Source organism: Chenopodium album, chromosome 22, assembly GCF_948465745.1.
Source record: "Chenopodium album chromosome 22, dcCheAlbu1.1, whole genome shotgun sequence".
Taxonomy (NCBI): Eukaryota; Viridiplantae; Streptophyta; class Magnoliopsida; order Caryophyllales; family Amaranthaceae; genus Chenopodium; species Chenopodium album.
In genome coordinates this window covers 8,717,981-8,789,056 of record NC_137855.1, presented here as the reverse complement: position 1 = coordinate 8,789,056, position 71,076 = coordinate 8,717,981, and the positions used below count along the sequence as shown (strand labels likewise).

Here is a 71,076-nt window from a genome sequence, read left to right as displayed (position 1 = left end):
CAATATGAGTAGGTCAAATATTTCTTCCTATAATTTGCCATCTTGATCCTTTGTGAAGGGGTGATGCCACTTGGTATTAAGCCATCAATCAATGAAATATCATCACATTTTCGAGACCTCTCGATTGGATCAACAGCACAACCATGGAGAACGAGGTCAGAGAATTGGGCAACATAAGGGGCATACCTATAGTCCACTTTATACTTCCCACCATTGGTGGCCCAAGTCGAGGCATCCCATATCGTAGCATACAATGACATTGGTTTTGAAGGAAAATCACGCTCCATTGCTGCTGTCCTGTTTATCTCCCTAATGGGAACATCATCCACATAAAATCTGCAATGGATTGGAAGAACAATGATATAACATCAAAATAGTTAACATCACAAACAATAAAATCATTTTGATGCTTTTCGAGCTGTACATTTTCGATATATTGGAGTTTAGTGGAATATATAAATGACTTGGATTTGAAAAGCATATAAAGTCATGAATTAGATGAGGGTCCAATATTCTCTAGGTCCATGTTGAGGCAGAAGGAAACACAATTGCCAGAGAGGTATCTTAAAAGAGATCAGCATAGACCACAGAAAACCATATGAGAAGCGCCCCCTCGGAAAAAAGAGGTAGGGGATACTACATCAAACACCAGATAAATTTCAAGTTGTCAACAAAGATATAACATCAATAATATCTAAAGCTATGCTAAAGTCCAGGAAGAAACCACCAAACGTGACTCGGAATTTCCACCTATACGATCATGACATACGAATACACGTTAAAAATATCAGTATATCCTGGGCCTGTGAGAGACTAAGACCAGAATTATTCACATTATTTACACCACATCATGAAGATAATCGGACCGAATAAAATGCTACATTATGCTTCTCAGGAATTAGTTCTCCATTGATGAGAAAGAAAACTTTTTTAGCCTATTAATTAATCAAAACTTTAGTGCCGAAAAAAATAAGCAGAAGTGCTTAACAGTTGTCTGCTAGTAATTGACATTCCAAATTAAGTCATTATCAATAGTGAAGATGTAATCTAACTACATACTCCATACTAAAAACTAATAATCCTGCTTTTGTTGTTTTCAAATTTCAGCAATTGTATTAACTACTACTGTAACACAAAAAGAACTATCAAGAAATAAAGTAAAGTTGACAATGTGCAGGACATCAACAACATGATAGATTACAAAACGAACACGACACAACACAACACAACACACCCAATAAACAAGAATAGAATCAAAGAGAAAAAGGAATTACATTATTTGATCCTCTGTCCATAGAATGCTGTAACGATGAAATTCGTCCGAAGGGTCAAACCCCAATGTGTATCTCTCTTCTCTACCTACACTCGTGCTACCATTCCCATACACATTGGTCTGAACCCTCCATTCCTTGCCACGGATGTTCCCTAAGAACTCGAAATCGATCTCATCATGATTTTTCTCATACATATCACCATTAGACATCTGAAAATCGAAATAAACCCACAAATAAACACCACTACTACGCATGTTTAGCCTACCAAATTGTTGCTGAGATCATTAACATAATCCCATATATATATGAAAAAATTGAAAATTATTGTAAAACAAGTGTTCTGTTTCTGAAGAATTTGCACTCAGCTCATAGCAGACCAAGATGATTATAACTTCTGATACAATATGTAATTATGATTAACTAAATTAATTACAACATACATGAAATTTAATTAACCAAGACTCGACATTTATGAAAATTTACTAATTACTACAGTAATTATCATAATCAGAGCTCAAAATCATCAATTAATGAAAACCCATTTAGCAATATACTACTAGAAACTTCTACCCAACAAATTGCAGATTAATTTAAGCAAGAATACTACTCAATAATCAACAAAATTAAACAGGGGAACATTTCCAATGAAAAAAATAATATTAAAAAAATTAACTTACATAGAAGGCAACGACAATCCCAGCAGTATAATCAGAAGGTAATTTAATCGAAGCACTGAAAAACCCATGTAAGTAGAGGTCATGTGACATAAATCCAGAACCTGGGAATATAATTTTTTAACAGAAAATGTTAGAAAAATTACCCAATATTACCAAAAAAAAAAATTAAAAAAAAATTAATTAAAACCCAGAAAATCAAAGAGTTAAAGTAGCATGCCTGTTCTTTCATCAAGAGAAAGAAGAACAGATTTTCCATCTCTAACAACCATAAGATTATCATCTCCAAAGAGATGGGAATAGCCTTCATCAAATGAGATTATGGGTAGATTATTATTACTAATTACCTCAGAATTAGCAATAATCTCCTTAAAAATACAAAAAATTAGCAAAAATGTTGAGATTAACCTATTTCTAAAACACCCCATTATTTTTAGTTTATTTGTGTACAGAAAAAGAAGGTTTATTGTTTAGGTGATGATACTAAAACCTCCTAAACCAGGCAAATTTCTGAGCAAAAGAAAAAGAATGTTGGAGAAGAATGAATGAGAGAGAAAGAGAGGAGCAAAAAAGGGTAAGTGAGAAAGAGACACTGTGAGTGTGAGGAGGAATGGTTTTATTGGTGGAGGGTGGTGGTAGTGAGTTTTTCTACCCTTTACTCTTTTTATTTTTATTTTTGGAAGTTTTATTATTTTATGGAAGAAATTTGAGATTTTTAATTTAATTTTATTTTTGGGGTTTGTTTTTTGTTTTTAATAATGGTTGAAATGTGAAATTTCCTAACTATGCTTCTAGTGGGTTGTTTTTGGTAACCGGGTTAAGTATAAGTGAAGGCAAGAGCAATTCCAAGTTTCCAAGGGTAGCATGTAGCAACAATGAAGTAGTTTGGCTTGGCACATCACATATCTAAGGTCGAGTTACAACATTTTCTAATGGTTAGCTTTGATTAAAGTGGGCACTTGTTGTATCGTGTCAGCATACTCGTGCTCAAACAGGTCGTGCTTTACATGGGTCAAAAATAATTGTGTAGTGTCAAATTCGTGTTGATCTTTCATAAAAAGGAGATCATACACGACCAATCTCACACGTAACTATTTTTATATGTTTGGTCAATTGGTCAAAAAGAAGTAGGTGAGACCATAAATTAAGCTCATGTCAAATATTGAATATGAAGTCCATGCACGGCTCATGGCCCATCTGTGTGCATCTCGTATAGTGTTAAACTTGTGAGGAGCTCAAGTTCGTTGGGCCATTTTCGTGTTGTGTTTGACTGGCCCTAGCGCAGTCGTGTTGGCCTGGTCCATGCCCATTATATTCTAATAATAATATCTTATACCTTGCATAATCTACATTAAATATGCTAATAAATAATTTACAAGCATTGTAGCTTAAATAAGCATGGTGTTGTTTTAACTATAAGTTAATATTACAAGTAGATATGTTAGATATATAGTTTGCAAGTATGTCTTTAGTTATGTACCATACTACCATTGCAGATGCTCTAAACGAGTTGTTCATGTTAAGATAATGCTTGTTCGTGATATTCATGTAGGGAGTGTTTGATTTGCAGAGTGGTATGAGTTTGGAATTAGAAATGAAATCATAGTGATTTGGGGTTTGAAGTTGATGTTTTATACTACTATTATGTGTTAAGAAGTTTTTCAATTTGGCATAAAAGTATTGTTTGGGACTTTGGGTCATATAACATTCTTAAAGATTGTTAGGTAGCTTATAACTTACAAAGTTCAATTTCAATAATATTTTTCAAGTAAATTTTAATTTAGGTTAGGTAATATTGATAGATGTTTATTCCGATTATTTATTGAATCTATACACTTTATTACTTGAAACAATGTACGAGTATATTTTACTTTGTACTCAATATGATTTATTCTTCTTAATATTGTGGAGACTGGAGAGACCTATCGATCCTTTATTCCTATTAGGCTTAATTAATAACCTTTTATCCAAAAAAAAGGATTAACCAAACTTTTATGTTGGTTTCTATTTCAAGTTGAAGACTTTCTAAAGTCCTACATATTTTAAGTTCTTTAACTTAGTTTTAGAAAAAATCCAAAACCCAACCTTTTTTTTCTTAATAAAAAATAAAAAGGATTCCTAAAAGTTACTCCATACATGAATAAACTAATACCAGTATATAGTACGTCAGATCTATAATAAATTGTTAAGCCCAAAATCTTGAGGTTGCAGATGATATAAAGATCTACGCTAGAAAAGGGATTGTCAGTTAAAACCGACGAAGAGCAAATAAGAAAGAAGCAAATAAATTAAATGAAGTTTTGTAAGAATTTGATATTGCATAAACTTTGTAATAAAATAATTAGTTGTATGAATTTATAAATGATTTAATAAATGTTGGAAATTGGACCCAACACTTACATAACAAAATGTGGGTTACCCAAGACAAACATTTATGCCTGAAATTCTCTAACTTCATATGTTGACGAGTCAGGATTCAGTACTCACTCGGCTCTATCTAACGATACTACTAATGAAGTAGAGTAACCATTTTTTTTGGTTTGTTTTTGGAGTAACGTACTCATCTTTTAATATTTTGACCCGTGCATGCCGCATTACATCACTCAAATTGCTGCCTACAGGGCAGCTTAACGGTGAGAGTTTGGGTTGTGGATCGGAGGAATGGAGATGCATGCATGGGTTTTTGTATTTGTATCGGGCGAAATTTACTTGTATTTGATTTTCTGACCAATTTATTTGATTCATACTCTAAGTTGTTCATAAAATAAATGTCTACATAAGATTTCACATGACTGTATTATAAAGTACTACGTAGAACTTATCGTTAAAGTATTAGATACAAGTATAATTTATAATAGAATTACTTGAGATTGTAAATGAGACAAAATATGAAGAATTGAGGAAAGACATTATTCTTACAATCAAATTTGATCAATAAAAATATTCTTATAATTTATTACTAGTAATCTATATTAAGGCTAAATGGGCAATTATTTCACTTATGAAGTTGATCAATTAGTTTCGTACTCAAAACTGATCCAACTAAATGACTCATCACCAAATTTTTATCGATTTACTATTATACATACGTACTTAGTATTTGTTGCTAGAAAATACCAATCAAAAGTAACCATTGTTTAGATTCTTATATAGCCTTTTATGTTGTCCTAAAATTTCCAAAAATTGAAAAATTTATAAAAAGACAAAGAAATTAAAGTGGCAAACTTGCATGAAAAGGAAAGAACTAAGGGAGGTCTCGAACAAAGAAAAAAGCAATCAATAATTGTTTTGATGAAAAAAGGATCTCATAACTAGAATATCGTAGTTTGCCACATGCCCATATTTTCGCTTCAATCACCATTCAACAACATAATAGTCGATAGATGCGGCTTTAATACGTTTCCTTTATCGGTAGTTGGATACCATTTCTTAGCGGAGAGGTGATTTATTTTGAGGGACAACTTTCTTACTTGACTTCATTTGCATTTGTTTTTGTCTTATGGGGCTCGTAAAGTTGCGCAAAAGTCGTGCATCACTTGAAAATCTTTTATTCCGAATCTAAATAAAGCCTTATGTACTATACTAAATTACTAAGAATCTCGATACTACGTGGATGGTAGTATGGTACTACAATTAGCGTACATATAATTAAGTATTGAATCTTTTTTAATGACCTAAACAAAGTTCTCGAGTTCGAGTATATGGCATAGCATAGCCATGTATATACCTCGTACGTAATTTCAATACACTTGTGTTTTAACAATATTCGTTTTTACAAAATCTCAATTATTTCATGAAAATAAGTTTCAACAAACCACTTTGGTTTTTACTTTTAAGTTTCAATAAAAAATAAAAAAAAATAAAAAAAATAAAAATTATTTAGATGAACATATGTACATAGTCTTGTACCATACATGTAGGCTCACATGTCGTGTCAACAGTTTTATGATCAAGGGTTCATACTTCATACTTAAATAAACCAAGAATTAATTATGACAGACTTTGTAGTCGCACTAATCTTCTATACACAAAACCCGTGCAAGTGTAGGATGGGATGGGTTAGGCCAGGCCAATAGAATCCTCTATTAATTTTTATATATTTAATAGATTGGCCTTTATAAGCAAGTAAGATTCTGTTCAATAGAGCTATTTCGCTCTGCTTTACTGTGATGAATTATGCTCTGCTTTGCTATGTTCCGTTGACTAAAATTTACTCTACTATGCACTGGCGGATCTAGAGGGGTACATAGAGTTACAGTTGTACCCCCATTCTGCCAAAAAAAAAAAGTCTGGTAAGAAAAGAGACCGCCTTTATCAAAGAGGTGGTCTCTTAGGTTCTGTTATGTAGGTAGTTATTCACTTATTCAGCCCGCCTTTGACATCAAAGAGACTGCCTACTTAAAAAACAGGTCTCTTAGCCTCTTTGGTGATAATTTTAATTTCTCCAACGGGAGATTAGTATTTTTTTCAATAAAAGAGACCTGTTGTTGCAGATAACAGGCCTCTTAGATAATATCTTTTTTTTTTCCTTTCCCAAGCATATTTAGTTACTCAATAATAAGACTTATCGTCCGAGGAAGGGATGTATTGTACACGCCATTAGTAATACAAAGTAAAATGATTTATGATTTATTAATTCAAAATTTAGTTAGGAAAAAATTATTGCAATTTACATTATTTTGTAAAATTTTTTTATCGAAATTAATTTCGTACCCCCATTTCACAAATCCTGGATCCGCCACTGCAACTATGCTATGCTAACACCTATATATTCAGCTGAAATCTGTTATGTTTTGTCAAAAAGAATAGGGCCTCATTCCGTTGTGCTCGTGCCAGACTCCTGTGAGAACGATGTCCATGCAAGCATACAATACGTTACCACTCCAAAATATCCAAGATTCACTAAAAACATTGAGTAATTAAAACAAATCGATACAAATCATGCGATCAGAAGTATCTTCCCTAGAAATAAAACGAAGTAAAAATACTAAAAATAGGGAAAAAAAAAAAAAATGTAAAAGAAAGAGAATGGTGTAAATCAGCGGCACGTGAAAAGGAAAGTGGGTCAGGTGAAAATCGGGGTGACGCGTAGAAGAAAGAATGATGAGTAATTAGTGAATAATTAGTGATGAATCTGCCACTGCACTCACTCTGCCTCCCCTCTCTCCATTTGCTCCGCGTCAACTCATCATATAGCCGTTGCCTTTTGCGGACCCCACTAATAATGTTATCCGATCGACTAAAATTATCCGTTGAAACTTGTCTAAAATTTATTATGGTCAGCTCCTTTTATGGTCTTTGCTTGTTATTGTAGAATTGTGTAATTCTCCTTAAAGAAGGCTTTCTCATTAAAACAATGTATATAGGGTTTACAACCTAATCATGAGAATAACCTAAAATGCACAAGATATATTTTACAGAATATTTACGAGATAATATTAACATATTATCTAACAGTTATTGTAACTTCAATATATACACAAGAACTTGCATACGTATATATAGCCCCATTTACGTACTAATATTATTTGATGTTTTCTTTAATCATATTTTTTCTACGAAGTGATATACTTCATCCGTTTTTTTTTTTTATAGTTACAACACTTTCCTAATATGGAAATATCATAATACTACATCTGTTACATATTAATTGCAACTTTAGAATATTTAATCTCTCACAAATAATACCCAAAGTTGCAACTAATGACTAACGGAGGTAGTAGTAATAATACTAGTCGACCATTAGTGGCTGACTTTGTGGCCATTTGTGGCGTTTTATGGTTGGGCGAAAAGGAGGCGGCAAAAGGGAGGGGGCGAATGCCAGCAGTCTGGAGGTGAAGCAGGTTCATGCGGGGGCGAATTTCGGTGGTTTAGAGGTGGAGCAAGTTCAAGCAGTGTTCTGGATGTAACACCCCGGCCCCAAACAAATTAGGGAGGAGCCTATTGTCACGAAATGCGTATCAAGGGCCAACAACTGTCCTCACAGACCAACACAAGTCCTTCACGGAATCAATTATGTGGTGTTAATATATCCAAACTCTTAAGTTTTTCTGGTGTTGAAATAAGCCCTTTTTTATTTTATTTTAATTTATTTTATTTTTTAGTGTTAAAATCCATTTTCGAGTTATAATTTTGTGGTGTTAAAATTCAAAATTTTCTAAAATTAATGTCGGTTATTATATAAATTCAAGATTGCAATGAGTATTGAAATAATAATATTAGATTAAGTAAGGGTATATATGGTTAGTTAACATTTTTAGTAGAAATTAAATAAACTTAAAAAAAAGCACAAAGTGCCTAAAGGTTGGTCCAGTAATCACCCCAAGTCCTTAATGTTTGGTCTACTCAGCAAGAAAATCCAAAAAAAAAATAGTCAAGGTCCCTAATATTTGGTACAATCAGCATCAAAGGTCCCTAGTGTTTAGTACGATCATCAGCTAAGGTCCTTAATGTTTAGTCCAGTCATCAAAGTAACAACCCAAAGTAGTGGTAGAAGGACTAAAACCAAACTTCTCAAACGTTAGGGACTAAAACCAAACTATGGCCGGATGAAGTGTGTTTATAAAGTGTGTATTGCAACTATAGAAAAACGGAGGAAGTACTTCACGTCAAAATCAAATGAAGGATCAATTACTTGATGAAACTATATAATCACATGTTTTTGGGTAAGTTTCATTTAGGCCCCATGAAGTTAATGAAGTCCAATGTCAATCTAAGCCTTTTGGGCCGCAGTAAACAAATGAGGCCCAATACGAAGTGATTGTGATTTAGACCATACTTCTTGAAGAGTTGAAGTAGAGGTGATAATTGGGCGGGCTGGGCATAAGGTAAAAAATTATGCCCACTTATCGGGTCGGAATTTTTGTGCCCAAACCCACCCAAAATGGTTGGGCCGTGTGGGCTGTCGGGCCAAGCCTAAAAAATCAACTAGATATGTGTAAAAATGTATTCCCAAATTTGTCCCAAAAAAGTAATTTTTCGGGCTGGACTGGGAAATTCTATCCAAAACCCGCCCAAAATCGGGCCGGGTTGGCCAGGTCAACGGGTGAGGCTAACCTTAATCACCTGTAAATTGAAGGTATTTATGTATGAGTAAGATGTAACCTTGCTTTTGTTCAAAAAAAAAAATATTTCCCTAATCCCTACCAAATTTAATCTATCTATATACGATGATGAGTAGTTTAAGGTTCAAAAATTGATTTGAATTTTCCCTAATCCCTACCAAATTTAATCCATCTATATACGATGATGAGTAGTTTAAGGTTAAAAAATTGATTTGAATTGTGAGCTTCTTTACATTTAGAAGATTTGGAAGAGAAACGAGGAAATCAAAGATAAAAATAGTAAAAATAAGGGGCATTCCGAGAATTGAACTCGGGACCTCTCGCACCCTAAGCGAGAATCATACCACTAGACCAAATGCCCTGTTGATGTTCTAACAAATCGATTACTTTATATATTTATATACATTTAATTTACAATTTTTTTTGGAAACACAAGTACAAAAAATGAAAAATCCTATTTTCATTTTCTACGCTTCCCTAATTTAAAGTTCCTCAACATTTCTGGGCTTTCGTTTGAACTTTGAAGGTAATAATTCTTCAAATATAAAGCATGTATTACTTGATTAATCATTCACTTTCTTCTTAATTATCTAAACTATTTGCTAAATACACATTTACTGATTTACTTGTTGTATAATTTTATCGATATTTTTAACAATTGATTCTACAGTCAAATATTTGCTAAAAGCTACCTTGAAACTGTCTATTTTAATTTTAATGTTTTATTATTATTGCATCGTGTTACATACCCATTAAACATGAGCTATTGTCGACTAAGCTGTATTTTTTTGATTTTGTAAGTTGGTGGTTTGTGGGGGTTTTGAAGTCTAGTGCATGCCACATGTTCGACGAAATGCTCATGAGAGTTTTGAACTAAAAAAGTGCAGGAAAACTGTGTAGTGGCGTTACTTAGCAAATGGGTGTTCTTTAATTTTTGGGGTTTTAGTTTAAAGTTAAAGTTTTGATTGGTTTTGTTTCTTCTATCCCAGTTGATTTGATTTCGAGTTGTTGCAAGAGTTAGATTGTTGGTTGGCTCTACGATGTTGAAGAGTGTGTTTGGTGAATTGTTTAGTAAAGGAGTGCACAGCAATGGAGGAAATAAAGCTATGCATTGTTTGTATATGATGACGAATAACATTCACACAGGACAGGTATACCGTGCTTTTTTTTTTATGATTGTTACTTGTATGGCTTACATGATTTGCATATTAGCCTCGTATATGAAGTTCGTTTGCTGTTATAGATGTATTCATATGATGACATTTGGAAATTTATGGTGTTCTGGTTTTGTGCACTTTGTCATACGGAGTACCTATTATCATTCATTCCCTTTCTTGGAGGTAGTGAGAGATAGGCTGGTTGTGAACATGAGAATTGTAGACTAAGGTTTGAGTAAAGTAATGTATGTGATGTGAGAATTGACAAGGATGGGGTTCTTTGCACTTTTTGTGAATTGTTTCTCTCTAGAATTTGGCTGGGAGCATAAAAATGTCTGCATTCTGACTTATAGCTAGAGTTCGAGGTTAGTTTTAAGAAGGATGTAACACGTGTCATGAGTATGAAAACAATTTATTCTTTGTTAAATGTTGACCCTTTTGGGATGTAGGAATGGTGTTGGAGCAATGTATAAAAAGGCTCAAGGCGCACCAAGGCGTTTTGGAATACCTTGCGCCTAAGGCGCGCCTCAGTGCACCTCATTGAAGTGAGGCGCATATAATAAGAAATATAAAAAAAATTCTGAAAAAAGCTCTTTGTGCGCCTCAGGCTGCTCCTTGGTGTGCCTCAGGCTGCGCCTTAGCTGCGCCTCATTGAAGTCGCCCCGCCTAGACTATAAAAACGCATGACCTCTAACGCCTTGCGCCTCAGCGCCTAGGCACGCCTTAGACGCGCTTTTTCAAAGACTGTGTTGGAGATGGACTGCAATACACTTAGCATATTGGTCAAATGTAGGTTAACTCTAGGATAAGGTTCGGATCTTTTTGCAAAAAATGTGTTATAGATCCTGAAATTTTCCTTATTGAAGGCTGATTCAAAATTATAACCATTGATTAAATGTTAATAGGCTCTAGGAAAAGTAGCTGTGTGCCTGTGTGTACTGGTGCTGGATTTCTGGGCAATCTTAGGCTGGTGTGAGGATACTAAGGAATATTTTGCAGTAGATATTGAATCTGAAAAGCACATTGACATCTGCAATCCTTAAATAATGCAAATGCTACTAGCCAGTATTGGTTCACATGAATCAAGAAATCAGGAGCCTTTTCCTTCAGAACTGATCAATTCCATCTTCTATAAAAAATTTGTAATGCAGTAGATGCATGCTAGGTTTAGTTGTTTGTCGCTACACATCCTGTATTCCTGTTTAGGAGAGGAGCTTATTTTAAACAGAATGGAGTCTCAATCTGAAGAGCTCTGTGGCATTTTGTTCTTTTTGAACCAAGTTGCGATAAACTATGCTCAATCTGTAAGATAGCTCTTTCAAGTTCCTTGCCCAAGTGAGCTGATGAGTTAAGCTCGAGAGGCATATTTGAACCCTTGGCAGACTCTGTTTTTCAGTGTGCAACTTGATATACTATTCTGTTAGTTGTTTGCATTAACTTAATGTGATGGCCTTTATTACTATCCTTATTTTTGGCTGTATCTGTATCTTAAGCCTGTGAGTAAAAAGTATATTTTGCTGTTCAATGTCGATTGACTGCATGCTTGCTCCTTTGGTTGTGAGTGGCTCAGAGTCCAATTGCTTAACTAATCATCCAAAATAAGAACATCTATGTGCTCTTTTAATTTTGGTTATTTCATCTATGCTGATAAATATGGGCACTAGGTCAAGATCTCAGTAGACTTGATCCCTGATAATTAATTCCTGTCTGACATGGCCTCCATTGTAGTCCCACTGTTCTCCAAGGAGCTTCTTTGGGGTGGAAGATTACCTGGATGATAATAATAGCCGGCCATATACGTACCAGAAGGAGAAGAAATCAAAGAATCCACAAAAGCACATATCATTTAAGCAGCGGACTATTGCTTTCATGGAACCTTTTACCCTGGATGTGTTAATCTCAAAGCGATTTGTCCAGGCCTCTCTCACTCATAGAGTGACATGTAAGCAGGTTGCAGTTTCTGGTACCAATTCCAAGGATATTAAAGCTGCTCTCAAGTCCCGATGTGATATACCAGCTTGTTTGGCTGTTGGTAGGATTCTGGCCGACAGAGCAAGAGAAGCAGATGTTTACACAGCTTCTTACACCCCAAGGGCTAGAGACAAATTCGAAGGGAAGATTAGAGCAGTAGTGCAGTCTCTCATTGATAATGGAATCGATGTAAAAGTCTATCTTGACTGATTATAAAATGTGATATCAAATCTTCATGGCTGTTTTTGTGACCTAGCCTTGGATTAGCTTAGCTCATGCTCTTAGTCTAAGAAACTACTGCTGCATGCTGCATTATAGATAGGTTAATTGGACCACTTGTATATTATATATGACTTCATTAGCATGCTGTGATCATAATTCATAACAGTTGGTTTATTTAGTGTGTTTTCTGCCAAGTATGGAACTCCTCAGATCGAGAATTTTTTTCAACTGTAGACCTGTAGTCGCTGGTTTTTGGTTTGAACACAAACTACATTGTTTCATCAACCCTATTCCCAACCCGGACTGTTATGATTTTTTCATATATGACAGGTATGTACCAATTGCATGTGTATTTACAATTAGACTGAAAATGCTCAGACTGTCTGATGAATTATGAACCGTGGGCTAATTAGTCGAACTTTATAGCCACACAGGTGATTGCTTTGGATTGATCCAGCCCAAGTTGATCGATTGTGGCGTGATTCATGGCTAGAATTGTATAGCACACGACTATATCCGTAATCTGTTAGTTGCTAGGTTTATGTCTCCTTGACGAATTGCAAGCATCATATTGACTATGCTGGAGGCTGGCAAAATCGCGTGTTTACCTGTGTATTATTTCGTTTTTGTATTATAATATTTACCTCGTGCAGTCATGTATTTTATTTTGAAAAAATACTAATAAATATTTACCTCGTGCATTGAAAACCAAGTTTTAAAATCTTTAATCATAAGTCATAATCTATAGTGGACAAGTAACACTAGGTTACAAAATAATTTGCAAAAGTCTTAACTGGCAAATTAGATTCAAAATTGTGGTTCTCTAATACTGTTTGCTTTCAAGTGCCAACCACAAGTTTTTCACTAGTGTTTGTCGAAGCTCTCATCCTCACAATTTGTTAACTTCATATGGACACCCCGTGGCTCACGTGCTGTCTTGCCAAACATATCATTCATTCATTCAACTCCATTTATATAAACAATATAATGTATTTAATTTAACTGTTCTTCAACTTAAATTATGAAATAAACCTTCTTGAAAATCTTTGGTAATTTGCAATGCAATGGTCTTAATCAACTAGAATCTACTTCCTCAAAATGCCTTTGTTAGGTTTGAATCCACGAACGTTATGTTTGACATCCCGAGTTAAAGACATCTTTAATGTAAGATGCTGTCATGACCAGTGGCGGATCCAGAAATATTCTCATAAAATTGCTCGCTCCTTGACTATAGATCCTAGCTCCAACGTGGGAAGTTTGTGTTACAAGGCGTCGTGTGCTCTCTCATTTCGGCCTCTTCGATTAAATTCAACAAAGCATGGATCGAGAAACTTGTTGGTTGTTCGAGCAGTTTCGATCCCTGAGAGCGCGGATGGAGGTGCCGAAACGAAATCTAGTAGTCTGGCTCTTCCTTTGCAGCTTGGTGGCATGTTTCTCCTTTGGTATCTTTTGAACATTTACTTCAATATATACAACAAGCAGGTCCATAATCTTTACATAGTCTATTTTCTTTTTTGGCAAATTCCATGAATGTTTTGATTTAATTGCCATTCTTTTGTGTGTGTGTTTTTACTTTATAGGTTAGTAATTAAAATGGGGTCATTTGCATTCTATTCTATTTTTTAGTTGTATTATATTGACTTGATGTATCATTTGTCAATGAATAATTCTGATAATTAAGTACTTTAGTCACATAGGTCAATAACAATTATTGTTATTATATAGATAATAATATACACATTAAGAAATATTTAATAAAATCTCACATGATTTTTATAGTCTAATGCCTTTACATATAAATAACAAATAATTAATATGGTACAAGCCGTACAACTATAAATCATGTTTGCAGGTTCTTAAGGTCTATCCATTCCCTTCAACCATCACAGCATTCCAGTTTGGATGTGGGAGTTTGCTTGTTCTTGTTATGTGGGGTTTCAATCTTCATCCAAAACCAAAGATTACCCGTTCACAGGTATATTACAATCAAGTACTTCAATCTTGAAATTTTATTGAGAGAAAGTACAATTAGAGAACTCATAAATGGGCCCGAGTAATTCGTTATTGAGGAGAGTTCGATCCAGTTACATACGGTACTCAAATAAAGTTTCATACTAAAGCCAATGATAAATTTTTATTGGGCGAGTAATCCACTAGTCTTATTAGTGAGTTAGCCCCTTTGCAATCTAAATAGATCATTACAATTTTGTTGGGATACTTTATCAAGCATATCTTCAATTATACCCTCATTATTCAAGTTGTCATTGAGCCCTCCCTTTCTTGGGTATTGATTATGAGTCAGGGTCAATTCATTTTTAAATCATCAAAGATTTTATTTCACCAAACACGAGCCCACATTGTTTTGACCACGTAAAGACCTGTCAAGGTTTCATCCTATAACCAATTGATAATTAGAAAGTAGTAGTCCACTAATCTAATTTTATAAGTTGATCATCCTTTCTTTAGTTTCTTTAATGCGAGACAAATATTCTCAATTCACATACGGGTTATATATAATTGACTAATTAGTTTTTGGTGTATGCATTAATTAAAATAAAGTTTGCAGCAATTCTACCGTTAGCAATAGCACATGCAATGGGCAACCTGCTAACAAATGTGAGCCTTGGAAAAGTAGCAGTCTCTTTCACACACACTATCAAAGCTATGGAGCCCTTCTTCACTGTTCTTCTCTCTGTGCTCTTTCTTGGTGAGGTCAGCTTTATATTAAATGTCTTTTTAATTTCTTGTTGATTAATTTCTAAAGTTAGTTGTTTAATTACAATATTTAATCAACTTAATTAGTTGCTAAGCTAACTTAAGAATATAATTACAGAGGCCTAATATATGGGTGGTTTTAACCCTGGTGCCTATTGTTGGTGGAGTGGCATTGGCATCTTTCACGGAGGCTTCTTTCAATTGGTGAGCTTTAAGAAACTTTTTGTAGGATATTACTATATTAGATACATTGGACTTTGTAATGAGATATTGAGATAAATTATGATAATCTCACAATTATATATTGTACTTTCGGAGGGTGAGGGATAGCATAAGGGGTTAGAGCTTCAATTCCCTCCCCATTGTAGGAGATCATGGGATCGATTCTCACCCCTGGCCTTTGTGGCTTTCTAAACACCAAAAAAAATTATATTGTAATTTCGGGAGCACCACGGTCTTCGTGCATGCTATAGATCCTAGCAAAAATTATCATAAAAAAAAATAAAAAAAAAAAAAAAAAACTAACTATACATGTCAAAAAATTTCGTTCATCTTCATGTTATTTCAAACATATTGTTCATCATCATGTTATTCTCAAGTCAATGTCATGTTGCTTTTTGTGTAACATCATGTCCGGGAGCATAAAAGGTCTTTACGTGCACCTAATAATTTTGTGCTTCATAGCTTGAGTTGAGTAGTACACTATTAACAAATGAACTATTGTTCAAAACTAAAAGTGATGAATGATGATATGATATTGATGTTGCGAACAGGTTGGGTTTTGGCAGCGCAATGGCTTCTAACCTCACTAATCAATCGCGTAATGTGCTAAGCAAAAAGCTGATGGTCAAGGAAGAGGTACGATAAATCACTAAATTATACTTCCTCAATTGGGATGAAGTACGTGATATCTTGTAAATTAGAACATACACCTGATTACATGTAGTAAATTAGACTTTAAAACGCGTGTAAATCAACTTTGGATATAAGCAAATTTTGATCTCTTTGTTGAATATTTACAGGAGGGTTTGGACAACATCAATCTATTCTCTATAATTACTCTCATCTGCTTCGTCTTTTTACTACCAACAGCTGTTTTGATAGATGGTGTCAAATTTTCACCTTCATATTTTCAATTAGCTGTAAGTTAGCTACTCAAAATCAAATTCACTAGATTATCATGTAAATTAAATTAGCATGAAATGCTTATTTGTTTTATTTGTCCTTCTTACTCTGCTTTATTAGGCAAGTCAAGGGTTAAATGTTAGAGAATTGTGTGTGAGAGCCCTTGTTGCCGGGCTATGTTTCCACACTTATCAACAGGTAAAAACTCGTATTACCCTCTTTGTTATATATGTACGAAGTATGTTAATGTACTTATATTTTACTAACACAAATTTTTACGTGTTGGATGAAAGGTTTCTTACATGATACTAGGAATGGTATCAGCTGTAACACATTCGGTGGGAAATTGCCTTAAGCGAGTTGTAGTTATTGTGTCTTCAGTGATCTTCTTCCAAACACCCATTTCGCCCCTTAACTCCTTTGGTAAGACCATCTTTCGAGTTCATTAATCCAAATCATTTTTAAGAAAGTTTTTACAACGTTTATTCTACCTTAATTAATCTTAGATGACACTAAACGATGTACAAAATCATTAAGATTGGTTTATAATTTGCCAATGCAGGAACTGCCGTAGCACTTGCTGGTGTGTTCTTATATACAAGAATAAAGAAATTGAAACCAAAGATTAAAGCTACATGATTTGGGCCATTCTTGTATTCCAAAAGCAAAGGGTGTGGACGTTAAAATTAAAAACAAAAGTACTTATTTATTTATTTTTTTCTTTTTTTTTTTTTTTTTTTGGGTAATGTGGACTGGGCCAAAAGCCCAAAACCCTCTATATACTGTGGTTTAATGTCCATTGTAATATATTCACCCTTTGCTTTTGGACCGTAACAAATGAGTGATTGTGCTGGTCTGAGGCCCACATTTATTATTAATTTGTTTTTCCTTGTGAATTCCTTTTGATTTGGTTGAACATGTTTTCAAAAGGATGTAACTTGTAAACGAGAAAATGCAACACACACTATTTTTTTTTTTTTGAAACAACTACTTTTCTGTATCTTCTTCAGCTAATTTTAGATTTATATTTTCACCATTAAGTTGTAACATTAGTATTATGAATTATGATTCATATATCAACCGACAAGGCGACAATCTATTATGTAGCCAATAAAGTTTACATCATATAGGCTTTAAATAGATAACAAGCGTTTACTAACATGCAAGTATGCAACAAATTAAAGAACACTGAATAGGTTGACCTCTTTGAATAATGTTATGAGCCTATTTACCTAATTACCTTGATAGTTGATATGCTACCAAAAGGGGCAGTACTAACTACATTGAGTGGCTTCCAAGCTAAGCTTGCTAATGAGATGTAAGAGCTTATCAAGAGAAACATGCTCTTCTCCACCAATATCAAGTCAATGGCTAGTCATTATAAAATAGAAAGTTGGCATATGTTTTGGTTTTGCCCTGATGAACTGTAAAGGCTTTCTTTCTTTCTTTCCTTTTTTTTTTTTTTAAGAGTCTAGCATTCATATATTCAATTTTAAAAAAATATATTACGTATCACTTTATGTTACAATTTACGTACTCTGTGATAAGTAACCTCCATTATCTTTAAAAATAGGAAGGATTAATATGAAGTCGCTTACGTTTATCTTTTTATTTTAGTAGTCTTTCTACCTCTTATTCTTTGCCCCATTTTCCTTTTTAGTCTGTCCCTTTATGTTTGTCCCATATTATTTATTTTGGTAATAGGAGACCACAATTTTATAATTGACAACAATTCAACTATAACTCCACCATTTTTCTCTCTCACCAACAACGATCATTTCAACCAAAAACTAAAAAAGTAACTTTAGCCCTTCGAAGCATACTTCAAACAATGGGGATGGAGAATCGCCTGTTTATTTAGATGGAAGACCCCATATGATTAGGGAGAATCACAACTTAGCAAATTCACACATAACAATTAGTTTCCCATAAAATGACACTTTAGCTCACTAGCTAGGAAGATCTCTTTAAAGCTTGATTAGGTTCCTATAAACTTAATCTCCAAGTAAATAGGTCTACTTATTTTCACTTTATGTATATATTAAAAAAATTTATACATTTTTAACAAAACTCTTTAAACTTAAAACTTTTGTGTTGCCTTTTCAATAATTTCTTTTTCAAGACCCTTTCAAGTATACGACATTGTCTATTAACTTTTGTGTTGCCATTTCAATTTCTTTTTTAAAAAGGAAGGCACGATTGCAAAAGATTAGTCTTGGAAGCAAAATAGTCCAATTCCCAACTAAATTTGCCAAAGTATATTAGTGCTAAAAAGCCTAATTAATTAATCCAATCTTCCAAAAAGGCTAGATTCATTAAATATAATCCTATAAAATTAAAGTTGGAGCATTAGCAACAACAAAAAGGTTAGAAATGGGGGCGTGTTTCTCAGATGTAAAAGGCGGTCAACAAGCAATTGGAGGGATTGTTCATGCAAATGATAATGCAAACAATCAAGGAATCAATGAAGCTGTTGATTATTTGTACAAAGCTACTGGTTTTCAGCCCCTTTTTACCCACATTGAGGTCATTTTTCTATTCTACATTAATGTCTTTAATTTTTATCAATGGTTCATTACCCGTTATTTTGGTTAGTACTGTTACTCGCTTTATTATCTATGGTCCGTTTGGTAGGCAATAATCAATTATATATGGTAAATTGTAGGGTTAAAAGAGTATGTATATGGTTGTCTATACCCTTTATTTTGTTTAGTTGATAAGACTTTTCTTGCAAAATTAATTATTATTATTATTATTAAAGTTATAGCCACAATATCATTTTTCAAATGAATGGTAAGAGTTTAGGAAAAGAAACATTATAGATTTGTGATTCACTTGTAAATTCAGCGATTAATGTATGACTTAGTGTGTCATATGTATCAAATGCAATGCTGGACCATTGTATGAATATTTGCTTTGTAGCTTGTTCAAAATAAAATTTCAATTGTCATATGATATACATATAATTATATATTATTAAAAAGCCAGTCAGGTAGGTTTTCGACATAGTTTTTATCAAAATAGAACATACGAAATACAATTAGAGCATAAATAGTGGGTGCAGTGCACCCTTGCTTTTACGATGATGGCAAGCTAGGGCGCCAACCGAGTGTAAAAACGGGCCTGTGAGCATGTAGCAACACAAGAATACAATGAGTTTCAAAAATGTACACCCTTGCCATTAAGCTAATTAAAGTAAAGACAAAGTCGATTGTGGCTTGTGAGTTGTGATGACCGAGTCTGTCAAGGTGGACGCAACGTCAACGAAAACTAGTTATCTACTTCAATAGTTGATTTCTAGCGGTACACTAGTGCTTTAAAACAAGTGACAATGGCTCAATATTTATAAAGACATACTTGTACAACATACAAGATACAATTGTGAAACTTTGATTCTCATTTATTAATCATCAATTAGAAAAGAGAATTTTTGGAATTATTGTTTCCTATTGAACACTAGATTAGATTATTTTCAATAATTATTGTCAATAACATACCATACATCCTTTGTTTGAATTAGTTGCTTTGTTTCAAATTTACATTCGAGAAATACAAGTTTATCTGCCAGATAAACGAAATTTTGTTAATTTGGTGGCATTTCTGTAAATATATTGAAAAAACGTGGCCATTTGTTCAGTATTTTTGGTGAGGTGTCCAAAGCTATTTGCAACTTGCTTTTACTGTTTGGTGAGGAATTTACACATGTAGCCCTCAACTAGTACATGAAAAGACGCATGCACCTCTCCATTGGTACTTGAAAAGACAATTATACCCCCAGATAAACAAATTTTCTTTATCTTGGGAATTAATTGGGCACAACTCATTTACATTTGACATAATTTTCACCATTAATATTTTGAAATAGACATTGAGACTAATCCTATAACAATTAGCATAATAATACTTTATATATGTATATATTAATACAATCACTTTTGTATACACCCGGTTTTCAGTAATTTACTGTACATCGGGTTTACTTTTGTTAAATTTAGTGTCACTTTTGTCAAATTTATCAATGAAGCATAAATAACTCTTATATATGTCAGAGTAACTTTTGTGTGTTTTTGTGTAACTTTTGCGCATTTTATTGTCACTTTATAACGGATGTTCAGTAATTTACTGAACATCCATTTTATTTAAAAGTTTGTGATATTAATAAAGGCAAGTCAATGTTGACATTGGAATAGTTCACAAAATCAAATTGAAGTGGTAGAAATTACTCTTATACCTTACTTGTTTAAGAACCCTCATAGATGATGAATGATAGAGTATAAAACATATTGCTGGGCCTCAACTATCAGCTTAAGCTTTTGATTGAGATAGTCCTCTAACATGGTATCAGAGCCAGCGTGACACAAAGGTCAAGGGTTCGAATCTCATCCACCCCCCACTTTCAAGTGGAATATTAAGCGTTGGGTATGAGGAGGGCCCATGATGCATCCACACTTCTAGCCCGAACGGGCTCTTGTGTGAAGGGCGTGATAGAGTATAAAACATATTTCTGGGCCTCAACCATACCAAATACCAAATCATTAAGTTAGAAATTTAAGTCAATGCAAGTCAATTTCTTTACTTCTTTTTTTAAAAGTCTTTTTCATAAAGTTGTGTAGTTAGCTCATTGCTGATTATGCTGAGTAACGTAAGCATGTGTACGTTATAATATAAGCGTGTGTATACGTTAGCATCCATTGAACTTTACTTGCTTTGACCTTTTTTTTTTTTTTTTTTTTTTTTTTTTTCTCTCCTGCAATCCTTACCAAGTACAGTAATACTATTTGCTGACTTGAGATGTGATTTATGAATATCATGAACATGTAATTAGTTAATGGTTCGGGTGATGTCCTATTAGACTATTAGTTGTATTATTGAATATAATTTGATCTTAAATATTCATGGAAAATGATAAATATACCCATATGTATAAGAGCATCTCTAATAATGGTTTGTACTTTGTAGTTTACCTTGATACATCTAATTTTTTAGCCAGTATATATTACAACTTAAATAGTTAAATTGCTTCAATGGTGAGCAAATATTGCTTCAATGCTCTAAGAAAATAAGGAAATACATCTCATTAAGGATATTTAAACATTAATTACACCGATTTATTCGTGGTTTTGTAAAAAAATGTAAACTTTATTCCATTTTAGGTTGTTTATTTAAGATTAACTAAGTTGAGCATTAAACTTTTCCAATTTAAAATATCACTATATTTTTCCAATTACTTTAATTTGTTGCCTTTATGGTTCAAGTTTTGATAATAACCTTGATCTTTTTAAAATAAGTTCAATTAATGCTCATTTCATTTCGAAAATAAAAGTCTTATTTATTCAATCCACTCTTATTTGTAAGTAATAAATACAATTTTTAAAAAAACACTACTGTAGAAAAAAGTCGATCGAAGCGAATGGTGAAGTTTCTCATACTAAAGACGAATAAAAAGGGTTTTTTTTTTTATTTTTTTATTTTTTATTTTTATAGAGTTTTGGACTTTTGGTTGATTTTGTGGTGAAATAGTTTGGCAAATTTTTGTTTAGACACGTTCATTTACATAATCAATGAAAATTGTCATAATAAGTTAGCTATTTCGATCAGTAGCGTATTGGCTCATCTTCCATTCTAGGTAAGATTATATGACTCAAATAAAGTCAATAATACTCTTTCGTGTTCTTAGCATGTGCAAAGAAGTTTGGTATTTGTTGAATGTCAGATGTAACAAACTAACAACTCGTTGGTCGAAATCGAATGGCCGATAGATGATATAGATCGATATTAATACTACCTCTGATTTTTTTTTTTAAGTTGCAACTAACTTTGGAATATTTTATATCTCTCAAATGATACCTCAAAGTTGCAATTAAAAAGAATCGGAGGTAGTATATATATAATTTTAAAAAATTATGAACTTCCTCACTAGAATTTGAATTTAATTTACAGCAATTAGTTATGGATTTACTTGTAATTATAAAGGCGAATTCTCTCAATAATTGTAGGTATTTAGAGGTGAGGATTTTTTTTAATCACATTTACCCGCTCACTACTTTTGTTTTAAAATATGACTTTTTCTGCTGGTGCAACAACGGAGTAATTCATACGTAGTATATGTCCTTGTTCCACTGGTGCAATTAACCTAACATGGAGGTTATTAGTATCCTATGATTAAAGAGAACATGACTTTTGCACCAAAAAACATTAAGTAGGTACTAGTGACCATACCTCCTTAGGTATCAACTACTTAAGGGCGTGTTTGACAAAATATACTCTCTCCGTATTTTAACAAGTGTTACACTTATCAAATGCGGTCGTGTTTTAATAAGTGTTAGTGTGTTACACTTTTTTTTTTTGGCAAAAAGCTACATTTTTTTAAAAAAAAATTATATTTCTCTACTCCATGGTCCTCTTCCAAACCCACTACTACTCCCTCTATCCCATAATGTAGTTCTTGTTTGTGTTTATTCACGGTATTTAAGATATAGGAGGAGAAAGTGGATAAAGTACATTAATAAAAGTGAAAAGAACAATCATAGACAAAAGTTAAAGAGAAAAAGTAGAAAAAAGAACAAGTTATATGCAAAATTCAAGGGTAAATTAGGAAATACAATGAATAAAGTTAGGAAAAAAAAAAGTGGGAATATATATAATAGTCTTTACATACTATCCAAAAACGGAAACAGAGGTTCTCCAAATAGGAAAACAAAAACTATATGATGGGAGAGAGGGAGTTTTTTTATTTATCTCCTCTCACATTCATTAATTTTCAATAAATAATTAGTAACCCCACTATTTTTCTTTTACATTTTTTTAATACTTTTTTTGAGGCAACATTTTTTTTAATACTCTAACTACTCCACTTACCTCTTATTCTATTTAAGTAAATTAAGTTGCCTAAAATTAAGTGTCGATCAAAGTGTAATATTTATTAAAATACGGAGGGAGTAGTTGTGTGGAGGTAGCTGCTAGTTGTGATAGTAGTGGTTAGTTGTGCATATAGCAATTAACTGTGACGATATTTGATTAAGTGAATATGCGTGTTCGGTAAGTAATTGTTGACTAGTTATTAACATAAAAAAAATTAATATTATTTCCATAAAAGTATATACTTCCTCTATTTTTTTTTTCATTGACACGTTTTTATTATCACACTTGCTAACGCATGTTTTTAACGATTAATATCTCTAATTATCAATATTGTAAAATTATAAAAAGTGGATTTTAATAAAATATAAATTGAAGCGATTCAAACAAGATACATGAATATATTTTATCATATCTATTAATCTATAAACCACAAAAGCAAGTGAAATCGTGTTGTGTAAATAGTGTAAAAGTCAAACGGTGTCAACTAAAATAACAGAGGAAGTCAAACTGGGATCCGATGGCTTTTCCATCGGAAAAGTGGAAATTTCCGACGAAGGAATTTCCGACAACCATTTTCCGATGGAAAACCATCGAAAATCAGATTTCCGACGGTTTTTGAGGAATTTCCGATGGATTTAAGCCATCGGAAATAGGCTTATTTCTTGTAGTGTTTCAACAGCTACTTTTAATTTTCAAAAGAATGTTTTTGTTGAAAACTACCTCCACCACTATAAGCTATCAGAACCACTACATCATCTCTTGTAAAAAAATAAATAAACAAAAAAATTACTACACCGTCAACTATCATTATTTTTTATATTAAGTACTTATTTGACTTGGTTAAACCATTAAAAGCTAGTGTTGAACACATTCTAAACTTTTGAAGTATTTAAGACTTCGATTATAGCCTAAAATGTTTAATGACAAGTATTTTTTTTACACAATATATCTTTAAGGGGAATTCTCATTGGTAACCCCCAACTTGTGTAACACTGAAATGGTGACCTCCTTTTTTTTTTTCACAAAATGACGTTAATTAAAAAATAGTTAAGGTTTTTTGAAAATAAATAAAAATAAACCCTTTACAAAAATAATAACCACCAACCAGCCACCCATAGCACCACCTCCACCAGTCAGCCCATCCATTCCCCCTCCCCCTTCAATGCCGGCATTCGGCACAAATTCCCCGCCGGCGCCCACCCCCAACCACCAGCGACCCTACACCGACTCTTTCTCCCAGTCCCTACCCTTTCTTCCACCTCGAGCGCCGCCTGAAACTCACATCCCCAACCCCATTGCCTGAAACCCATAACCTATCTCCAACCCCCTCACCTGAAACCCGTAACCCATCCTTGTAACCCATCCCCAACCACCTCGCCGGAAATGGAGCGGTAATCGAGGTCGGGGGTTCCGGGCGCGCGGTGGTTAAGGTCGGAGGGTTCCGGGCGCACGATGGTCAAGGTCGAAGGGTTCGGGGTGCACAGTTGTCGGGGTTTGGATTAGGGTCAGGTCTGGTGGTGGCTGGGTGAAGGTAAAGGTGGAAGTTGTTGAGGTGTTGGCTAGGTTGGTTGGTGGTGGACCGGTGGTTTTTTATTTATTTATTTTTATTTTTAATATTAGTATTTCATCAAAAAAAAAAGAATAATAAATAACCATAGTTAATTTTAACTAACCTATTTATTAAAATAAGATTACTTGTGAGAATAAATTTTTAATTGAGGTCATTTTGTATAATAAAAAATAAAGAGGGTTACTATTTCAGTGTTATACATGTTGGGGGTTACTATTGAGAATTCCCTACCTTTAATTATTTAACTCTCTTACGTGTACACCTAAAAAATCAATAATAAAAAAGTTTTTATTTTTTCCCCGAAATACCAATCTTGTACTTGCAATATTTTTTTCCCTATTGTATAAATACTTTAATACTTGTACTTTGTATAATTGTATGTATATTTAATTATTATGCATGCAAACTAAGCAACATGATTATTGATAAACATAATTATAGCAAACCCCCAACAGAAGGCAACGCGTCCAATAATCCGTAGTTTTTAATCAATAAATTAGTAGTACAAAAAGTCTTTTACAAGTACGTAGTATTTTACAAAAAAAAATGTGGAATTTTTCTTTATAAAATTTCTAAATTTAACTACTGCAGTTTCCGTATAAATTCCTCGACTATATCTATAAAACCTCTGCTAATATTTTCATGAAAGTTATAAAACCTAGTGAATAACGCATCTTTTTGAGTTAATTGTTGAAATACTTGAATATAATTACCAGAAATTAAAAGGGTTTTTAAAAATCAGTCGTAAAAATTAAGAGGAGATTGAATGGGAGGTTGTTTTTCGGATGTGAGTGGTGGAAAGGCGGCAGTGGGTGGGCCCATGCCAATGGCGGCGGCCGGAGATGGACACAATGATGCAGTCGATTATTTCTACAAACTTAAGGGTTATCAACCTTTGTTTACTCAAATTGAGGTTTGATTTTATTTAATTATCTTGTAAATTTTGTTAATTTTTAATTAACTCAGTCAAATATATAATTATAAACCCATTAATTTTTTACTGTGATTTTTAGTGTAATTTTAGCTGATATGTATTTTATTTTCTGGGGTACTGTTCTTGTTGTGGCGGCTGAAGAATTTTGTAGTGGGATAATTGTCAAATTGAAGGGACCCAGTTAGCCGAGTTAGGATTATACTAGGTTTTCTTGGGTTTGAAAGTTAGAATCTTTATTATCTTAGTAGGGTTCTTCATACGAAATATTTTAATTATTTTATTCAAATGAGTAGTACTAGTATAAAGGTTTTCTTTTTGAAATGTTTGGAATTGACTTTGAGGTGATTGGAGGAATTGATGAATCTCTTTATAAAAGTTGGAAGTGGAAATTGGGTTCAATTAGGCTACCCAACCTTTGAATGGAAGAAGATAAGAATCGAACCCTTTAAACCCCGATGTTTTAAATGGGAGATGAGAATTGAACCGCCCAACCCGAGATAGAGACTCGATCATTGAGCTATGACATGATTCTTTTAGTATCTATGTATGGAGTATTTAAACAACATTGTCTTGTGGATCAAATGGACCAATCTTTTTATTGAATTTGAAAATTTGAACCCTTAGATAAATTTATTGTCCTGTGGATACACACACATGAAAAAGAATAATTAATTTGTCAAACCAAGCAAACAAAAGTAAACTCTTATGTTAGAATCATTGTCTTCTATGTAGGTTGAGGTGAGTTTCTTGATTGATCAAGATTTTTGAGAACAAACTATGCTGTTGATCATGTAAAATCCTACAAGTAGGTGTAATATGCACAGTAGATTTCTTTTTGGCAAGTATATGTAGATAGCCTTCAAAGTAGCCATTTTCGTGAAACTTGAGAGCATAGGGCATGAACTGTGACAAATTTTACTTGAAAATGCTATATTTTATTCATCAGAGACTAGTCAATGGCAATTGGCGAATGTTGTTTTCGTGCTATGATGGAAAGAAAGGACTAAATCGTGCTGGTCTATTTTCTACTTTGATTTATTTTTGTATTTCATAATCCATCTAAGTTGGAAAGCTGGCTATGCTATCAACCTGGAAGTTGTGGTGCATATTCCGTTATTTGTGGTTCTGACGTGGAACTTATTAAGCACTTTAGTGTCAATCACTCAATTGTGTATAAAGAACTCAAATACATAATTTCATATAATTTAAGAGCCTAGTTTATGGACGATGTAAATCTGCTTATTATATAATTTCATATTATGGAGTAAACAACTGAAATATTATTCCCTTGCTAACACTCTGTTTGATTTGGACCTCTTTCAAGTAGCCTCTTGCCTCTTCCCCGTCCCCACCCCTTTTCCCTCCTAGTCTACTATAGTATGTTTTGCATTGAACCTTAGTAGGATAGTCTAGATTTTTTTTTTTCATTATCATTTTTTTATATAATGGAAAGGATCATCTTAATTTACTAAAGGTAATAGGTTAGTGTTGCGCGACGATGTTGAGATTCTGATGAACATATGTGCATCTATGCATTGAATTGAATGCAAATAATAGCAAGTAATCGTAACTTGTCAAACTAACTTGTTTATTTCGTGGGGGTATCTCTTATAACTTTATTAGATGTTACTCTTATAAATAAAAATGCTATATTAAAGCTTTTACATAGTCCTTGTTTCGATGCTATATCTGCTTGTTGTTCATTGGATCTTGATGAAAAAGATATAGAGTTGTTAGGTATCACATCTCTCTGGATAGGTGTATGACAGAGAGCTTCCCAAGCTATAAAGTTGTAAGGGTTTTTGATAGCTATTGGAAATGAAATCCTTATAGAAGGGCAATGCAATTGAGTTATAATTTCCTTATAGTATTGATGTGTCTGTTAAAATATGGTGTGTTTATGCATTGGTGTTGGTCAGAAATAAGTCAAATAACTCTTTCAAGGTTTGGAAGGAGAAAAAAAAAAAAAAAAAGAAGAGGTTCAATATGTATCAAGTCTCACTCAGTTGACTTGTATGAAAGGAATTCCCAGGCTTGGTTGATAGAGGAAGGTTTCTTAACACCATATATAACTCTTGAGCTGGGACTGTACACATAATTTCCTTACAGCATGGCTTTAGGATCCCAATGTAGCTACTTACTGCTAGTTTAGATTTAGCAAGAGGTCTAATTTAGCCTTTTCGGCGTTTTGGTGAAAACTTGAGCAACCTAAAATTGCAAACTGTGGCATTTGAACTTGCCTTGTCTTTTGCTTAGAAATTCTGGGTTAGCTTAAGCAACAAAGGCATAAGCAACAAGGTCTAAGTTATTGGGAGGGAAATTTTTGTAAGTTAAATATGAAAACTAGTTGGAACACCATGGCATGAACTATTTCAAGAATACTTTCACATTCACAATAGGAATCAGAGAAGATTAATGAAGCAGATATATATTCAATTTTTTTGAGTACTTGTTTTAATACTCGTGTTTGTTATTAGTGTTCATGCTCCAATTTTTGTTGTAGAAGGATATGCTCTTCCACTTTTCTCTACTCTATTCTCTTCTAAATTTCTAATTGTAGGTATGCTCATCCCCTCCCCCTCTTTCTAGTCCAGAAATTGCCCATAACACCTATGTTTAGACTTTAGAGTGTTAGTTTTTAGAAGATAAACTAACTTGCTTCTTGTGCTTTATCTTCTGCGTGATTTCATGTATGTAAAAATGTTATACAGAGACCAATTTCCCTATGTACCATGTTGCTGTGACCCAGTATGTACACTGAGGTAGCAGGACAATTTGTGTTGTAGTCAGTAAAGTTTCACAAACATTACTAGAAAGATGTTATGTACAATTCAACTACATTTGCACATTATTTTGATCTGTGATGAGCCATGCTTCTGTGTCTTCATCTTGTGCAAAATGTTCAATCAAAGGCATGTCTTCCCTTGTGGTTTAATTATTTGATTTTCATGGCCTTAGCTAGAATTTGCCTTGTTTTCATGTAGAATCTTGATAGTTTACTGGTGTTCTAGGTCTTCTTTGAGGACTAAATATGCTGCACTTTTGTTCTGCAGTTGACCCTGTCTGCTTCAAAGCTGCTTGATCTCGACATCGTATCAAAGGTACATTTTCCCCATATTAATTGGCAGTAGTCAGAGTCTGTCACATTTAATTTGATTAAAGCTGAATGAACAGCTTGATAGTGAGCGGTAGGTGTTGGAGTTGCTAACTGTTTTTCTGCATAAGTGCATATGCAATTGTTATTTTGAAGCTGTTGAGCCATCTTGATGCTTCAGCTGTCACCTTGTTCATCATTGGAAACAACTATTACAGCAATCACTGAAACAGTGCAAATTGCACCTGTAGATTCCTTAAGTTAATTGCATTTAAGAGTTTTCCATGGAGAAAGAAATAACATTTTTCATTGCTCAATACTCTCTTAACTGATAATTTAATTCGTAGATATGAGACCAAATTATATCTATCACCTTCTTAAGATCTCTCAACATAAATTATTTGGTTCAATGCAGAGTGATCCAATGGCTGTCATCTACATGAAGAAGCGGGATGGAACTCTTGAGGAAATTGGTCGTACAGAGGTTATCTTAAACAGTTTGAATCCTGTCTGGATTGGGAAAATACCTATTGCCTACCATTTTGAGACAGTTCAGCCACTGGTGTAAGCAGCTTCCTTCAACTTTAAACAAGCTCTTATAGATTATAATTCATTAACCAGAAGGACCTCAGACAACTTTAGTCTGATTCATTTATATTTTGTTGTCACTGACAGGTTTCATGTATATGATGTTGATACAAGATATCACAATTTACCTGTGAAGGTATAGTTTTTTGCTTCATTACTCTGGGCTGTTTTATGTTTGTAAGATATACTTTGTATGTTTTACTTGACAAATCTGCCTTTAGGTTCTCATTAGACAAATTGCAATGATTTGTTTCAGGCACTCAAGCTACAGGATCAGGATTTTCTTGGAGAAGCTAATTGTGTCTTATCAGAGGTACTTTAGTTGGATCTTAGTAGTTTTTTTTTTTTTTTTTGGTGCACCATACATGAGCGTTGCAACTTGTTTAGTGGTTGAGCAACTTGTTCTCCTCTTTGGCAGATATTTACCAAACGTGATAAGACTTTGACTCTAAAGCTGAACAACAAAATTAAGAAACCTGCAGGCACACTAAACGTTCATGCAGAAGAGAGCGTCGCATCAAAAAGTGCTGCAGAGATTGTATTCCGTTGCACAAATCTGGATAACAAAGATTTGTTATCTAAAAGTGTATGTAAACTTTGTGTGACTTTGATGGTTGAATTTCTTGTTTTACTTGTGGTTTTTGTTGTCACTAACCCTCACTTCCTTGCTTATAGGATCCTTTTCTGCGTATATCTCGGAAAGTTGAGACTGGAAATGCTGTTCCAATCTGCAAGACAGAGGTCATTAACAACAACCTAAATCCTGTATGGAGACCAGTTCATCTGAACACACAACATTTTGTAAGCAAGGTAAGTTTATCTGCTTCTATTCTATGCTTGTGTTATTCACAGGAGCAAAATATGTGGGCATGAAAGGAGTTGATGTTGCTACATATAATAATATACTTATGCCTTTTATTTATTAATTCTGCTGCAGGATAACCCTTTGATTATCGAGTGTTTTGATTTTAACAGCAATGGAAATCATACTCTTATTGGGTAAATATCCTTGCTTATTTCTGTTTCTCCTTTCCTGCCTACTTCCCATTGTCTGTGTGGTCTATTTGTGATGGATTACTAACAAAAGTACACCTTGAACAGCAAACTTCAAACATCAGTAGCAGCCTTAGAAAATCTGCAGAAAGAAAAGACTGGTATCAACTTTGTCAAGCCACACAATGGTCGTGAAAAGGTGCTTTGTAATGAGCAATAATTGGATTCCATGGACTCTACCCCTTTTTTATATCTTCTAATTATTTCAATTTATGGGTGATGATCACTGTAGGTTCTTAAGGGTCGGTTATTTGTAGATACATATCATGAAAAACAGCTGTACAGCTTTCTTGATTACATTTCTAGTGGTTTTGAGCTCAACTTCATGGTTGCTGTTGATTTTACTGGTACGTAAATTCCATTGATTCTTTATAGGTGCATAAGCTAAGTCATTGATTTTTTTAACACTACAATTATGTGGTTATGCTCCTCTTTGTATTTATACAGCTTCAAATGGAAATCCTAGAAGCCCAGAGTCCTTGCACTACATTGATCCCTCTGGCCGATTGAACGCTTATCAGCAAGTAAGGCCTCAACATTCTAGTTTTGAGTTTGATTAAAACCTAAAATTTCATAGAAACAATGTAGTCGTGATACACTGAACACACTTTCTTATTTTGACTTGAGCCTAGAACTAGTTAAATTTTACTGGACCTTACTCACCAGTGGAATTCTTGCAGGCTATAGTGGAGGTTGGGGAGGTTTTACAGTTTTATGATTCGGACAGGCGTTACTCTGCATGGGGTTTTGGAGGAAAGACAATGGATGGCAGTGTCTCCCATTGCTTTAACTTGAATCCAAGCCCGTACAATAGTGAGGTAATATGATGAATCTTATTCCTCCTCACTCCTTGACTCTGCCCTTCTTATGCTGTCATATTTTCAGCAGCTTGTTCACATAGATTGAGATGCAGAGTCATGCATTAAGTAATTTAAATATCCATCTGACCGTCATCTTTCCATATATCTTACCATGGTCTAATATAGTTGACTATGTACTCACTATTCAGTAATCAATATTAACCTTTTTTTTGAAGTACTAAAAGAGTAAAAAAAATACAACACTGAAACTTTGCTACCACAATTTTATCTGTATTTCCAACTCTTGCTCTTCTAGATTTATAGCAATGATGAAATTTAACAATGTTCTAATTAAAGAAATTTCTCCATATGATCATAAGTTACTAAGTTTTGTGTTCTTATTTTTCTTTTTTAAATTATGATTTTGTGATAAATATATGTGAAATGGGCCTTAGCTTGAAGCAAAACTTGGTCTAGAAGCAGTTTTCATCATCATGCTTCAACTTAGATGTGAATTTAAATGTATCTTGACATCTCATGCAGGTTGAAGGAGTTGAAGGAATTATGGCCGCTTATAATTCTGCTCTTCAGACCGTTGCACTTTCCGGGCCTACTTTATTTGGTAAAGTAGTTCACAGAGCTGCAGAAATCGCTGGCCAGTCCCTCGAACAGACCAAGAGCAAATATTATGTACTGTTAATCATCACGGTAAGTACATCGTATGAGATTGCAGTCGCATTCTAATACTTTGTCTTTAAATTTTAATCAGGTTACTATGTTATTTTTCTTTTCAGGATGGAGTTCTCTCAGATTCCCAAGAAAGTATAGATGCTTTGGTGAGGGCATCTGACTTACCGCTATCAGTCCTTATTGTTGGGGTGGGTGGTGCTGATTTTACACAGATGGAGGTAAGCTATTGTATTTAGCAACAATATTATCTCATTGTTGCTTGCACTTGACGAGGCGTGTGGGCAGGCTGACACAGGACTTGTTAAACTGATGCCTTGAGACTTATGTAAAGTGTGTAACTGTGTAGAACATACGATATGAAGTGGGGATAGAGTGTTTTTGGTACCGAAGGCTTTGTTTTTACAAGTGTTTGGCCTTGAATCATTACATGGTAACTTAAATTGATATTTACATCTTGACAGATACTTGATGCTGATAAAGGGCACCGGTTGGAGAGCTCTACAGGTCGTATAGCAACTCGAGACATTGTTCAATTCGTGCCTATGCGTGATGTTCAAGGTTTGTTAAATTCTCATTCACATTGAACTTATAATGTAATCTTTGTATTTTCACCATTTCACTTGATGTAATCATTAAATGAATTTTCTGGTTACAACCCATCTTGTTTCTTAAAATTTAAACAAGATGTTTTATTTTTGCAAATTGGATACCATTTTAGTCTGGACTGTAAAATAATTTTCCAAGGTCACTTAAATAATTTAATGAGTGTGTTGATTTCTCGTGTGCAGCAGGGCAAAAACCCATGGTTGAAGCGCACTTGGAAGAATTACCCGGGCAATTTCTATCTTACATGCGTAGTAGAGACATCAAGCCATTAATGTGAACATCGAAAAGACATCCCCTCAAGTGCACATATTATCAACCATGCCGTTTAGCTTCAAACAAAAATGATGTTTGCTGGATTAGTTGAATGATGGGTAACAAGTACATTTATATGGGTATAGGCTTTGGTAGTTTTTGCAGAGTGCAAACTGTATATATATAAATATCTCTCAACGCCATCTCATCAACAAACCAATGAATACCTCGAAAAGGCTAAAAAACGAGTAGTAACTACTAAAAACTAACGTACAATATCTACCAAGTGGTCATTGGTTTATTCATGGGAGATGTTAGTTTCATAATTCCTTTATTCTTTGATACCTATTGTATATTACGGAGTGTTTTCTCTAATATAAGAGCTTGCAATTTTCCAATAAAATTTGTCAAGTTTCCAACTTGGCCAATTTGATTTGAGCAAACTATCAAATTGCAAATCTTACTAAATCTTATTCAACTTTTTCTTATGTGCTGTATCCCTTTCTCTCTCTAACCCTCGTTCCTATCCCTTCACCGCCCCCACCGTTCCCCTTTTTCCCAGCCTCTGCCGTCGGCGACTAGCGCAGCTCGCCTAGCCGTCGCCGACGAGCTCAATCACTTCTTCTATCTCCCTTTCTGCCTTTTAGTTTTTGTTTTTTTTTGGTATGCTGGTGAAAATTGCAGAGTTCCCCTTTGGTGGTTCAGCCCTGCCTATATTTTCACTTATTGCTATTAATTTTTGTTACTTGTGTTAGTAATTATATCCGTCTCGTGGCTCACCCGTCACTGTTCTCCGGCGCCCTTCAATTGATAGCAATAAGATTGGGGTTTTCTTTGGTCGCAGGATTTCTCATCATTCTAGTATGTTCACTTCTGTGTAATTAAAGGGAAGCCTAGCGGTTTAGTTTTCTGCCTTCCTTTGGTGTTTTATTTTACTAGTACTTTGTTTCAGTCTTATGGCTAGTTTTGAAGAACTAAGGGGTATGTTGTGTATTTCACATGTTGAAGAGAATGATATCTCTTCTCATGAGTTAGAATTTTCAATTGGGCAGTTGGAGAATCCTTTTAGGATTCTCAATTTTGTTAAGAGTTTAACAGTGTGTTTGGATAACATTAGAGGAAGGAAAAGAAGGGGAAGGAGAAGAAGAGGAGGGGAGGGAAAGGGAAGGGAGAGAAGAATGGTGAGTTTTCCTTCCAAATCTCTCCATTGTTGGAGGGATCATTTTCTTACAATTTAATCCCTCCATTTCTCTCCCCTCCAATTCCCTTACTTCCTCTTTTGTTATCCAAATGAAAGATATCACATCTCTCCATTTCCCTCCCCTTCATTTCCTTCCATTTCCTTCTATCCAAACACACCGTAAAAGATGAGGGAAACATGTTCTACAAGCAAAATCAATTGGGATCTGCTATTGCAAAATACTCTCTTGCTCTTAAATTGTTGTCCTTTGCTTCAGTCTGTAGTGAAGAGGATAAATTGATGTTTTCGGGCATTGCTGTGTCCCTTAATCTGAACTTGGGTGCTTGTTTCATCAAGGTAAAAGACTATGATAGAGTGGGTCAATTATGTTCAGCGGTTTTGTGCTTTGATACTACTAATGTGAAAGCTTACTATAGAAGGGCGATTGCCGCACTAGGATTCAATAAACCAACCTTAGCTTTCATGGACCTTGCACAAGCCCTTAAATTAGATCCCAATAATAGTGAGTCACAACAAAAACTAAAGGAGGTGATATCTTTATTGGGTTGGTCTCCGGATTTTGTTGATGAGGCACTAGCAGTAACAAGGAAAGATGAGAAGTTTAGAGATTATGGTCGTTGTGGGAAGGAATATAATGGTAGGAAGTTTGGAAAAAAAGGGAAACGAAAGGAAAGAGATGGTCATGAAGATGGTTATGTTCGTAGGTGTTCAGGTGAAAAAGACAACACCAAAATAGAAAAGGACGTTAGTGGCAATTCTTTGGATTTGGAGGGTAAAGTCAACCCTACCAACCAAGATCTTAGGCCCAACGTTACTGATAACAATTGTGTTTTGAAGGGCTCTTCAAAAACAAAAAACCCAAATCTCACAGGGTCAAGTTTTCGGTTTTCAAGTCGGAAGCGAAATGATTCCTATTTGTGTCTCACTCCAACGACGTATGGAGTGATTTCCAAAGGGCGAACAGTACAATACTTCTGTTCTTGCCAAAAGAATTTCATTACCATCCGAGTAGCCAATACTTTGAAAAAGATGGATAGTGGTGAAACTCAAGAAGTTTTTCCACTAGTGGAGTTTAGTCACCCCCCTGTGGAAGGGTACGATAGGTGTGAAACAACTCCACATTTGATGCAAGAAGATCCATCCACAGGTATGGCAGGTCACGAGTCATCATGTAAAGCTGCGTCAATACTCCTACCAGTTTCTCCTGTTTCTCCCCCTCTGCAGATTCCCGTTCACCCAAGACCTTCCTCCTCTGAAAGATTGTTGGGTTTAGTGTCGTCTTCCCGTCCCAAGTTTAGAAGGAAATATGCCACTCTGCAAAGTAGGACTCTAGCATGTTTTACTAACTCTTTGTTTTGCAGGTTAAGCGGCTCTAAAAGAATAGCTTCTTGTCTCACTGAGTACACTTGGTTTCCTAAACGTAAGAAGTTGTATGGTCCGACCCCCAATGTTCTAACGTGTATTTCTGCTTTCTGTACTTAGTTTAGGTTGTAATAATGCTTTTCATTAATAGTACTCTTTGTCAAAAAAAAAAAAAAAAAAAAAAAAAAAAATTGCAAATCTTGGTCAATATAACTATTTTTTTGCAAGTTTATCTATTTTGTCATGCCTCAAAGTTTTCCGATATACTCGTAATTTTATCATGAACTTTTGGTTAGAACTGGAAAAGTATATGTTCCTCAATTTTGTATAAGTATAATACTTCTTTGTGAAAAAATTTTAATTGGCACCTATTTGGTTTTTTTTTACAGGAAAATTCTTACCGTTTTAAATTTATAATATTCCATTTTAGCTTTTCATTTTAGCTATTGGATCGCCTTAAAGTATTTACCAATTTTAATAGGCAATCTTCTGTAAAAAAAAATTAAAAAATTCCTACTACGAATTATCTAAGTTCTAGACTTCTATTAAAAAGATGGTGTTTCAACTAGCTGTACAAGTCAAGCGCATGTTTTCATCATACTTGCTCTGATCTAACAAATCCAGACCATCAAAAACATCTGCAACAGTAGAACATTTCTGCTATATATTTTAATACAAAAACAGGTATATCTGAACTATTGTTTCAAATGATGTTTATAGCGATCTTTGTCCCTAACCGAGTAAACATGGTAATCACGATCTTCCCTTCTAAATAAGATTATATGACTCAAAAAATTTAATAATACTCTTTCGTTAGAAACTCCCCCGTTCGTAGCATGTGCAAAAGAATTTTGGTATTGTTGTATGTCAGATGTAACAAACTAACAACTCATTTGCGACTTGGCTGTATATGATTTACAAAAGTTATGAAATTTCGTCACTAAATTTAAATTTAAATTTGGTGCAATTAATTATGTATTTACTTGAAATTATTCCTTCTTTGAAATATCATACTCATATTGTTCTTGAAAAAAATTAAAAAATCATACTCGTACTTGCTACTAACATTTTTTTTCCCATATTCATATACTAGATAGGTTAAAATTCCGTGCAATGTACGAATGTTAAGTATTTTTGACAATAATATTACAACTTATAAATTATATATAAAAGATATGTAAAAATATTTCATTATGTGATTGTGAAACTGGAAGGAAAATAAGAGCACAAGAGAAAGTAAGTTAAGAAAACTTTGATTGCTTGAGAATGAGAGCGTTTACTAATGTTTGGGTAATTTGCAAATGAGGGGGAAGGTCTCTATTTATAGTCCTCCTAGTCTAGAGAGTTCTACTCTATAAAATTCTAACCTCCTCAAATGGAGGGTCCTAGAAGCCTAGCTTTCCAAATTATTCTATACAATTTCCGGTTATATCTCTTATGTACAATATTCCGGAGTATTCTACAATACTCTAGGACTACAAGAATTTACAAGATCATCCTAGAAAGTTATACAATTTCTGGTTACATCTCTTATGTACAATATTTCAGAGTATTCTACAATACTTAGGACAACAAGAATGTGCAAGATCATCCTAGAAAGCTCTAGAAGTTTTCGGACGCATCCCGAGACTCCTAGCACATTTTGGAAGTTTCGGACTTCTTCTCGGAAATCCAATTACACCATTGTCTTCATGGGGTCCAAAAACAGTGGACCCCCAAGTTTGGGCTCATTTGGATTTCATTTGGTCCCCAAATAACCCATTATTGTGTTACTGTCAATGTGGTGTTCACTACTATATATCAGCAGAGGTGCTAAACAAAGCTCTATAGGGGGAAGGTGCTTACTGGCACCCATGGGCATCTCCCTTGGCCCAAGTTGTTGCTTACTGCCCATACGATCGCATTGACACTACCAAGAGTGTGGGACATGAGTCGTGACATGCTCCCCCACCCAAGTCTTGACGACCTCGCCAAGGCCGTCCCTCGAACTCGGAGAACTTGTCTCGAAATTGCCAAAGGTCCTCCTCTTTCTCCCATGATATTTCGCTATCCGGGAGTCCCTTCCATCGGACAAAAGCAAGCATTGAGACTGCTTCTTATGCGGAGGGCCGCATTGGGCTAAGGAATGCCCAGGAAGACAAAGGCTCAATGTCATTATCTTTTCGGGTGACGAGTCGACAGGGGACGAGGCGCAGATGGGATCATTGCACATAATGGGGAGTGTCAAGGCTACGTTCGAGGCCGAGGGGAGCAGCGATGTGGTCAAGGTAAGCACACTTTCCCGCCCGAAGGGAAAACTAATGTTTGTGGAAGCCTTAGTGAATGGGCGAGCTTCTAGGGCACTTGTTGACACAGGTGCCTCGCACAACTTCATCGCCAAGGAGGAGGTGATCAATTCGGGGTCAAGTATGCGAAGGAACCAAGCACGCTGAAAACCGTCAATGCTTCACCGGTGCCTATCCTTGGCATCGCTCGAAAGGTGCCACACGCTTAGTTTGGGTGAATGGAGCGACACCGTGGATCTCACTGTTGTCAGGTTGACTTCTCACTTGTGTTGGGTCTTGAATTCATGGACTCGGTGAGACATTTCTCATTCGAAAGAGACAAGTCAATGACGATCGTGAAGGATCGGGAGCGTGGTCCGTCCCTATTACTCGGGAGGAGGTCGAGACCAAGATGATCTCGGCCATTCAGCTGGAATAAGGGTAAAGAGGGGCCAGTAGACATTCTTGGAAACTCTTATAGAAGACACGCCTCTTGGGGATGAGGTTCCATCAGAAATAATCTTCGATCTCTCAGTTTTTAAATACTTGCTCCATTTCTCGACGCGCGGAGTTTTAGGAGAATTTAGAGAAAGTAATAAAATATAGAGGTAGTGGGGTTAGTGGAAGGTAAATTAGAGGAGAGAGAATCTAAACGTAATAAAATTGAGTCCACTAATTAAGAAAAATGATTTAAATATTATAAAAGATTTTTAAATAAGAAAATAGAGCAAGTATTTAAAAACGGTTGCAAAAGAAAAGTGTAGCAAGTTTTTAAAAACGGAGGGAGTAAATAGATACATTATACATATATTTGTACTTTGTATTGTATGTATAATTATCATAATGCATGCAAACTAAGCAACATGCTTAAATTGATAAACATAATTATAGCAAACCCATAACAGAAGGCAACGCGTCCAATAATTTGATCTACTCCGTAGTTTATAATTAATACAATACTCCCCCCATTTTTAAATTACCCGGGCAATTTCTATCTTACATGCGTAGTAGAGACATCAAGCCATTAATGTGAACATCAAAAAGACATCCCCTCAAGTGCACATATTATCAACCATGCCGTTTAGCTTCAAACAAAGATGATGTTTGCTGGATTAGTTGAAAGATGGGTAACAAGTACATTTATATCATTATATGGGTATAGGCTTCGGTAGTTTTTGCAGAGTACAAACTGTATATATATATATAAATATCTACTCAGGTTTTTAGTGGTTGTTACTTGTTTTCAGCCTTTTCGAGGTCTTCATTGGTTTGTTGATAAAATGGTGTTGATAGAGAATATTTTACGTACAATCTCTACCAAGTGGTCATTGGTTTGTTTATGGGAGGTGTTAGTTCCATGATTCCTTTATTCTTTGATGCCTACTGTATATTACTAGTGTTTTCTCTAATATAAGATGCTTGCATTTTTCCTGTTATATATGTCAAGTTTCCAACTTGGCCAGTTTGATTTGAGCAAAGTGATAAAATTGCAAATCTGGGTCAATATAACTATTTTTTGCAAGTTGGTCTTCTTTTTCATGCCTCAAAGTTTAATCATATACTCGTTCGGTTAAAACTTAAAAACTGTATGTTCCTCAAATTTGTACAAGTATAATACCTCTTCGTGAATTTTTTTTTTTTAATTGTCAACTATTTGGTTAGTGGACCATTTTTAAATTCTTAAGCTTCTATTTAAGATATTAGATGGCCTTAAAGTATTGACCAATTTTAATAGGCAATCTTCCATAAAAATAAAATTAAAATTACAATTTTTTTTTTTTTAAAAAAAAAAAAAAAACCTCTTTAGTTTATTAATTGTATGCAAAACAATAGTTGATTAAGCTTTCAACACCATCCTTTAAAGACATCCAAAGTGCATAAAATTGTTTTCATCGTACTTGCTCTAACAAATCAGACATCAAAAACATCTGTTGAACATTTCTGCTATACATTTTAATACAAAAGCAGATAAATCTAAACTACTGTTTCAAATGATGTCTATAACGTTCTTTGTCCCTAGCCGAATAAGCATAGAAATCACGATCTCGATCTGCAACAAAAAAGGAAAAAATTAACTCACTTTATCAACTTTGATGACACATGTGAACCACGTATCCTCGAAAAAACTGCTCACACTCGCATGCTATATAAGAAGAATTTGAGGTCATACCTCGAGAAGAATGATGCCTTGATTTATCTGAATGACCTCCTGCATTGACAAAGAATACAAACAGAATTAAGAAAGAAATATAAGATCTCAGCTAATAAAATGAGCAAAAAGTTGTAACTGATGATCACAAGTGAAGCTAAAGAATCAAGTTAAGAAAACACTGACCTAAATCTTTAGCTTTATCCCGGGATCGGTGACTTCTTTCTTTCACTATCTCCCGTTCAATATCATCTCGCTCTCTTTCCCTGTCAGAATCTCTTCCCCTCTCACGATCCCGGGACTTCTGTCTTTCCCTGTCCCTAACCCTGTCTCTTTCTCTATCCCTGTCCCTAACCCTGTCTTTCTCTCTATCCCTATCCCTATCTCTGTCCCTTTCTGTCTCCCTGTTTCGTTCTCCACTAGTTTCTGTTCTGATTTCAGTCTTCGACTTGACCATGATGTCCTCTCTTCCTTCACTGTCAGTTGCCGTGTCCTTGGACTCATCATCACTTCTCTTAGGATCTTTCATTTTATCAAGTGCCTGTTTTACAAGTGCATCTCTGGATCCCCCAGTATCAACACTAGCTGCAGCATCTGAAGCCGTCTTTGTCGCACCAGCATCAGTACTAGCCACTGGTGTATTCAGGGAACCTTCCTGGAATAATGCGGAAACCATCAGAAAAGGCATGGCAACTTAAACTAGGCATAACTATAGCATAGCAATTAAAGTTAACAAATAAAAATAAGTGCTAGAGGCAGTCGTATAAACATTGCTGGACCTAATAGTAGGGCCAGTGTGCTAAAATGACAGATGGGTGATACTTACTTTGGGCACTGCAGTATTCTGTGAATCCCAAGACTTGTTGGATGATGTGAAGGAAACTGACTCCTTACAGACAGGTATATACTTGGCCTTTGGACGACTATATAGATGAGCTAGAACTCTACAGACTTCATCTATACCAGATTTATCTGCATCGAAGACCTTCCACCATGGTGGATTCTCAGGAAGGGGAACTCCAAACCTTCTCGCAGCAGCATACACAACTCCACAAGCGACCACCTCACTTTTAAATCGAACACATAGTGTAGTCCGCAAACTGAGATAAAACACAAATGCAGAGTTAAGCTATGATATATTAAGCAAAGAACTCGGCTATCACAAAGAGTACCTAGTCAACATATATACTTTTTAGTACACGCATTATTTAATTAATATAGCCCCAAAGACAAGTCTAAGCCCTCACAGTGACCCTTAGTCACACACACACACACACACACACCCCAAAAAAAAACAATAGAAATATCACAAAAGGCTGCAGCCTGGTCAATCTGGTGAACATAGTCTAGCTACAATAGCTAGTGGCAGTAGGAGACTAGATGAAAATAGAACTAACGGCATATTGTGGCAGAAAGCCGTAAAGTACAAATAGCAATCGCAATGGTGATTTTGTATTTGTTGACATACGATGGCTTTAGCATGTGGTAGTAATCAATTTAAACATTTCCATTGGTTTGTTTAGTCTATCTAGCCTCCTACTGCCACTAGCTATTGTAGCTAGACTATGTTCACCTTATGCCTTTTTACTACACCTTATGCCTAAGAAATTAGCAATCACCAACAGTCCTCAATGGCTCATTACCTCATGACTCAACTACAATACTACAAATTAGATAGAATATGCCAGCATTAAACATCCTGGACTCTTGTGCATAACCTGACATGATCTGTCCATGGATCTAATTAAGGTAACAATTTTAAACAATACCATTCAGTGCTGAACAGTAGGGGAATGTCTTAAGGGGCATAAAGGCTTCTCTGGTATCAGGGATTAATAATAATATCAATTACATAGGGCAAATTTTCCAGTTATAAGTGCAGGAGTCATTTACAATCTACTCACTTACATTTGTTTTCCTTAGGCACTCTATGGACAGTTCTAGTGCTTGAAAAGGCATAAGGTGCAGTAAAAAGGGTCACAGAGCCTAGGCAAAAAATCTGTAGGATTTAAGAGGCAAGCACCTCATCAAAGTAAGACTCTATTCTTAAAGTACATAGCAAGTATTAACAATGTAATACAGATTGCAAACATGAATTTAAAGCATCCAGTCTTTCTATTAGAGTCTTAGGTGCGCCTTGCCTAGGTGGTTGTAAGCGTTTGGGCAACAGCAACTAGGCACATTATAGGCATGCCTAATTAAAAGGACAGTCCTATTGATGTAATTGAGGTGAGTAATGTGGTTGAAATAATACAGCTTAAGTTTCACCAAGCATCATAAATTTCATCACAAATTCTTATTCCCAATCATCATTTCACTCCATGTTGCTCAAGAAAAACACTTAAGCAAGTTGAATAGTCAAGCCCAGCCCAACATAGACAAGACTTCAAACCCTGCAGTTTCCTCTATTCAACGAGCGTAGGTTCAAGCCAAGGCTCATTTCCTCTATCTAAATTATTTCCCTGTCCTTCAAACCAGTTGGCAGAAGCCGAGTTCCAAATTAAGAGAAGATTCCATTCTAAAGGTCTTAATCCCTATATCAAGGGAAATTTGTTAGTTATACCAGAGAATTGTTAGTTATACCGGAGTATACTTTATACCACAATTGGATATAGTGGCCAAAAAACCTTATCCTGAAATTGTTGAACTCTTTCGGACCCCTTCCGAAATAAATCAAGGATTGCCATTAAAAGTTGTCATTACGCTGAGTTCTGCAATTATAGTAGCAGGTTCTTTTGCCTCTAAGACTTCCTATAGGAAGCAAAGTATAGTGGCGTGCATAGGATTGTGAGGCAACTAGCACTAACTAACATGCCTCCAGTTAGGCCATCTGTATTTCCCAATCAGCTAACTTTTCCTGCCCTACTTCCAAAAAATCTGCCAGGCACCTGGCCTTGATTTTAACAGGAAACATCGCAATAATCACTATTACTCATCTAGACAGATGACCAGAAAACTGTCTTTAATCACATTACAGAAAATAGACATAAGAGGCAACAAATTATTTTCAGTCTCAAGACAGCTTGAGGGTGTTTCTGCAGAGTGATAGCATAAAAAAGTGATACTCCTAAACCCGTACAGGGTCATAGTGTCATACTATTTCTGACATATTAGAGTTTGTTTAGATTGATGTTTTCTATTTTTCACTAGTTCACACTTCACAAAGAAGGATGTCATAGCCCGTAGGATGGCTAGGTACAATATAATAGGATCATTCAGTTGGTTGGGCATGAGAATATTTTTTTAGTGTGCTTGTGATCTAGCAAACAAAAAAAAATAACATTAAAAATGTCCCCTCCATGTATATTTGTAGATTCACACTTACACTAGTTTGATGTGAAGACTGAAGAAAAAGAGGCAACAGTATCCTGAGAGTGGGAAAAATAAAATAATCTATGTTACTCGGACTCTTCATTTCACCTCACATACCGATGTCGGACCCTCGATACTCGGACATGGGTTCACCCTGACACTTCACTTTTAGTTCAAAATCATGGAATTTTTTCACAAAATAGCCGAGTCGGACGCTTGGACACGTACCCATGTTGGACATGGGTACCCGAGTCCAAGTAACATAGAAAATAATTATAAAAGACAGATAATTTAACCAAAGTTTGTATTTGCCAAATTTTAAAGTTTGCAGTACATAGAGGAGTGAGAAGATTTTAGTCAAGATTATTGTGTAATTGTGAGCTGCTGATATTTTTTATCTTCTCCTGTTGGCTCTCTACTTACTTGTTGCCTTGTAGTAGGGTAGAAACAATGAAAATATAAGAGAATAACTGTTTTGAGCTTATATTACATACTTGGGTGATTTTATTTGGTAAAAATACTATAATAGTTTCTAATGACTGTTCATATGTTCCCCTATAGACCAGGTATTGTGTTTCTCCATTTCCTTGTCTCCATGTCTCCGTTTATTGTTACTATTATCCTACACCCAGGTGTAATTTAATACCTTCTCACAATCTCTTTTCTGCATGGACATGTGCAAAGCAAGTGGGGAGGGGAACCTGGGTGCTGGGTAGACAATTAGGCACCCTGCAATATGTCCTGCATATCCGCAGCAATGCACACAACCAACTCAAAGTGCATGAAAATCATGGATAACCATGACAATTCTTGGTCAAAAGCCCTCCTTCTCACTCCAGGCCAACAAGCATATGCAAAAGACAATTAATTTTACGCCATATCAATTATGGACTAAGCATGAACTCACCTCATAATTGGATGCAAAATTATTGTGTACAGTTGTGTAAAGTAGCAAAGCCAAAACAAACAAGCCAAAGGTCATAGCTTGAAAATAGGTAAAGCACAATTGCAGAAGATGCTTAGCTGTGCTAATTTTTTATTTCTGATGACTGTTACAAAGAAACTACATATCTATGAGACTATATGAGTCTATGAGGCTTCTAGAAAAGATTTTAGGCGAACCTACAAGTAATAAGGATATATAATAAGCAGAAAATCTCACACAATCAAGTTAATTAAAAGTTAAACACATGCATACAGACCATGTAACTACAGACAGAAACCCCAACAAAAACTCTATGGCATTTGATACGGACTAGGATAACTCCTAATTGAATGGCATATCATTACAATCCCAAAACCAGCAAAAGAGGCATAGCACTCTCCAAAATTGAATGAAGAAACAATAATTGCAAGAAATTCGGAGCTGCCTGAGACTCCTGGCCTTTAATTTCTTCTGACTTCAAAAAATGAACTATAAATCAATGTAACCTACGATATGAATGCATGAAACTTCAAGAAGATTATGATTCTATGATAGAATTCAAGTATTTAAGGCAAAATAAAATAAACACAAATTCACACACTCTAGTCAAAACATAAAGATCCAATAGGTGGCATCACAAGTCAACAAAAAACCATTATATTTACAGAGAACAGAAAGATATATGATACTAATTGATGTGAGGGATACCTATCATTTGCTAGATTCCAAGCATCTTGCCTTAACTCTGAAGGTTCTTTAAGTTCAAGGACAGCTAGGTAGTTTGATATAAATTTGTGTGGGTGCTCGACATGACAAATGAAACCCATTTCTTTCAAGAGGTGTCTTTCTGTTCTTATCAAATCCATCTTCAGCTCCGAATATTTCTGTTACAAATAGGGGATGAAAAATAATGGTGAGTACAAAGTTTCAAACACAAGTTAACTGGATAGAAAAACTTACAGTGATACAGCAATATCCTTAGTAACTAATATGTCAAATTGATGAGCAACAAGAAATGAGAGAAATACACAACTTGATACATACTTTAGAATAAAGATCCAAATGTTCGACAGGTAAATTTTCCCTTCGACATTCCATTCGATGGAAGACAATGAGGACTTGTCTGGCTTTCCTTGGACTCTCCTCAAGTTTTGATGCCAGCCAAACACAACTGGCAGCTACTCTCTGAAAATCAGTAAAATTAAGATTCAGTGGCAGAATTAATCCAGAAAGAACAGTAAGGGAATCACAGAATTTCATGTCCAACCAAAATAAAGCAACAGAAGCAGAATATTAACCTTAACATTAAAGCGAGCAAATGACTTTTTGCAGTAAAATCGATGGAACAGAACCTGGCCAGTTGCCATAACAGCTTGAGGTCTAAGATTTCACAATTAAGGACAACATAATTCATGATTTATTGTAAAGGGCATAAGGCTATGGAGCACAAACACTTCATATCGCCTCAAGCTGCCAAGGGTATTAGTACTTCAACACTTCACATTGGAATTCAGGGAATATATACAAACAAAAAAAAAACAAGTCCAACCCTTGGATACTACCCATGTCTAACAAGAGTACCCGAGTATGAGTAACATTAAAATACATGGAGAAAGAAACAGCAGAAAAACAAACTAGCACAAGATAGAAAGAAAGTGAAGGATACAATTTAAGAAGGATGCCGCTCTCTTGGATCAAATCACAGCCGTAAATCCGGAGTGTATTTTCGGTTTCCTCATCAATGGCATCTTTTCTTGAAGGCGAATTAGTTAGCTGCTCTTCCGCCAAGTAAAATGTATCGATCGCCGTGTAAATCATCTTCCACCAATGCCCAACAAAGCTGTAACAAGGTAAATGTTGATTATATTCAACTCATATACACAGCCTATTGAGACAAGCCAACCTATACGATATCTCTAATTAGTACATTCAACACATGCTGCCAACAGGCCCCCATCCCTGAGCCGGGGCAATAGGGACGGACGATGGCATCCAGCCTGCAATGGGCGCAAGGAGAAAAGACTAATGTTCATTGTTTTCCATCCTAACAGAAAAGGGTTATATATAGATATAGAATCCGGGACAATTAAGCTGAATGATTGAAGTGGTTAAATCATCAAACTTCTTAAGAATTAAGAGGGTGTTCAATATTCGGAGTGCTAAAATTTCGAGCCAAGCCCGAATATGGTAGGCTCAGCTCAAGCTCAAAGCTTCATGAGCCTCAAAACACAAGCTCGACTCAGGCTGGCTCTAATTGCCTCAAAAGCTCAGTTTGTGGACTCAATTAGGCTCGATAGTCGATAAATGCAACACATTGGCAACCAAATTTGACTCAAATATCAAATTAGGGTCAAAAAATCACATAAATTTCTTCTCGATTAAGAATATATAAACAAATTCCACATAACAAGATTTTAGCAACAAATCCTCTCGTTATAATCGTTCATAACTCGGTAATGATAAGCAATAGTTCAACTACCTACTCTAGAAAAACCCAAAATTAACTATGCTGACTATAAATTAACGTTAATTTGAAACTAAACCCTAGATTGAGAAATTGAGATTCGATGATCTAAAAAAATATAACTTACCTCAGAAGCTGCTTCAATGAAGGAAAGAAAGTTAACAAGTCGCTTCAATGGAGAACTCAGAATAAGGTTCAAGCTCAGAAACCACTTCAATGGAGAATTCTATGTGCGCTTCAATGGAGGAGAGAGAAGGGGTGCAGCGCAAAGTGAAAAACTCAAAAGAGGAAATTTTTTTTTTTTTTGGAAACATTAACAGAGCGTTTGGTAGGAGGGATGGAATTAATAGATGGGATAGGGATAGGGATATAAATAGTGTATTTTATTGTTTGATATGCATTAGTATTATATTAGAATAACTAATAAAAATACAAAATTACCCTTTATCTTTTTTTCACTCTTTTCTTCTTTATCTTTCATTAAGGGTAGAAATGTCATTTACCCATTAAATTTAGTCTTCATCCCTTATACAGTTATACCACCCCTAGTTATTAATTTGGAGGGATAACTCCCTTTTTTATCCCCCTCCTAATCCCCATCCATTTAAACAAACAAAGTTCTTGTTAAGTCCCTTCTGTTTTATCCTATCCCCAGTTCTATCCCTCTAAACAAACACTCTCTAAACATACTTTGCGCTATAAATAGTTAGTTTTTCTTATAAGTTATTTTTCATACCAATTGATTGTTGGTGTAATGGTAATTGGGACTATACTTGCTAGGAAGGACTCGTGTTCGATCCCCACAATAATAGTTGGGAGGGGACCTGATTTTCGAATCCGGATCAGCCCAAAGGGAGTCTTCTATTGGAGGCAGTATTATTAATTTATTATTAATTTAATCTAAGTTATTTATAGCTTTCTCTCCTTTATATCAAACTAGCTTAGGCCTCGTGCCATGCACAGTAAGTGTAATTTTTTTTTTTGTAAAAAATAATTATATCTAAAATAAAAGTGATGCTTTAAAGTAATTTTTTAAATATCAATAATCGGAGTATTACTGTTTTAGCAAAATCTAATATTACTCCGTTTATCAGATAATTAAAAAGGAGTTGGAATAATATTTTAGGTAAATGTGTATGGAAGAATTATGAACACCAAATAAAAAGTAATATTTTTGTCAGATTGATATTAAAAAAAACTAGATGAAGCCCGTGCGATGCACGGGTCGATCAATTTTTCTAAAAAAAAATATTCATATTTACGTGATTACAATTTTTATTTTATTAGTTGTACGCAATTTATCATTTTCTCCGAATTTGATTGTTTTAAAACATTAGATAAAATTTCTAATCTCAAAAGATAATATTTCGTATTTAATTAATGTAACCATTAAAATCTCATTGGTCAATTATGCTTACGTGGTACTTGAATTATTTATTGAATTTAACTATAAATTATAATCCTACGTGGCACGTTAACTAATCATAGGTGGCATAATCCTATTGTAGCGTTTTAAAAATATTAATCATATGTGGCGCTGTATTAATTTTTTAAAAATAAAAATCCTACATGGCGCTCTAAAATCTCGGGAAAAAACTCCCCTTTATATATATATATATATTAGATTTGGAATGTTATCATTATAATTGTATCAAATATTTACAAAAAAAAAGGAGGGGGATTTTGGAGGGAATAACAGCACCAGGATGTGACACGTGCCACTCCCGGTGTAGTATTAACTAGATTTTTGCCCGAGCAAACGCTCGGATATTCAAAAGAATTTTTTTTATAATATATAAATTATACGTAGTATTATCTATATTATCAAATTTATATAGATTAAATACATTAATGTAAAGTACTTATCTCTAATTTTAGTTTGTTGACATGTTATAAATTTGAAATTGAGTGAAAATCCTTTTTTTATGTAAAAAACAAACAATACATAAATTAAAGGGAATATATAATGCATTTTATAGATTAATGATTAAATGTATTTATTTATTTATCTTAGTTGTTATTATTTTTCTATTTTTTAGGTTGTTTATTAGGTTGTATATTCTCTTTTTATTTACTTATTAGCTATCTTATTATTTTGAAAAAAAAAAAAAGATTTATGGCGGGAAAATTTTTAATGTGAGTGTGACACGTGTACTTTGGGGATAATACTGGTGATTACTTTAGTATATAGTATTGATTGATTGATTGTTGCAAATAATATAAAATGGAGGTAATAATAATTTGGATAGTTGAGGTCAATTTTATAACTTTTGACAAGCTTCGTCCAATCCGATTAAAATTTTTTTATTCGTACTTAATATTTATCTATTATTTTAAGCAATTGATTATTTCATATCATAATCCACCAAAGTAAAAAACATTTTGGGGAAGAAACCTTTAATACTTCCCCCATTTCCTTTTGGTTGTTACACTTTTCTATTTTAAAAATTGTTAATTAGTTGCGAGCTTGCAACACTTTTCATTTTTCACATTTCTTTCTCTCTCTTTCACCTACACACATGGGTCCCTTATTTTTCTCTCTATCTCTCACCTCTTAAAAATTATCTAGGAGACCATGAAAATAATAGTATAGCAACTAAAAAAACAGAGGAAGTATATACAAATACTATTTAGGCCTAGGCATAATAAACCTTATTTAAATTTTGGTAAAAAAAAAAAAAAAGCAAAATGATCCAAGCAGATATAAGCCCCGATCATTTCATTACTTTATACTCTGTATTGAACTTAAATTATTTTTATAGAATTTTAAAAAATATGAGTAACACTCTAAGCACCAAACCCTTTATTTATACTATTTTGCATTCTGTATTTAAATACGGGCTGGTTGGCTAGAGCCTAGAGATGGCAATGTTAGTTGCCGGTGGAAATTGATTGGTATTGGAAGGGAGTGAGAGCGCCAAATTGTTAAAGGGTAAATAAGTCAATTAACTCTAAAATGTGGATGAAGCTAAGTAATTTGTGGCTTGGTTTGGCTAATCACATTTTAAAGCAATTTTAAGTGAAATTTTAAAATATTTAAAATAATAATTATATTAAATAATGACTTGATTAAATTTTTGGAGTCTGGTAGATTCCAAGTTTAGTACATGTATATCTGCAAAAGAATTTAGAAGAAAACAGAGAGAATGAGAGAGTACACATATATCACCATTAGAATATAACAGAAAACAAAGAAAGTACATACTAATTTCTTATAATGTCTAAACTCTACTCCGTAATATCTAAACGTTACATAAGTCATAGTAAGCAAAGATAAACACTACTTCCCCAATTTTGCTCTTCTTCGACATAAATTTACACGCCTTATCGGCAAAGAATAAACATATATAACAGACTAGCTAATACATTGTGGTCCAAAAGTATCACCACATGTTCAAACAAACTAGCTCCTAGAATGTATACGCACAAGGATATGAGCACCGCTAAGCTCCCAACCCTTCCCTCGTCATTTAAACTACATCCCACATTGAAGCCTTGAAGCGTATATCAAATTCCAAAACTGCTATAAATTATACAACAATGTACATCTCTCCCTCTAACCAGACTTTTCTTTAGCTTGCACGAATGAGGATCTTGTAGAATAGGGGAAGACAATCTCACAAAGATTATGAACAACTCCTTTGTCATAAATATTTTTCGTTACCACTGCCTCTGCATCTCTCAAAGGCGACCTTCTGAAATAGGATTTCCATTTGCTCTCAGGAGGCTTGCTTTCAGAGTTAAGTCCACTAACACTTGCCTTGAGGGCCGCGGCACTGGCTTTTGCTTCATTTATCTTCCTCTGCAGGCTTATATGATCCTGCCACTTGTATGTCTAGTTGCACAAAACAGACCCAAAAGAATTATATAAGAGCTCCTGGATCTTCTCTTTTATATCCTTTTTAGATGGGTTTTTTTAGTTTGGGGACGGAGATTAGAGAAGAGGACTTCTGGTTGTCTTTCTCCGGAGGCCCCTACCCTTTAGGAACTACGGCAAATAATTACTTAGGCATATAAGCAGGACAGAGAGGTTTAGATTATGGAGATTTTTCATATCATTCCATGAGAAAAATTAAAATCCAGTACCCTAAGCCCTACACATGAATACATGTTGCAGTGCTGACAATTTTTTTTTTTTTTTTTTTGATGCCCAAGGACTTTACTCAACCATAAGAACCAGTGAAAATTATTCAATACTGCCCATCCCCCTACAAAAAATCTATAAGTTAAGGCATACCGTTTCAACTACCAATTCAAAAACTAAACTCAAAATTTTGAACTCTGAAAGAAGCATCATACGGTCCCAAACCTTAATTTTCAAGTATTTATTACATAGATTTAATCAATGGACAGCGGACATACCTCATTTGTAGTGGTATTTGTAAAACACAGTTTTGCATGGTAGCCGAAGAAAGCAGCCATTAGCAAAGAGACAATCGCAAGAAACACCATCAGAAGTATTTGAGTGTTATAGGAGCTCAACAACCACTGTTTAAGGATAGAGAAGAATAGAAAGAATCAGTAATCAGACTCTCTGAGTGCATAGACAGGAAAATTCAACACACACTATTCAGGTTCCCATTTGTGTCATTGGAATCCTGATAGTACAATTAGACATTTAGCTTCTATATTGTTTGTATGTTCAATTCTTAACAAACCATCCAATCCTTCTCTTGAATGACCCAGGAAGCCGGCAAGTCATCAAAATTCATTCTTCCAACCAAAAAAATAAAAAATAAAAAGTAAAAAACAAAACAACTCAATACATCCATAACCAGCAAAACAGGGTAGTTCCTTTTACCCATTGACTACATCGTGCATTCTTACTTTTTATTCTTCATCTCTAATCTACGTATTCATCCTTGTTTCATTGCGTGACAAAATTGATTAGAGTTTAACTATTCCAAGGTGAAACAAGTAAGTCTTTACCCAGTAACAAATGGTTAACTACATAAATCTGGAGGTTAGACACTCATTTTTCACAGGTATCTATGGTCTTCAGAAACAAAAGGCCTACACTAAACTATTTTTATATTGGTAAATCATCAAAGTATGTGTCATGCTTCTTAGCCTAATTTAACCAATTTACCTGTGCAAGATGAGGAGCTAACCCACGGACTGAATTTTCAACACCATAGTAGACTGCAGATCACAAGGGAAAAAAAGATTTTCAAACAATATGCTAAATGGACAGGTTCATCGTGCAAATTGCAAGGGATTTACAATATCAACCTGTCAGAATATGAATAATCCTCATTTCCTTCAACCGACTAGCCAGAATAAAAATTATCGCAATGGCTCCATATAGGCAAAGAAAGAAATGCCTGCAGGAGCGCAACACATGTTAAAACTGGAGCTTGCACAACTTTTTTGCTTCACCTTCCCAAGGTTCAAAAGTGAAATTCTATTTTTAAAGCAATAGAAGAGTAATACCGCCATTCCTAATTCCACTTCAACTTCTATTTCGACCAAGCATTGTAAATTGAATACTATCATATAATAACATCATGTACATAGCTCCAAATAGACCCCAAAGCCCCAATATAATGGAAGACAGAGGGTCAGATTCAACAGCCAAATCCAAGCACAAAGTATTGTTGTTATATGGGCCCGTGTCTAAGTTCATAATTAATAGATTATCAAATTAAATACTTCTTTCGTTTCTTTTTACCTGCAGAGTTGCAGCACTTTGACTTATACACTATTCACATAATCTGCTTTGCCAGCTTTGATGATTATGGTTAAGGAAATATATACCCACTACCCCGCTTAATATCAGTATAAGTTAGATCATAAATTCCACAGCACAGAAACCAGATACTGCCCATACAAATACTCACCAGCAAAGAAAAGCCATGAAGTACCTAGTGTTTCTTTCTCCAATACAGTTATTCTGCAGGTCAGCAAAACAACTCTGGTCAATAGAATTGAACACTACCAATTTTCAAAAAAGAAAAGTGTAAGGAATTTACAAACCATCCATCCACAGTGATGATCAAAGCGCGCCACACAGCGATCGCACACACTGCAGTGCTTGGATCTTGCAGGTCTATACCAACCAGAGATCTTGTCAATATACAATGAGCACAAGCTCCACGATAAAACATCTAGAAGATAAAGCGGTGTAACTCACTTCCAAATTTTGCAAGTTGAACATTCTTTCTCTGAATATATGACATCATCATAGGGATACGCAGAGATATACTGGGATACATTCTTCTCAGTCACAGTTCCAGGATCAGAAAAGCTAGTTAACAAGAATAATACAACACCTACACCAACAGCCAATATGCTTATATACCTGCAAAAACATATAATATAGATGACAAATCAAAAGAAATTATGTTAAAAAAGTATCATAGATAAGTAACATCCATTATGTATATTATTTTCAGGTGGTATATTACCTATGAATTTCACCCAAATAATAATTAGGGATGTAAACAAATGAAGATGTCACAATAAAGTAGTATGTTGTTGAAAGTATTGCAAGGTAAATAATCTGCAAAAAACAAATAAATCACTGTAAAAAGATTGGCACAAAATCAATTATTAGGGATAGGTTCTGTCTACAAGTTATACAAACAAAACATGTAAAACACAGCCAATGCACCAACACAGAGACAGTATAAAATATGAGAAGATAGATCTCATTAATATCTCAACAGGACTTCATCCCTCTTCATAAATTGCTCCACACATGTTAGCTATCAGCATTCAGCACCATTAAACTGAAAATACAACCATAGCCTATATGCTTAATATTTCTCCCAAGTCTTACACTTACAACATTGCTTCCCAGCCTTATTTATAAGAGAATTAACACCATACCATCATCCTCACAATCAAATATATTCAAAGAATACTTTAGGCCCTTGGTAAGTTACTCTAGTCATACACACTCTATTTACATCAAAACATACCTCACACCACCTTTTGAATGAATTCCCGTAAATAGGTTTTCAATAACCCTAACTAAGTCACAAATGTGTTTAACTATTGATCAGTCTAGTCTTAAGGAAAAATCTAATAATATGAATTTCACCATAGGCCCTGATATGGCCCAATAAAAATTAAATAAAAAAATTAAATTAAAAAAATTAAAAAAAATTAAAAAAAAATAAATAAATAAATTGCTTCTACTTAGAAAAAGGAGCATGTTCTTTGCTGAAAACACAATTATGTCATCCTCATTATTTACTTTATGAGATAGAGCTCAAACAAATCAGTGTGAAACTATAAACATATATGCATATATGTACTTGAAAAAAAGGAAAGTATTTTCATGATTAAAGATTTCAAGTATTATTAACGCATTTTACATAGTGTAGGAGAGTATAAAAGTAAGAAGATCACAGGACACTTGCGAACTTTGTAATCATCATATTCATCAACCAAACTCAACAAGTTTCAAAATTCACAAGGAAATACATTATGCATTCTTCTTAACCTAAATAGCTTCTTTTTTAAGTCATCTCAAAGCGGTAGTCAATTCTATGCATGATCTATAACAGTATGGTTTTTGAAACCATAATAAGTAATACTACGTAGCAATTATCATGTAAGCGAAGTAACTGTATCTTACACGCCAATCAAAGTCTCAGAAAAGATTGGAATGTATCAGCAGAGGTATTAAACAGATACTAAGGGTTATGAACTACCGAAGATGAAAAGTTTAACTTAAAGTTGAGATAGGTAAGATAGCTGCAGTGCTCATTAGGGGAAGGCAGCAGCAGCATTACAGAATTAGTGTATCCTATGTCACAATTTAGGCAGGTAAACTAAAGCCAAAAGAATATCAATCTATGTGATCAATTGAAGACATCTTAACATATAAGTCTGAGGGACCATGACAATATGATGGTCAAGATCCAACAATTAGCAATAGCCACACCCCATAAAAGATCAGAATTTCCAAATTGCTTCCAGAATTTCCTTTGTTTACTTTAAAGTCCTCGACTTTACAATTTGAGCTCTTTACTCTTTTATACAATTTATCATATTGTGCTTTCAGATGCTCATATCCTTGAAAGATGCAGTTGCACCAACTGTAAGATCATACCTAATGAAGAGTTGAGGCTTGCTAGCCAAAGGTACGTCTGGAAATCTATGTCTGGAGAGGATAACTATCCCTAAGCATAGTTTTATGACATGAATGGCTACCAAACATGTATTGAAGAATGAAGATATGCTACAAGGATATGGGTTTGCATCTGTTAGTGCTTGCTTACTCTAGGGTGTGGAGATTGAAACACACGATCATCTATTTTTTTATTGCATAAATAGCAGGAAATGTTGTGACTAGCTATCTCAATGCTCTAAATGGCTTGGGAATGGTCCTAAGCACAACAGTCAGATTAGTGCAGTGAGGGTATAAAAGAAGACAGGTGGATTCTAAATACAACAGAAATACCATTATTACCGATGCTCTAGCTATGATCTACCAGATATGGAGATATCGAATTCCAGAATGAAGTCTTTTGGAATCAAAGACTTCTATACAAAAAATGATGTAAAGCATAGAGTTCCAGCTATGGTGTGGTTTGATAGTCTCCTTCTATAATTAGGCTGTAATAGTTTATTTCAGGCTTTGTTTAGCCAAGGCAGTATTTTATTTTTTTTAGAAATTTTGGTTTTTCCCAAAGGTTCATCCTAATTGATTTCTTTGCCGTACAAAATTTGATGGAATGCACTATAATCCTTACCTTTCTCACGAATAAAATAAAAATAAATAAATTAATTAATAAATAATATATAAATATATTAAAAAGAAAAAGGAGGGGCGCGGGGGGGGGGGGGGGGGTTATATACACACTGAGACAACAGCTATAGACATTAAAGTCAGTCTAAGAAGAATAAGAGCTCAAACCAAACAAACAACCAAAAAAAGGATAATTAATCAATAACATATACAAAAGGTTGAGGTCAGAAGGTCCATGTTCCAAGTGGACAAAGGTACAACTATATTTGAGGATACGAAGAAGCTTCTACAAAATCCAGGGGAACTGTACCGACACACAGTTTCATGGCCTAAACTTCATGGTCAAATGACAAGGTAAAGGAAGGGTTTGAGGAAATACAAGAATGGTACTTAAAGATGGGAAGTATGGTTATAAAAACGCAAAATTAAAGGGAAAGAAAGCGTTTTCGATATCCAAAGCAAAAGCGTATATTACTTTTACTTTGTATTTTATAAGTTACTTACAAAGGAAGAATAAAAGGAATTAAACAAGATAACGGAGACTACAGATCTTTGTGTGATGAAATGCTTTAAAGATATTTCATAGCAGTTGTTCAGGATAAGAGAATTAAGAGTCTTAATATTAGATGGAAAGAATAGTTAGAACAACTTTTCAATATAGATTAGGCCAAGACGTGTAGGATACTTCTATCCAAGTTCGATCATGAGGTCAAGAGAACTTACTCACTCCATCCCACAAAGATAACAGTAATTGACTTTGGCATGGATGTTTAGAGTACTAAACTACTAATTGAATAAAATTGTACATAGGTAGTGGAAGAAGAGAGTAATAATGAAAGTAAATAGATGGCATAGTAAAGAGTGAGAGAAAAAGGGTTGATGCAAGAAAAAGTGAACAAAAAATTGGAAATCATCAAAAAAAAATTGGTTAAAGTCATGCCAAAGACCTTAATCTTCAAAGTTCAAACTACTTGCTGGCAATACATAACATTCTCCCCCTCCGTCAAAAATTAATTCTAACCACATTTTAAGAAGTAGGTGGTAAGTAATCTCATTATTGTAAATCCTCTTCTAAATACACGTCAGGTTCATCCCATATATATGAAGGCCTTAAATTAATATGACTTAAAGATCAAGACAGGAAAATAGAAACCCATTTCCGGTGTACCCATGATGAGTTGATGATGGTAAAAACTGCTCTTTTAGCTAAAGAATCCTCAAGAATAAGGACCAAGCACTTCAGGCTTTTCAACTTCTAACTCAATTATAAAGCTTTCAAGTTCTTCCCCCTCGTAACATTGAAGTTCCAACATCTATCATTAATTAGACATTGTATACATCAACATATACATATTATTTGAGTTCAGTTCTGCATCATACTTCCTCAATAACCAACTTCAATCATCTCAATATTGAGCTCAAGAGACAGCTTCAAAGTAATAACATCCGCCCTTAAATCTAATAACTCATTTTCACACATTCAAAAGTGAAATATTGCTCAAATCAAACATTAACTCCACTTCTGTCTACACTTTGGCATGAAATCTCTAAAGTTAACAATATTGGTGCACATCTAAAATCATCAAACAGTATCATACACAGAATACTTCCTAGTTTCCAAATCCCAATCACCGACCATTTTTTTCCCTGGGAAGGTAAAAGCTTTGACCAATACTAAAGGAACTTCATCCCTCCAATTTCATTAACCAACAACAAAAGGAACTATACAAAAGAACAGGCAAATTGGCAACCCGCATTCGATTCTCCTACAATAAGAATTCACAGTTCTCTTCACTTTGCATTTGATCATATTGATCAAACAAGATTTATAGCCAAGACATTCAATGAAAGGAACAAAAGTAAACTACCAATCCTTTCTGATACATAACAATGAACAATTGACCCAACTCAACTCAAAAAAGTGAGCATGATCCACCCCAAAAAAATGCCCTTAATTATTCCCCATTTTCAGCTCTTACAAATCCCAAAACATCAATATACCAATCAAAATTCAAGAAAAACAAACCCACAATAACATTTAGTTATAAAAAACATAAATTAAAATCACTCTAAAAATCAAAACTAACACAATTACCTGCAAAGTAGGGTTAGAACGATAGCAACAGTAGTACTCAACAGATAGAACTGCATTCATACCTCGATCTCCACAAACCCATCCCACAAATCTCCTATAAATTCCAACCAAATTAATAAGAAGGTTTAATTCTCTAAACCCATGAAATAAAATTGAAATTAATAAGATATAAGTAGAAGAGAAGATTTACAGGAAGTAATCGTAGGCGCCAAAAGTGATGAAATTGTGAATGCGTTCGATGAAAGTACCCTGAAAAATTGGCCATTGCCCACATAAAAAGGAGACTATTACTAAGGTTGTGATTATGCCATGGCAGACTAGAGCCCACTGAACCGCCATTGATGGGGAGGAGAGAGAAGATTTGGTTTTTCAAGACTCGAATAAGGGAAGACTTGTAGTTCAAGGACTTGTATTGTATTGTATTGTGTAAGTTACTGATGTAAGTTTACTGGAGATTTCTGGCAGATCTCTGTCTGTAAGTCAAGTTCCTAAATCGGAAAAACTAGCAAATAATCTAATCTATGAGTAGTTTGACAAGTTGACTATGTAGATGGGTTTTGATCTTACTATGAGTAAAAGTACAATTTTATTGGGACTTTGGGAGAGTCGAGCCGGGTTCAGGGTGGGGCGAGAGTCTAGGTGTGCTAATTGAGTTGAGCAGCCCGCAAGTAACTCGTACTCGACTCGGTCAACGCTCGGTCAAAACTCGACTCGAGTTAGCTCGACTCGAGATATTAACGAGCACGATTTGAGCAAGCTCTCTCGACTCGATAAGCTCGTGAGCAACTCGATAAAAAATTATTAATATAAAATTTGCAAACAAAGTTACTATCTTTAAACAAATTTGACACTAATTAAGCCTTAATTTATATCATAAAAAAAGAAAGAGTAAATTTTTATTAATATCTACTACGTATATATAATAAGGATTACAATATAAATTGAACAAAAAATAAATAAAGACGTATAATAATAGAAGTACCAAAATTTTAACGAGCAGATTGTGAGCTACTCGACTCGACTCGAAACTTTAACGAGCACGAGTCAAGCATGTTTTATTTGCTCGAAACTTTAGCGAGCACGAGTTGAGTCGAGCACCCCTCAGCTCGTGATCGACTCGCTCGATAAGCACCCCTAGGCGAGACCAAAAATTAGGCCATTACTCGTGTCGGACTAAGTATTGGGACGAAAATTACGTGCCCAAACCCGCCCAAAATAGTCGTGTCATGTGTGCTTTTCAGGTTGGGCCAAAAAAAATGAACTAGAATTGCATTAAAACGTATATTCAAACCCTTAAATCAGGTTGGGTCTGTCCAAATTGTGACAAGTTGACTTTGATCAGCTCTAACTCTTCACTTTAACAAATGAAAAGTAAAGAAAAAAAATTGAAAAAAAGAAAATTATATTTGGACATACTTTGTACTACGAATTTAAGAAGATACCATGTACTACAATCATATGATAAGGTCATACACCAAGCTAAGCTTGGCGCAATGAAAAAAATTGCACTTTCCAACCTTGAGATTGGAGGTCCAATCTCCACAAATGACACTTTGAGGGTGGGGATCCCCCTCCTTCCCCCCCCCCCCCCCCTTGAAAACCGTGAATACTTCCTCAATTGGTATATATTTTATAATACATAATTTGTATACGAAGTAGTAATTTTTACATATTAGTAATAAATGATATTAATGATTGAAATAACACATTGACAAATAGGTAATTAAAAGTAGTGCATTTGAAAGAAAACAATTTAGTTTGATTACACAGTTAGATCCTATTCTTTTCACCTTACAAAAATAATATTAAGTAAAATAATTTCATTTCAGTAAAAATAAGTTCAGTTCAGTAAAATTAATTTCAGTTCAGTAAAAATAATTTTAGTTCAGTAAAAATAAGTTCAGTTCAGTAAAATTCAGTTTTCTTAAAGAAGAATTATAATAGAAAACCAGTAAAAATAATTTCAGTTCAGTAAAAATAATTTAATTTCAGTAAAAATAATTTCAGCTCAGTAAAATTAAGTTCAGTTCAGTAAAAATAAGTTCAGCTCAGTAAAAATAATTTCAGTTCAGCAAAATTAAGGTGAATCAAACAGGGCCTTCGTAAGTGGGTTGATATTTCAAAAATAAAAATATTCAACAAGGTTTAAAATAATTACCTAATGCTAAAATCTAATATGGTACTCCGTATTAATTTAAGAATACAAGACAAAATCACTATTTAATCAGTGTAATTTTATATTGCTTAAGGATTGTACTCCTATATATCGAGTGTCAAAGTATAATTTTTTCAAAAAGGCTTAAAAAAACTAAAAATTCGTTAAAATTGATTTGGGTAATCCCAAGCCTCGTATCAAGCCCACATGCTTTAGGGTTAGCTAGGCCTAGCCCACAAGCTATTGTATTATGTCAAAAATTTCGAAAGGTCATTTAAGCCCACTTGTCACTATATTGTGCTTGCATGCCTAAGCTAATTTTCATTGTTGTTCACATGTTTTGTCTTGGCATGCCAAATTTGGTTGTGATTCTCCTAAATAAAGGCAACTAATGCAATTAGTATTATGTGCACCATGATAGGTGCACCACGTATATACATTTGAATATTTAGTAAAAAAAAATTGAACATTTTACAAAAAATGAACATTTAATTAAAAAAAAATATGAACACGTCACAAAAACTGAACATAAAAATGCAATTTTTATGTTCATATTTTAAAAAGAAATGTTCATTTTGTATATAGTAAATGTTCAATTTATATTACAAAACTATTGAATTATTACGAGTCAGACAAGACTTGTAATAATTCAAAATTTGCGATGTTCAGATTTTTTATTAAATGTTCAAAATTCACGATTGTTCAGATCTTTTTACTAAATGTTCAAAAGTACAGGCATGATGGATTGTGAGTGTTCAATTGTTCAGATTTTTTACTAAATGTTCAAAAGTACAGGCGTGATGCATTGCGATTGTTCATTTATTACCTAAAAGTTCAAAATTTGTGATGTTCAGATGTTTTTACTACATGTTCAAAAAAATAGGCGTGATGCACCTATTTCTAGGTGCACCATGGTGCATCTTAAAATTTGCACAACTCATAACCCAACACACACAATCTACTATGCCTTTTCGTGCTGGGCCTTGTCATGCATAGAATTGGCCTAAACCAATGCCATATTCCCACATAGCAAATTTATAGTCAAAGTCAAACAACTACATACAAGTATATCTTCTACGGCATACAACATAAAGATACTCCATAGTCCGCACCATGTCATTTAGCTTCACCTAATCTGAATGGTAAATTTGTATAAATGATCCAATTAACAAATTGCTCTCCGAAAACAATGTTTAAAATAAATACTCCGTATCATCAATCAGTTCAAAAATATCATCAATCTGGTTACACGTACTCACAAAGCAAGTAGCATCCTCAAAAACAAAAACTTCCCACCACTAGTCCTAATGCAGAGTGTCCAACTTTCCAGCCAACCCCAAAAACAAGATTTCAAATCGAATATTTAAGGTGACAATTAGGCAAAATGATCGGAACTTATGGTGCAAAATGACGCAAAAATTCAGAAAATTCACAATTTTCCATTAGAAGATCGCAAATCCGATAATTAAAAACCCATAAACTACTAATACTACATTACATAAACATTATACTCAGTAACCCCCATTGATAGCTATATCTAAGAACAAAAAGGGGAAGAAAATCAAAACCAAAACCCCCATTAAAACCCCAAAAAAAGAAAAACAAATTATACTAGCTTTAATTTCCTTAAAGTACATCCGAGAATATTCTAGAACTCTTGAGATTGAGTATTATCTCCTTTACCACCTCCAATCTTCTTAGGCAAAAGAGTTTGATGAATGTTTGGCAAAACGCCGCCGTTTGCGATTGTTACTTGCCCTAATAGCTTGCTCAACTCTTCATCGTTCCTCACTGCTAGTTGAATGTGACGCGGTACTATTCTAGATTTCTTGTTATCTCTTGCTGCGTTTCCAGCCAACTCCAATACCTATATCAATTTCAATTTACCAGAAAAATCATTAAAACAAACCCTAGAATCGCTTATTTTGCTAAAAATTGATTCAATTGAAGTGAAATATCAGCAGAATCAAATTCATTGAAAAATTGATCGCAGATTTAATCAAATTTGATTATCAAATTAAGAAATCATCGATTATGCTGCTATTGAAGTAAAATCAATTGAAATGAAACAAAATCATTTGAAAAACCACAAATTGAATACATAAGTTATAACAAACCCTAGAATCGCTAATTCTGGTAAAAAGTGTTTCAATTGAAGTGAAAAATCAGCAGAATAAAATCATTGAGTGATAATTGCCGATTAATCATATATGATTGTCAAATCATCGATAATGCAGGTTTTGAACTAAAATCGATTAAAATGAAACAGAATCAATTGGAAAACAACAAATTCAATACCACATGTTACTATGTTAAATTTAAATCATCTGGAAAATTAAGAACCTCGATTAACACCGAAAAATCAATCTACAAAACTTCACAAACTCAAAACCTCGAAATCAATTTCAAAAACCTTCAAAAAAACACGATCTAAGCGGTGAGCAGAAGAATCACAGAGAAGAGAGAAAACAAAATACCTCAGCAGCAAGATACTCGAGAACGGCGGAGAGATACACCGGAGCACCAGCACCGACACGCTCAGCATACTTTCCAGCCTTCAAAAACCTAGCGATCCTTCCAACAGGAAACTGAAGCCCAGCTTTCGACGACCTCGAAACCGATTTGGAAGCCTTAGGCTTACCTCGGCCGCCTTTGGTGGATGCGCCGCCTTCTTTGCCGCTCATATTGTCGCCGGAAACCTACCGGATATCGGAACCCTAGGAGAGAGAAAGTGATCGAATTGCTGTGGTGGTGTTGTAGTGAGAGAAATCAGGGTTAATGGAGATGGCTGTTGTGAGAGATTAGAGGTGAGTTTGGTTTATATAGAAGGGTTTGGTGTGTTTTGATTGGTTGAGAGGGAGTAACACGGATTGCCAACGTGGCAGTATGGGGTCAAACCGTCAAAGATGGAAGTTCGCGGGAAAGGTTTGATTTTGTGGGTGGGTTCGAAAAGTTTTTTGGATTTATAATTCCCGCTTTGTACGAGTAAAAATTTTTCATCATGAAAAAATATTGGTTTTTTTTTTTTTTTGAGGAATTCCTTATTTTTGAAATTTCTTATACTACCTCTGTTACATATTATTTGCAATGATTAGACATTTTTCCTCTATATTTTATGTCAAATCGTTGCAAATAATAAGTAACGGAGGTAGTATATAATTTAAGAGTTTTTTTTGGCACACACTAGTCTAATATATAATTTAAGAGTTTTTTTTATCCAACTTTCATTCACATCACTCCAAATTCTCATCCCTGCAATTCTAGCCATCCTATTTTCTAATTTTTTTTTTTTTTTTTGAAAAAAATAACCAATAACCACCATTGTTACTCATAGCTACCCATATCACTCAATTAAAATCTAGCCCTCTATTAAAAATAAAAATAAAAAAATAAAAACAAAAACAAAAACTCAGTTCAACTGAATCCAGTCAATGAAAACAGGCCCTAAAAGACACGCTAACAATGTCATGTGTCATCTTCTAGTGTGTTCTTGATTTTTTTAAAAAAAAATTATATTAAAATAAAATTATTTACATATATAAAGTATAATAGAAGATTTGATGCATCTTTCAAAAAAAAATAAAACATATGAACAACTATAAACTTAAGGAAAAAAAATAACATTCTTATCACATATGGGGTATTTATTGTAGGATAGACGACACATTATATATGTACGTATTCTATATGTCTTATTGTCTTATGTAGTACGTACTACGTTTATTATATCAAGATTATATATATTTTCTTGACTTTTTTATTTTTTTATTATGTATTAGAAATTTAGAAGCTTCAACAATGAAATGTACATATTAAATCAATTAATGAAACTTTTGTTAATTCCTTGAATAATTCATGATGATTATATTAATCAATTAATATTATACTATAATTAACTACGGAGCCTTCAATAAAACTTGACAAGACCGACGCATGTTAATTATTATTATTAGTGTGATTTTTTCCTGTCAAATTGTGTTGTTCCTCCATTCAATTGATATAAATATAACATACGAAAGTAAATTTTTTTTTAAGTATAGTGTTTGATTAAAAAATAGTTATGAAAAACTACCGTGCATGGTACGGGAGCTAACCTAGTAACGCTCTATTAGTAACGTATAGCTTAGCTGTCTGTTATTCATTTATGTTACCAAAGAGACAATTATACAAGGCTATTGTGGATATATTTTGAGTATCATAAGATATATTATGTTGACATATTTTGTGGCTAGTAAATCTATAGACAATATTTTGATTGTAACCTAATCCTATCATAATAGGGTTAGCTATTGTATTATATATTGCGCGTATTGGTTACAAAGTCATCAATGAGAATCAAGCCAAACTATTCTATTACGTTTCTATCTATTTTAGCATGGTATCAGAGCCAGGTTCGGTTGTGTCGTGATGTAGGTCAATATTATGGATAACTCACGTGTGAGTGTTGAGCCCATGAGAAGACCCACATGTGAGTGGTCTATTGTCCCACATTAATTAAGAGTATAAGTCAGAGTTTGTATTGAGATGTGTATTTGTGTCTACTTTAAAAGGCTAAAGGATTACTCACCTCATTGCCATATGGTTTTGAGTTGAAACCTCCTTAGTCGTACAAAGTGGACAGTTGTGACGGATGTGGCCCAGACCCGTTAATCATGGTATGCTAAAATAGAGAGAAACAAGTTAACTCGAGACTGATTTTTCTCTTTGATGTGCACGGCCGACTTCATCCGATCCCTATCAACTTCGAGTATTATACTACAGGTAACTTGACCCTGATTTGCTCAGAGTTAGGGCCTGTTTTCATTGACTGAATTCAGTTGAACTGAACTGAATTGAACTGAACTGAACTGAACTGAATTTCAACGTAAGAGAACATGCCCTTAGTAATGTCACAAACAGGTGTTCAAAAAATTAAAATTTGAGTAAACACATTAAGATTATTATTATTATTATTCTAAGTAAAACAAAGAAACAAATGTTCACTTTTTATGATACGTAGGAAGTATCATATTCCGATTAATAAAGGTGTCTAATGATTCTAATGTAATACGAGTATTTCATAGAACCTAATGTAATGTGAGCCATTATTATCGCAATGTACGTAAATACAATTTCGTATGATATACACCGTATATGATTCAATTCAATCAATCAAAGCCTTAATTCCATAAGTAGAGTCGGCTACATGAACTAAAAATGATTATTTCATTCAAAGTAATAACAAATACTCCATGACTCTTACATTCAAAAAAATGTAGGTCGCGAATATGATATTTATCCCTAGGCCAAAACCGTAGCCATATTAAAACTACATTGACGAGGGACTTAAAGAAAGAAGAGCTTTATCATTGTTCCAAGGGTAGCATTCTTGAGATTGATCCCTAAGTAGGCAAGGTCCATCGAAATAAATGTACCACCAACAAACAAACCCACATACCCTAAGATCTCTTTCATCAACATATATATCAAACCACTTAACCCCCTCATTTTCCCAACTGAAACTACAATAGAACAACGTTGTTCCCCATATATTTCTATGAAATTGAAAATACCATCCCTCTTGATAATGAATCACTTGCTCACCAAGATCATCGTCTCCGGATTTGCAATGTAAAGTTAGATCAATTCCATTGCCTATATAATTAAACATGGTTACTGTCGTCGTGGGCTCTTTAAAAATTGGATTTCCGCTGCAAGTTGATGCAACAATAAAAATTGTTGCAACTAAGAAGAATATTTGAGCATCTGGATTAACCATTATATCCAAGTAGGTTTTCATTTCGTTTTTGTTAAATTAAATATAATTTAGATGCAAGGTCTATATATATTGAGTACTAATGTTGGGAAGGACGGTTACAGAACATTTAATATCATAGAGACAACAAGGATAAAAAGGTATGATAAGATATGCAATTATTAATGGATAGGATAAGGAATTAATATGGACAAAATGAAGTGTTATTTTTTATTTCTTTTACAGTAAAATTGTTATACTATATTCGGTATAAGTCAGGGATAAGAATAGGATAAGTAACTATATCCTTCTCATTTTTTCATTAAGGGAAAATATATATTTTCGTAATAAATTCTTTTCCTTTCCTCCTTATACCAACTCCCTAAGCATAATGGTGGAGATTTTAATCCTTGTCATATCTCTCTCAGCTCTCAAACCCTTATCTCTAAAAACACATGATATCCCTTCCTCATAATCCCTATACCTCTCCTTTTATCCTCATAAACAAACATAATGTAAATGTAAAAGTATTTAAGTTCATGAAACATGAACCAACTATTAGAGATATTATATCTCTTGGTATATTGATTTTAATGGTATATAATCATATCATACATTATTTTTATGCAAGTATCTTTGATATCATCTTTTGTAATCATACTTATATTATTTGATTCATTTATATCTTTAGTGAATCATAGAGATTGACAGATTGTATTAGGATGAACACTTGTAACACTATAAATAGTCGCTTCATCATGGCATGAATATAGATAAGTTTTCCAACATTATATTTCTCACAATTAACTAAGGCCCCATTCTTTAGAACTACTCTACTCTGCTTCAATCTGCTCTGCTTAAAAATAATAATTAATATTGAATTATTATAAAAAATTAATAATTAATAATAACATAAATAATAAATATTTAATACAGTTTTTATAATAATAATAATAATAATAATTCATATTTAATAATAATAGTAATAGTAATAGTAGTAGCAGTAGTTGTTTTAATAATAATAATAATGCCGTAATAGTAACAATAAAAATAATAATAATAATGCGGCAATAATAATAATAATAATATAATACTTGTCAAAAAAAAATAATATAATAATGCGGTAATAATAATAATAACAACAATAAAATAATAGTAATAATAAAAACAATATAATGTGGTAATTATAATAAGGGCTTTTTGTCAAAAACTATCTATTAAAAGCCATTTTTTGTGAAAAACTACCTAATAAAAAAAATATTGTAAGAAACTACCTATTAAAATGAAGCTGTTGTAAAAGACTACCCTTTCACCAGATTTTCATCGTTGACTAATTTTTCCAGCATTGACCACCTACTAGGCAATCACGTGAACTTTTAAAACCTTTATTTTTCCATGCCCCACCAACAATGCCACCTATCATGTGACCGTTCGAGCATGGACAACGCCGGAGAAATTAGTCAAAGACGAAAATTCGATGAATAATAGCTTTATTACAACATTATTTGATTTAATAGGTAGTTTATTACAACATTTTTATTTTAATAGGTAGTTTCTTACAACATTTTTTTATTAGGTAGTTTCTCACAAAAAATTCCTTTTAAAAGATAGTTTGTGACAAAAAGTCCTTATAATAACAATAACAATAACAAAAACAATAATAATGAAATCTACTCTGCTCTACTGACTCCCGTTCCGCTCTGCCCATAAGCTCAAAAGAACTTGGCCTAGCTTTATCACTATCTTTTTTTAAAAAAAATAAATCACCATTTACATACTATATTTTGACGGAAAATCACCATTTACTTAAGCTTAGTAATAAGAAGGGAAAAACAACTACTAATAGGAATTAGATTAGTAGTAACGTAATATCCCCTCATTTTTATTTTTTGGAAAAATACCCTCCATTTTTTTAAGTGTTAAACATGCATTGTTTAATTACGAGTATTATTTTTTCACCACCTTTTTCTAGCAACCTACTACTCCATCTGCCCCTAGCCTCACTTTTGAAGTTTTTTCTACAATATTCATTAGTTTATCTAAATATTTCAACTTTTATACAACTTGAAATAAACATTGGCCAATATTTACTGATAAACGCGGGCCTGGGCCGCACCCGCAAACTAAGAAAGAGAGTTCACTTCACAAGATCAAAGAAGGTTTCATCCCAAAATCATATGGCAATAGGAGGAGTAGCCCCTTAGCCTTATAAAGTGTTTAACTCTTTCTTCTTCAACCAATGTGGGACTCTTACATGTGTTACTTGGTGGGATATACTTCAACATTTACATCCGTAGAGTAATGAGTAAGAGATTGTTGAAAAGCTTGATTATATTTATGAAATGATTCAACTATATATATATATATATATATATATATATATATATATATATATATATATATATATATATATATATATATATATATATATATATATATATATATATTGAAGGAGTTATGTCTTCGTCGTGTGCAATTACTAGATATATAATTGGATCAAATTATGGAGATAATTAAGTCCGGACATTTGGGTCGTCGTTTTGCCATAGCTAGAGGTACTAACGATCTTTGGACTAGTAAAATAGGCCAAAGCTCAATTGGACGGATCCTATAAGGTCACACAAAGGGGCTAGATCGAGCATTAGAGGACGAGGCCCATCATGGGCCTCATCACTCTAGGTGGCCGGCCATATGGGGATTAGAAGAGGGATTTGGGCTTCAAGCCCTAGTCTAATTATAATAGGATTATAAATAGACTAGGTGCCTAGGTTTGCAAGTAAGAAGTTTACTGATCATTTTAGATCAAAACCCTAATTAGCAAACACGAAACCAACCCCTCTCATACTCCCTCTCTCACGTCACTCTCCTCCTCCCGGCGCCGGTGGTGTCTCGTGGTGGTGGTGGTTCGTGCGGTGGTCGGTTGTCCGAAAAGGTGGTGATCGCGGTTTTCCTCAATCACTCGACCAATCTAGTATTGGTGGACGGCTCGTTCGAATCTCGTGGACTAAGTAGAGGAGCAACACTTGGGGCTCTATTCTCTCCCCGATTTGCCTGTCGAATAGCTTCGTGGAATTCACGCTTCAAAGGTATAATTATGTGTCTTGTGTGTTATGCATGCGATCCTTGGATTAGGTACTTTATTGAATATGATTCATATATATTATTTCCGCTGCGTAGTACCTATAAACTCCTACAGTGGTATCAGTTAGCCTCTTGCATGAACGCGCTAGATCATAATAATACGATTATTTGATGTCCACGTTAATTTTATAATCAATTAAGAGGGAGAAATTAATTTAATTATGGTTCAATTATTATATTTAATGTGATTAAACTTTTGGAATCGATTAAATGCGATTTAATTATGCTCAAATAGCCATGAAAGGACCGAATTTATGCCCTAATATGTTCGAATTTTCGAACCCCTAACCCTAATTATTCGAATAATTTCGAAATTTATAGCCCTAAAATATGATTTTTGTTCTTGATTTTGATTTAATTCGAATTGTTTTATGTTTCATAATTTTAATTGGGTTGATTTATGCATAAAAATGTTTTATGTATGATCATAGATTTAATTTTAAAAGTTATATTTAAATTGGGATTAATTTTATGATGAACCCTAATTTTAAAAGTTGAATGTGATTTAATTTTAATCTTATGGACTAATTTAATTTAATTAGGATAAATGTTATTTTAATTAAATTTAAAACACAAAAAAAAAAATTATTTAAGGTCGGCAACCGCGGCTGGGTGGCGCAGCCACGGCGGCTGCCGACCAGGTGGCGGTCCAAGAGGGAGGGTAAGGGAGGGCGGTGGTCCATGGTGGCTGTGGGCAGCAGCGTGCAACCGTTGCACGGCTGCTGCCGCGGCTGCCACCACTGGTGCTGCTGCTGCCTTGCGCGGCAGTGGCTGCTGCAAAGCAGCCAGCCACCGTGGCTAGCCTCGGCTGGCCACGCACGGTGGCCTGCAGCCCCGGCAGTAGCAGCTGCCACGCTGCTGCCCTTTGTGGAAGTGGTTGCTGTCACGGCAGCCAGCCACCGTGGCTAGCTTCGGCTAGCCAACCACGGTGGCCGGCGTTGGTGGTTGCGGTAATTTCAAAAAAAAAAATTCTGTTTTTGAAAATTATTTCAGGATAATTACGAATTATTTTGGGATAAAATCAGTTTTATTTTGGATAAGTTAAAATATTTTCAAAATATGATCTTTTATTTTAAAAGATAAAGTTGGTTTTATTTGGATAAAATCTTTTATTTTAGGATAAAATCAAATATTCAAAAGTTGTTATATTTGATATTATCCTTATTTAGTTTGTTATTTTGGTAATTATCCTAAATTAAAGTGGTTAATTATGGATAAGATTGATTAGGATATTCTGAGCATATTCCAAAAGGATAATAATTGATTTAAATAATGTGATTATCCCATAATTAGATTAGGATGTAATTGATTTTAAAATTATTTGATTGGCTAGTAATTAGGATAGAATCTCCTAAATTAGTTAGGATAATCATGGAAGATTAAATATGATTTATCTTTCTAGATTAAAATATGATTTGATTCTATCTCATGACTAAATTAAATATATGATATTTTATGAACCGTCATGAATAATATATGATATTATCTAATTATGATTAAAATATAAGATATTTTAGGAAATGCGTTGACTGTATTATGAACATTCGATGTTGTAGTTTAGACAAGCATGTTGAGTGATTTATTATATGACACTTTTCTAATATATGATATTATGTTGCTATATATAGACTAGTATGGCCCATAGATTCTTAAATACGATCTGCGTATCGTGATGTATTTTTGTAATCTAAATACGGTCTGCGTACCGTTGAGTGTTTTTATAACTTTTATTTAACGTAAATAGAATAGTTATTTAAATGGTGTTAGCCCAAAAGAAGCCCATGAAGTGAAGGCCCAAAGGAGCAAGGTGGATGAAGATCCATGATGATTCAAGTGGGAGCATTTTTCATTTCTAGTTTTCTTAGGACTAAGGGGCCATACTACGTCATGTTTATTTTATTGCATTAGTAGATTATGCATGTGTTAGGTTTATTTATGTTGCTTGATGATGCGCTAGAGTTCACTAAATAATCACAACATAATAAATCTAGATCCCAGTAATATTGATGCAGCTTTTCCAATTGAAAACCCGACGAAAACCTTGATCGTTTATGATGGGTCAGCCCTCAGCAGAGCATCATAATATATCTTGGGGAAGTGGGGGTAGGACCGCATATCTACACTTTTAATTGGTTATATTCAACAAGGTTACCTAAAGCGTTTAGAACCTTGAAGCTAAGAGTAATAATTAAACTTGCGATGGTTAATTATTCAACCAAGAGTTACAAGAGTTGTAATCAGTAAAGAGTTTACTCACCTAATGTAATGGTTGATTGCAGGGCCTCACTCTGGTTAATTATTGCACAAATAAAGGATCTTGGAATCACTTAAAATTCAATTGGGATCGTTTAATTATTGAATAAAGTGTTTTAAAGTTACCAAGTGAATGTTTTTATGGTACTTTAATTTTAAACATAATTATTAAACTTTGCCTTATTTTGACATAGATGGGTAGCCGTAATAACAATGACAGCAACGTTTACAATTTGCGACCATTCCTTGAGAAGGATAGGTTGACAGGGGAAAACTTTTCCAACTGGGAAAGAATGCTAAGGCTTGTTCTGAAATTTGAAGGTAAGGAGGATGTCATTGATACCCCATTACCAGGACCTCTGCCAGAAAATCCAACTGCGGCAGAGCTCAAGAAGCACAAGGAAGCTCATGATAGAGCTATGCCTATCACTTGCTTAATGATTGCTACCATGGAACCTAGTCTTCAAAAGCGTTTTGAGGACCAGGATGCCTACTCAATCATGGAAGAACTCAAAGCTTTGTTTAAGAAACAAGCTAGAGTTGAAAGGTATGAGTTTCATCGTGAGATTCTGGATTGTAGAATGGAGAAAGGTGCCACAGTTCATGATCATGTTTTCAAAATGATCGGCCTAATTCAAAGTATAGAGAAACTGGGGTACCCAATTAGTGA

The 71,076-nt window shown here is 34.2% G+C and overlaps 7 protein-coding genes and 1 non-coding gene across 8 annotated transcripts in view; 3 read left to right on the top strand and 5 right to left on the bottom strand.

Annotated features, from left to right (window-relative positions):
- The window catches only part of LOC145604627 (putative xyloglucan endotransglucosylase/hydrolase protein 28), a 3,224-nt gene extending 607 nt beyond the window's left edge, over positions 1 to 2,617 (bottom strand). The window contains exons 1-4 of the mRNA XM_081660529.1: positions 2,169 to 2,617; positions 1,952 to 2,052; positions 1,275 to 1,483; positions 1 to 336 (exon numbers count right to left, since the gene is read on the bottom strand). The exon at positions 1 to 336 is cut by the window's left edge and continues 607 nt beyond it. Of these exons, the coding sequence (XP_081516655.1) occupies positions 1 to 336; positions 1,275 to 1,483; positions 1,952 to 2,052; positions 2,169 to 2,376 (854 nt within the window). The 5' untranslated portion in view covers positions 2,377 to 2,617. The remainder of the gene's footprint in view (positions 337 to 1,274; positions 1,484 to 1,951; positions 2,053 to 2,168) is intronic.
- Positions 2,618 to 9,301: 6,684 nt separating this feature from the next.
- Positions 9,302 to 9,373, bottom strand: TRNAP-AGG (transfer RNA proline (anticodon AGG)). Its single transcript has one exon. It is a non-coding gene; the product is annotated as a tRNA-Pro (tRNA).
- A 43-nt stretch (positions 9,374 to 9,416) lies between these two features.
- On the top strand, positions 9,417 to 12,590 carry LOC145605617 (uncharacterized). The gene is made up of 3 exons (XM_081661688.1): positions 9,417 to 9,538; positions 10,002 to 10,163; positions 11,898 to 12,590. Exons 2-3 carry the CDS (start codon positions 10,053 to 10,055, stop codon positions 12,348 to 12,350), a joined length of 564 nt encoding a protein of 187 aa, XP_081517814.1. The 5' UTR covers positions 9,417 to 9,538; positions 10,002 to 10,052; the 3' UTR covers positions 12,351 to 12,590.
- Positions 12,591 to 13,307: 717 nt separating this feature from the next.
- On the top strand, positions 13,308 to 17,189 carry LOC145605044 (phosphoenolpyruvate/phosphate translocator 2, chloroplastic-like). The gene is made up of 9 exons (XM_081661058.1): positions 13,308 to 13,844; positions 14,215 to 14,337; positions 14,922 to 15,074; positions 15,196 to 15,281; positions 15,851 to 15,935; positions 16,100 to 16,219; positions 16,323 to 16,400; positions 16,496 to 16,625; positions 16,765 to 17,189. The coding sequence occupies exons 1-9, from the start codon at positions 13,461 to 13,463 to the stop codon at positions 16,839 to 16,841; spliced, it is 1,236 nt and encodes a 411-aa protein (XP_081517184.1). The 5' UTR covers positions 13,308 to 13,460; the 3' UTR covers positions 16,842 to 17,189.
- Positions 17,190 to 25,302: 8,113 nt separating this feature from the next.
- LOC145603624 (protein BONZAI 3-like) lies at positions 25,303 to 33,027 on the top strand. Its single transcript, XM_081659569.1, has 16 exons — positions 25,303 to 25,546; positions 28,621 to 28,668; positions 29,077 to 29,225; positions 29,337 to 29,385; positions 29,506 to 29,562; positions 29,668 to 29,835; positions 29,925 to 30,059; positions 30,187 to 30,248; positions 30,351 to 30,441; positions 30,535 to 30,649; positions 30,750 to 30,826; positions 30,983 to 31,120; positions 31,646 to 31,810; positions 31,897 to 32,010; positions 32,254 to 32,350; positions 32,581 to 33,027. Exons 1-16 carry the CDS (start codon positions 25,400 to 25,402, stop codon positions 32,673 to 32,675), a joined length of 1,707 nt encoding a protein of 568 aa, XP_081515695.1. The 5' UTR covers positions 25,303 to 25,399; the 3' UTR covers positions 32,676 to 33,027.
- Positions 33,028 to 39,279: 6,252 nt separating this feature from the next.
- LOC145604960 (cyclin-L1-1-like) lies at positions 39,280 to 46,649 on the bottom strand. The gene is made up of 9 exons (XM_081660954.1): positions 46,455 to 46,649; positions 45,530 to 45,703; positions 45,162 to 45,243; positions 44,908 to 45,048; positions 44,572 to 44,747; positions 40,453 to 40,726; positions 39,813 to 40,281; positions 39,648 to 39,686; positions 39,280 to 39,527 (listed from the first exon to the last, which is right to left on the bottom strand). The coding sequence occupies exons 2-9, from the start codon at positions 45,679 to 45,681 to the stop codon at positions 39,457 to 39,459; spliced, it is 1,404 nt and encodes a 467-aa protein (XP_081517080.1). The 5' UTR covers positions 45,682 to 45,703; positions 46,455 to 46,649; the 3' UTR covers positions 39,280 to 39,456.
- A 2,825-nt stretch (positions 46,650 to 49,474) lies between these two features.
- On the bottom strand, positions 49,475 to 57,622 carry LOC145604848 (putative protein S-acyltransferase 17). Its single transcript, XM_081660822.1, has 10 exons — positions 57,314 to 57,622; positions 57,124 to 57,217; positions 52,735 to 52,829; positions 52,461 to 52,628; positions 52,304 to 52,376; positions 52,168 to 52,220; positions 51,560 to 51,651; positions 51,417 to 51,469; positions 50,690 to 50,815; positions 49,475 to 50,162 (listed from the first exon to the last, which is right to left on the bottom strand). The coding sequence occupies exons 1-10, from the start codon at positions 57,460 to 57,462 to the stop codon at positions 49,884 to 49,886; spliced, it is 1,182 nt and encodes a 393-aa protein (XP_081516948.1). The 5' UTR covers positions 57,463 to 57,622; the 3' UTR covers positions 49,475 to 49,883.
- A 3,075-nt stretch (positions 57,623 to 60,697) lies between these two features.
- On the bottom strand, positions 60,698 to 62,065 carry LOC145603666 (histone H2AX). Its single transcript, XM_081659615.1, has 2 exons — positions 61,756 to 62,065; positions 60,698 to 61,145 (listed from the first exon to the last, which is right to left on the bottom strand). The coding sequence occupies exons 1-2, from the start codon at positions 61,960 to 61,962 to the stop codon at positions 60,927 to 60,929; spliced, it is 426 nt and encodes a 141-aa protein (XP_081515741.1). The 5' UTR covers positions 61,963 to 62,065; the 3' UTR covers positions 60,698 to 60,926.
- Positions 62,066 to 71,076: the final 9,011 nt, after the last annotated feature.

Coding starts and splice junctions, on each gene's coding strand:
- LOC145605044 (XM_081661058.1), top strand. CDS start 13,461: ATGCCTTTGTTAGGTTTGAATCCACGAACGTTATGTTTGACATCCCGA. Junction 15,075..15,195: donor CTGTGCTCTTTCTTGGTGAG/GTCAGCTTTATA, acceptor ATATAATTACAG/AGGCCTAATATATGGGTGGT. Junction 15,936..16,099: donor AGCTGATGGTCAAGGAAGAG/GTACGATAAATC, acceptor GAATATTTACAG/GAGGGTTTGGACAACATCAA.
- LOC145603624 (XM_081659569.1), top strand. CDS start 25,400: ATGGGAGGTTGTTTTTCGGATGTGAGTGGTGGAAAGGCGGCAGTGGGT. Junction 29,563..29,667: donor CTAATTGTGTCTTATCAGAG/GTACTTTAGTTG, acceptor CCTCTTTGGCAG/ATATTTACCAAACGTGATAA. Junction 30,650..30,749: donor GGTTGCTGTTGATTTTACTG/GTACGTAAATTC, acceptor GTATTTATACAG/CTTCAAATGGAAATCCTAGA.
- LOC145604960 (XM_081660954.1), bottom strand. CDS start 45,681: ATGATTTACACGGCGATCGATACATTTTACTTGGCGGAAGAGCAGCTA. Junction 45,244..45,529: donor AGCGGCATCCTTCTTAAATT/GTATCCTTCACT, acceptor GTGAAATCTTAG/ACCTCAAGCTGTTATGGCAA. Junction 45,049..45,161: donor TTGCTCGCTTTAATGTTAAG/GTTAATATTCTG, acceptor ACTGATTTTCAG/AGAGTAGCTGCCAGTTGTGT.
- LOC145603666 (XM_081659615.1), bottom strand. CDS start 61,962: ATGAGCGGCAAAGAAGGCGGCGCATCCACCAAAGGCGGCCGAGGTAAG. Junction 61,146..61,755: donor TCGAGTATCTTGCTGCTGAG/GTATTTTGTTTT, acceptor AAATTGATATAG/GTATTGGAGTTGGCTGGAAA.
- LOC145605617 (XM_081661688.1), top strand. CDS start 10,053: ATGTTGAAGAGTGTGTTTGGTGAATTGTTTAGTAAAGGAGTGCACAGC. Junction 10,164..11,897: donor ATAACATTCACACAGGACAG/GTATACCGTGCT, acceptor CCTCCATTGTAG/TCCCACTGTTCTCCAAGGAG.
- LOC145604848 (XM_081660822.1), bottom strand. CDS start 57,462: ATGGCGGTTCAGTGGGCTCTAGTCTGCCATGGCATAATCACAACCTTA. Junction 52,629..52,734: donor TATTTGGGTGAAATTCATAG/GTAATATACCAC, acceptor ATGTTTTTGCAG/GTATATAAGCATATTGGCTG. Junction 52,221..52,303: donor ATCATCACTGTGGATGGATG/GTTTGTAAATTC, acceptor GCTGACCTGCAG/AATAACTGTATTGGAGAAAG.